Consider the following 72,089-nt stretch of genomic DNA (forward strand, 5'->3'; position numbering starts at 1 on the left):
ACACTTTCCAGAAGTTCCCTAACACATTCATTAATCCTACTCATAACATTCCCATTTGCAAACCCAAACTAGTCTCTAACTAGTTCTCTAACACTAACATGTGCACTAACATTCCCTAACAAGTTCCCTAATCGTTTCTGTAATCATGACCTTAACATATTCCCAAACCCTAACTAATTCCAAAACCCTAACTACTTCTCTAATGATAACTAGTTCTCTAACACTAACATGTTTCCTAACACATTCCAGAAGTTCCCTAACACATTCGTTAATCCTACTCCTAAGATTCCCATTCACACACCCTAACTAGTTCTCCAAATGGTTCTCTCACTAAATAGTTCTCTAACACTAACATTCACTAACAAGTTCTCTAATCCTTTCTGTAACCCTGACCTTAACATATTCCAAAAGTCTAACTAGTTCCCTAACATATTCCAGAAGTTTCCTAACACATCCATTAACCCTAACCTTTATATATTCCCAGACGCTAAGTAGTTCCAAAACCCTAGTTTTGTATTGCTAACTACTTCTCTAACACTAACATTTTCCCTAACGTTTCAGAAGTTCCCTAACACACATTAACCCTAACCTTAACATATTCTCAAACTCTAACTAGTTCCTAAACCCTAACTAGTTCTCTAATGCTAACTAGTTCTCTAACCCTAACATGTTCCCTAATGTTCCAAAAGTTCCCTAACACATTCATTAACCCTACTAACATTCCCATTCCCAAACCCTAACTAGTTCTCTAACTAGTTTTATAACACTAAATAGTTCTCTATCACTAACATGTTCCCTTACATTGCCTACCAAGTTCCCTAATCCTTTGTGTAGCCCTGACCTTAACATATTCCCAAACCCTAGTTTACAAACCCGTAGTAGTTCTCTAAGCCTAACTAGTTCTGTAACCCTAACATGTTCCCAAAAATGCTCCAGAAATTCCCTAACACATTTAACCCTAACATATTCCCAAACTCTAGTGCCCAAAGCCTTACTAGTTCTCAAATGCTAACTAGTTCTCTAACACTAACATGTTCCCTAACACATTCCAGAAGTTCCCTAACACATTCGTTAACCCTAACATTCCCATTCCCAATCCCTAACTAGTTCTCTAGTTCTCTAGCACTAGTTCTCTAACACTAACATGTTCCGTAACAGTCCCTAACAAGTTCTCTAATCCTTTCTGTAACCCTGACCTTAACATATTCCCAAAGCCTAACCTATTCCCAAATCCTAACTAGTTCTCTAGTTCTCAAACACTGACGTTTCCTAACACATTCCAGAAATCCCTAACACATTCGTTAACTCTAGCCTTAAAATACTCTCAAACCCTAACTACTTCCCAAACTCTAGTTCTCTAGTGCTAATTCTCTAAAACTAACATGTTCCCTAACACAGAAGTTCTCTACACATTTGTTTACCCTAACCTTAACATATTCCCAAACCCTAACTAGTTCCTAAACCCTAACTAGTTCTCTTAACTTGTTCTCTAACACTTCCTAACTTCTCTAACCTTCCCCGAGGTTGTTTTTTTTTTTAATTGTGATTAAGTGATTACATAATTTCCGGAATTTCACAGTATTGTGGAATGATGCTCATTTAAAGTCACAAGTTCATTCTAACTTTCCTGGAGCAAATTGTCTATCAAAGTCTATAACATATAACATGTTCACGTTATACACCGTACATGTGATCAGCAGTGTGGGGATATTTAGTAGTGGTTCGACCAGATAACTGGGAGTTCTTTGTTTCTTAAGTCCTGTTAGTTTTGTCGTATCACCTAAGATTTTGGATTTAGCATCCACTTATCAGGGAGACCATGTACCATTTGTCTCTTTGCTCTTGGCTTACCTTGCTCAACATGATTCCTTCTAGCTCCATCCATTTCCCTGCAAATGCCATTATTTTGTCATTTCTAATGGCTGCATAATATTCTATTGTGTTTAGATACCACAATTTTTGGACCCATTCATCTGTGGTGGGGCATCTGGGTTGTTTCCATATCCTAGCTATTGTGAACAGTGCTGCAATAAACATGGAGGTGCACCTGTCCTTGTATATTGGTTCCTGTTGTTCAGGGTAGATGCCTAGAAGTGGTATGACTGGGTCGTAAGGGAGGTCAATCTTTAGCTTTCTAAGGACCTTCCAGACTGCTTTCCAAAGTGGCTGTATAAGTGTACATTCCCACCAGCAGTGGTTCCTCTTTCTCCACATCCCCTCCAGCATTTGTCGTTGGCTGATTTGTGGATGTGGGACATTCTGAATGGGGTAAGGTGGTATCTCAGGGTTGTCTTTATTTGCATTTCCTATAACACCAGGGATGATGAACATTTCCTCTTGTGTTTCTTTGCCATTTTTTTTCTTCATCTGAGAAGTCCCTCTTTAGTTCCCCCTGCCCATTTAGTAATTGGTTTGTTAGGTTTGGGAGGGATTCGTTTCTTGAGTTCCCTGTATATACTGAATGTTAACCCCTTGTCTGATATATTGCTGGTAAATATTTTTTCCCAATTAGTTGGTTGTCTTTCTCGCTTGGTTGCGATAGATTTAGCGGTGCAGAAGCTTTTTATTTTAACGTAGTCCCATTTGTCGAGTCTCTCTCCAATTTGTTGTGACCCTGGGACTCTGTTCAGGAAGTTCCTTCCTGTGTCTATTAGTTCAAGTGTCTCTCCTACTCTGTCCTGCGGTAGTTTCAGAGATTCAGGTTTAATGTTAAGGTCTTTAATCCATTTTGAGTTGATGTTGGTGCATGGTGATAGGCTGGGGTCCACTTTAATTTTCTGCATTTGGCCGCCCAGTTTTCCCAGCACCAGTGGTTGAAGAGGCTGTTTCTTCCATTGTATGTCTTTGGCTCCTTTGTCAAATATCAGCTGGCTGTAGGCCTGTGGATTTATTTCTGGATCTTCTATTCTATTCCATTGGTCTTCGGGTCTGTTTTTGTGCCAGTACCATGCTGTCTTTGTTATTATAGCTCTGTAGTAGAGTTTGAAGTTTGGCATGGATATCCCTCCCATGTTGTCTTTATTCCCTAGAATTGTTTTGGCTATTCTAGGTCTTTTGTTGTTCCATATGAATTTTTGGACTTTTATGTATTTCAGTGATGTACGTCATTGGGATTTTAATAGGAATTGCATTGAATTTGTATATTAATTTTGGCAGTATTACCATCTTCACTATATCAAGTTGGCCTATCCAAGAGCATGGGAGGTCTTTCCATTTCCTAGTGTTTTCTGCAATTTCCATCTTTAAATTTTTATAGTTTTCATTAAATAGTTCTTTTACATCTTTGGTTAGGTTAATCCCTAAATATTTTATTTGGGGGGAGGTTATTGTGAATGGGGTTTCTCCCTTTATTTCCCTCTCTTCTTGTACATTGTCAGTGTACAGGAAGGCAACTGATTTTTGTAGGTTTATTTTGTATCCTGCTACTTTGCCGAAGCGATTTATGATTTCTAAGAGTTTGGGGATGGAGTTTTTGGGATCGTGAAAGTATAGTATCATGTCATCTGCAAAAAGGGATAGTTTAACTTCATATTTCCCTATGCGTATCCCTTTAATGTCTTTTTCTTGCTTTATTGCCCTGGCTAAGGGTTCCAGGACTATACTGAAGAGGAGTGGAGACAGTGGGCATTCTTGCCTTGTTCCTGATTTTAGGAGAATTGGTTGTAGCTTTTCCCCATTAAGTATAATATTGGCTATTGGTTGTCATAAATGGCTTTTATTGTTTTAAGAAATGTTCCTTCGATTCCTATTTTCTCCAGAGCTTTTAGCATGAATGAGTGCTGAATTTATCAAAGGCCTTTTCTGCATCTGTGGCAATAATCATGTGATTCTTGACCTTGGCTCTATTGATGTGTTGGATTACATTTATTGACTTACATATGTTAAACCATCCCTGCATCTCTGGGATGAAGCCTACCTGGTCATAGTGTATGATTTTTTTTATGTGTTTCTGGATTCCGTTAGCTCTTGTTAAGGATCTCTGCATCTGTGTTCATCAAGGAAATTGGCCTGTAATTCTCCTTTTTGGTTGGGTCTTTGCCTGGTTTGGGGATGAGTGTGATGTTGGCTCCGTAGAATGAGTATGGGATAGCTCCCTCCTTCTCTGTTTCTCTGAAGAGCTTGAGGAGTATGGGTATTAGTTCTTCTTTAAAAGTCTTATAGAATTCTGCTGTGAATCCATCTGGTCCTGGGCTTTTTTTTTGTTGGAAGACTTTAGATAACTTCCTGTGTCTCGTTGTAGGATATTGGCTCATTATTTCTCTAAAAATGCATCCATTTCTGCCCGTTTTTCTTCCTTTTGAGAGTATAACTTTTGAAAGTAGTCCATTAGGATTGTTTGGATATCTTGGGTACGTGTTGTGATTTTTCCCGTGGCATCCCTAATCCTGTTAATGTGGGTTTCCTCTCTTCTTTTTTTAATTAATCTTGCCAATGGTCCATCAATTTTGTTTATTTTTTCAAAGAACCAGCTTTTTGTTTGGTTAATTTGGGCTATAATTTTCTGATTTTCTAATTGGTTAATCTCTACTCTTAATTTGGTTATCTGGCTCTGTCTAGTAACTTTAGGTTCCATTTTTTCTTGTTTTTCTAGCTGTTTTATACAACACAAATCTTAACCACTACCACATACTCTAAACCTCACATGTACCCTAATGAGTACATCGTATGTAACAAACAATACCATTACACGTAGCTTAACCCTAACCTGTGCCCTCACACAAGCCCTAACCCTAACAAATAACCTAACAAATAGCCTCACTATTAACACATATCCTAATACACACCCTAACATGTACAGCGACAAGTACCTAAACACACACTCTAAACCTTACAAGCACTCTAACATGTCCCTTAACATACTCCAATGCATATCCTAACACATGCCCTAACCTTAACTCAAATCCTAAACCTAACATATTCTGTACACATACTCTAACATGTACTCTAAATCCTAAGTTGTTAGGTAAAAAGTATGCTAACACATACTCCAAACCATATGGGTACCCTTACATGCATCTTAACCTAAATCCCAACCCCACCCATACCCTGATACTTACCAGACTTACCTGCATCCTTGGAGGTAGATGGCCTTCTTTCATCAAACCTGCTTAAGCTGGGTCCAATTTCCACAGAGATACATAGCACACAATACCCACCCATATCCTCACATATGCATGCATGGCAGGTGTGTAAACAGAGTGAAAGCAAAGCTGACTGCTCATTCCAGCCTCCAGTCTCCCCCAAGGGCCCACACCATCGAGCAGGATAGGGCAAGAACTCTGAGCAAACCAACCCCACAACTGCTGAGGCCATGGGAGTGGCATAACATACACTCTAAACCATACCGGTTTGGAATCCTGAACACTGACATGTGCCTCAAACATGCCTTAATTCTAACCCAAATCATAACCCTAAGAGATACCCTAACATGTGTGCTAACCCTTACACATACCTTATTCCTAACATGTACTAGAACCCTGAACACATACCTGAACATATACTGTAAACCACACAAGTATCCCTACGTATACCCTAACATGTACCCCAAATGCACTCTAACATGTGCCCTAACACATACTCTAACCCTAACTTGAACACTAATCTCTAACACATACAGGAACAATTACCCTAACTCTCAACCTTACAGCCACCCTTACATATACCCAAACATCTACTTCTTTTGTGTATTAACACATACCCTAACCTGTGCCCTTATTATATACCCTAACACATACCTTAACCCTAACACACCCTAAGACTAACACAAACCAGCAGTGTACCATAAACCTTATTCTTATCATAATATATACCATAATATATACTCTAAACACTAACATGTATTGTAAAGATTACTCTTACATGGACCCTGCCATGTACCACAAGCATACACTAATGTATGCCCCAACCATAACATAAACCTTAGCAGATACCCTAACATATACTCTAACCATAGCACACATTCTAATCACTATCACATACTCTAAATCTTACACCCATAACAAGTACCCTACACTTATACCAACACACATCCTAATATGTTGCCTAACCCAAACCATAAATGTAACCCTAACATGTACCTTAAATCTAACAGGTGCCCTCACCCTAATACATACTATTAACACTAACAAATTCCCTGTCGAGTACCCTAACTGTTACACATACCCTAACATATGCCCTAACACATGCCATCACCCAAACAAAACCTGTTTAAGGTGGACCAAAGTTTCCAGAGAAACACAGCATGCAATCCCCAACCATATCCTCACATGGAAGGTGCATCAACAGAGTGAAAGCACAGATGACCATTCATTCTAATCTCCTGTCTCACCCAAAGTTAGGCCTAGCAAGACCCACGTCTTCAAGCACAACAGGGCAAGGACTCTGAGTAAAACCCCACGACTGCTGAAGGCCATTGGACTGACTGGACACACACTGTAAATCTACAGGTCTGGAATCATGAACACCAACAAGTACTTCAAACATGCCCTAACTCTAACCCAAATCATAACCCTAAGAGATACCCTAACACGTGTGACAATCTAACACATACCTTAACAGTAACATATGCCCTAACATGTACTCAAACCCTAACAACTACCAGAACATGTACTGTAAACCACACAAGTATCCTTACATGCACACTAACATGTACCCCTAAATGTACTCCAACACTAAAAGACAGCTTAAACCTAAAACGTACCCTAATGTGTACTTTAACACAGAACCCTAACATCTATCCTAGCAAATACCCTAATCACTAAGACATACAGTAACAATTACCCGACCACATGTTCTAAACCATACAGGTACCCTTACATCCACCTTAATATGTACCACCGATGCACCTTAATACATACCCTAACACACACTCTCATCCAAAGCCTAACATACATACCCTACCACAAACCTTACCACATACTCTAACACGTAACCTAACAAGTACCATAACCCTAATACATACCCTAAATATGTATTCTAAACATTAACAATTATCCCAACTGGTACCCCAAGATGAACTGTAACTCTGCAAGGATCCTTACATGTTTCCTAACTTGTGCCCTAATAGAAGTCACTAACATGTACTCTTATCATACATATACCTTAACATACCCTAACAGGTGTGCTAACCTTAACCAAAACAATAACTCTAACCCATACCTTATCATGTGCCTTAACTCTACCATACAGTCTAACCTGAACCCAAACATATACTCAAAGTATTAACAGCCTAACAAGAACACTAACAGGTACTTTTAAACATACATGTACCCTAATATGAACCCTAGCATGTACTCTAACACTAATGCACCCTAGCAAGTACCCTAACAAGTACTCTAAACCATGCAGGTACTCTTACATGTACCCCAAATCATCATACCCTAATACATGCATACCCTAATACATATCCTAACATGTTCTAAACACTACAATATACCATAGCAAGTACCCTCATATATACTCTGAACAGGCACATTACCCTAACATATACCCTAAGCCAAAGCCTAACCATATACCCAAACCATAATGTGTGTCCTAAGATGTACCCTAACACTACCATGTGCTCCAAACTTTACATGCACCCTAACAAGTACCCAAACATATACATTAACATATACTCTAACCCTAAGGCAAACTCTAACAAATATCCTAAGACATATCCTAACCACAACACACATTTTGACCACTACCACGTACTGTACCTCACATGCACCCTAACAAGTACCTCATATTTAGAGAACCATACCAAACACACGGCTTAATCCTAAAGTGTACCCTCATACGTGCCCTAACCCCAACACATAACCCTAACACATAGCCTCACTCTTCACATATTGAACAAGTACTCTAAACCTAACATGCACTCTAACGTGTCCCCTAATGTACCCCCAATGCATATCCGAACACGTGCCTTAACCTTAACTCAAATCCTAACATATTCTCTAACACATACCCTAACCCTAACACGTATCCTAACACATATCCTGACATGTACTCTAAATTCTAACATATAAGGTAACAAGTATGCTAAAACATCCTCTAAACCGTACAGGTACTCTTACATGTACCCTAACACATACCATAACACATTCATGTCCTAACCCTAACATGTACTCTAACCACTAACATGTATGATAACAAGTACTCTTAACATAGTCAGTACCCTAACATGAACCCTAAATATACCCATAACATCAAAAATCCTACAATTGAAATCTAACCTCAATCGTACCAACCTTAAAAACAGTAGCCCTAACAACCCTAAACATTAACATCACCCCTGACCACTGACAATCCTATTCCTTTACCCTATTTCTCAACAACCCAAGTGCTTAACCCTATTCCTCCTCTAGCTCTGGGGGATGGGTGAAGGCTGCTGAATGTATTAGGTACACCATTATTGTATGCATTTGAGTTGGCAAATGGCTTCAGGTTAGGCCCAAGATTGGTGAGTGGCTTAGTGTGTATGTTAAGGGTACAGGTACCCTAAGCAAAACTTGAACATAAACAACCCTATACTTGAACCCAAACCCAAACAAGACCAATCCTAACAACAGTAGCTCTAGTAACACTAGCCCCTATTGTCACCACCCCAGACTCCTGGCAACCCAAGTTTCTTAACTCCCAACCCCACTCACACCTGATACTTAACAGACTTACCTGCATCCTTGGAGGTAGATGGCCTTCTTTCATCAAACCTGCTTTAGATGGGTCCAATTTTCACACAGAGATACATAGCACTCAATCTCCACCCATACCCTCACATGTGTATGCATGGCAGGTGTGTGAACACAGTGAAAGCACAGCTGACTCCTCATTCCAGTCTCTAGTCTCCCCCAAAGTTGGGCATAACAGGGCACACACCATTGAGCAGGGTAGGGCAAGGACTCTGAGCAAACCAACCCCACAACTGCTGAGGCCATGGGAGTGGCCTAACATACACTCTAAACCATACAGGTTTGGAATCCTGAACACTAACATGTGCCTCAAACATGCCCTAACTCTAACCCTAATCATAGCCCTAAGAGATACCCTAACATGTGTGCTGACCCGTACATGTACCTGAACCCTAACATGTACCCAAATCCTAACATGTACCTGAACATGTGCGGTAAACCACACAAGTATCCTTACATATACCTTAAGATGTACCCCCCCCAATATACTCTAACATGTTCCCTAACACATAACTTAACCCTAACATGTACCCTAACACATACTCTAACCCTAACATGTACCCTAATTACTAACTTGTACAGTAACAATTACCATAACGCAGTCTAAACCGTACACGCACCCTTATATACACCCGAACAACGTGTTTAACACATACCCTAACATGAGCTCTTAATATATACCATAACCCTACCTAACATACCTAAAACCTAAACCATGACATACCTAAACCCTAACACATACCCGATCTCTAACAAAACCCTGCCACATACTAAAATTTTACTCTTACCCTAACACGTATTATAACATATACTCAAGATACTAACATGTATGGTAACAATTATTCTTACGTGAACTTTGAACCAAACAGGTACTCTTACATATACCCTAGCATGTACCCTAAACACTCTAATGTATACCCTGAGGTAGAAATTAGAAGATATTGACATGTAACTAAATAAAACATGTACCCTACCCACTGTCACATACTGTAAACCTTACATATACCCTAAGAAGTACCCTAAACTTATGCCAACACACATACTAACATGTTGCCTAACCCAAACCTAACTGTAACCCTAACATATACTCAAACATGTACTCGAACACACACTCTAAACATGTACACACATCCTACAACGTAATCTCATGGGTACTTCAAGTCATATGTGTACCCTAAAATGTGCACAACACATACCGTTTCCTAACATATACTCCAAATGATAACTCATATCCTAACAAGCACCCTAACATTTATTCAAAACCATGCAAGTACCCTTAAACTCACTCAAACATGTACCCCAAAGTAACCTAATATACACCCTAATATGTGCACTAACTTTAGCAACTATTTTAACCCTAACAGATTTCCCAATAGTACTCTAACACATTAAACATGCTCTAGACACTAACAAATGGTAACAAGTACCCTAACATGTACTCTATAAAGCATACAGGTAACCTTACATGTACCCTGAAATCACCTAATATACTCTAATCCTGACCCTAACATGTATTCTATCAAGTACCTTGACATGTACTGTAAAATATACAAGTATCCATACATGTACCCTGACATGACTCAAACATAAGCTAGCATGTACCCTAACATGTGCCCTAACATACCCTAATAAGTACTGTAAACCACACAAGTATGTTTTTATGCACCCTAACATGTATCCCCAATGTTCCATAACACAGCCTAACATGTGCCCTAACCCTAAAAGATCCCCTAATACATACCATAGTATCTGCCCTAAGACACGCTCTAACAAGTGCCCTAACATGTACCGTAACCCTAACAAATCCCCTATCAAGTACCCTAATTCTAAAACATACCCTAACATGGACCCAAACACATAGCCTAATGTGTGCCATTACTTTACCATGTATATTAAACCTAACAGATTTCCCAATAGCACTGTAATGCACTAAACATGCTCTGGACCCTAACCCATATGGTAACAAGTACTGAAACATGTACTCTATAAACCGCAAGTGTACCCTGAATGTACCCTAACAAAATATAATCCATACTCTACTAATAAATATGGTAACAAGGACCCTAACATGTACTCTAACCCATAGTTACCCTTACATATACCCTAACTCACACCTTCACACAAAAACTAACCCAAACCTTAATATCCTTACACATACTCTAATCCTAACATGTATATTAACATGTGCCCCAACCACTAACACACACAGTAACAAGTACTCTGACACATACAGGTACTCTTAAAGCACCTTAACATGTACACCAAATGTACCCTAACACTAACCCTAAGCAATACCCTAACACACGTTGTAAACCTAACACAATATTGACTTGTGCCCTGAAACATCATAGCCTGCATAGTTCCCTAACATGTGCTCTTAAGCCTAGGTACCCTTACGAGCACCCTAACATGTACTCGAAATGTAACCCAACACATACCCTAACACGTGCCCGAAAAATAACCAAAACCATCACCTTAACCAATATCCTAACATATGTCCTAACCCATGTCCTAACCCAAACACATACTCTAACACATATTCTAATAAATACCCTAACCACTAATACATGGTCTAAACCATACAGGTAACCTTCATGTACCACAAATGTATAACCTGACACACAACCTAGTGCTGGCTCTAGTCCTAACATGTACCTTAACCCTAACATGTACCCCAAAATGTTCCCTAACATATACTCCATCATACACCCTAACTCTGGCTCATACTCATACCCTAACATATACCCTAACCTGAATTCACACACAAACATGTACCCTAACACCTTATGTACCTTAAAGTGTGCCTCAACCCTAAAATGTATGGTAAACATGAACATGTATCCTAACAAGTACCCTAACACATACTCCAAGTGATCCTTACATCACTCTAACATGTACCCAACATGCATCCTAACATGTACCCTTACACATACCTAACACGTACCTAACAAGTACCCTAACACATACTCCAAGTGATCCTTACATGCACCCTAACATGTATCCTTACATGCACCCTAACATGTACCCTTACACATACCTAACCCTAACACATAGCTTAACCCTAACAATCCCAAACACTTACCATAACTGTATCATGTACCCTAATGTATACCCTAACCACTAATATGTACAGAAGCAAGCACCCTAACATGTACCCCAAAACTACCATAAATGCATGCCCTAACATGTACCCTAATGTACCTTACACCCAAACACTATTTTAACATGTTCCCTAACATGTACCCCACCATACACCCTAACTCTGAACCCATACTCACATCTTAACATGTGCCTTAGCCCACACTCATACTCATACCCTAAGACATACCCTAAGCCACTCAGCAATCTTATGCCTCACCCTAAACCAGCTGCTAATCCAAATCCATAACTGTATGACTAACACTTTCTACAACTCCCCAAACCTACATTAACCCTTTACTAATTACCTAATCCACAATTGTTCCATACCACTCTGAAGACCACTCCATAACATATCCATCATCCTAACCCATCCCACAAAGTTCTTCCTTGCCCGTTCCCAAACTAACTCTGAACCTAACTTTAACATGTATTTTAACCCTAACAGATTTCACTATAGCACTCTAATATATTACACATACTCTGGACACATACTCTAAAAAACTGTAACCCTAAAACATATCCAAATATATACTCTAATACAAGCTCTAAACACTTACATGTATCCTACAAGTACTCTAAAATTTACTTCAAGTATTACAAGTACCCTAAAGTGTGCACAACACAGGTAACCTTACATCTGCCCCAAATGTATAAGTACCCAAACATGTTCTCTATAAACCTAACCTTAGCCTGACCCATTCCATAATCCAAATGCTAATCCCATCCATAACTCCTAACTTCACCAGATCCCTAACCCATTCTCTAACCAATCCATTATCATACGGTAACATTGACCCTAACACTAACTTAACTCTTCATACAAACCTGTTCTCTTTGGCTAATCAAAAACCCAACACCTGATCTAACCTATTTCTGATCCATAACAAAAAATTTAATTCTAACTTCCACCCTAAGTAGCCCTAAAACACCCAAACTTAACCCTACCCTTAGCATCAACAACCCCACACCTATAGCCAATTCCTCAACAATTCTTCCATAACCTTATGCCTCTCATAGCTTTGGGAAGTTGGTCAAAGCTCCTGAATGTGTTAGGTACACACTAGTGAATGGATTTGAGTTAGCTCACAGCTCAGGATAGAGGGCAGGGTTGGGGCCTAGAATCATCAAAGTTGTTCTGACTAGTAACAACTTACCAAGCAGGAAGGAGTAGGCCTCCCTTCCTCACAAATGCCTTCATCGCTTCTCCAGGAACCATAAGCAGAAATGAAAGCATGGTAGAGATGAGGATGGAAGCCTAAGTTGGGACTCAGTCTGCCAAAGCATACACTGAGTTGTAGAGCAAGATTCTACATGCATAATTCAAAGTGTGGGAACTCTCCCCAGCTTCTCCTGACACTCAGTATATTTTCTCCTCAAAGTGCCTACAGGCAGAGGCAGGCAACCGGCAACAAAGGCTAGGCATCCAGGAGCCCTGTTACAGACAAGGGGGACCTGGTATGTCTGACAGGGAAAAGAAAAAGGCTAGGTTACGCCTTCTGCTTCCCTCAAAAAATCCTTATCATAATGTTGACATGACTCCAGTCTACAGGAACTGATTGGCTTCTAAGGCATAAAATGGAGAGCTTAGTGTTGAGGTGTTGCCCCAGCCTGTGAAGAGCCCTGAACCTATGTTCAACAAAGCAAATTGAAATACCTTGGAATGCCTGACAAAATATCTGTAAGGTGTATGTAATGAAAACATAAACATGTATCACACATCCTCTCACCCCCTAACCACCATACCTTATGCAGGACATAGCTGAAAGCTCAGTAAAGACTTGGTGCCATGGATACACGCCTGGGATGAGCCTAATGTGGTCAAATTTGTTCTGACAGGTATCAACTTACCAAGCAGGAAGGGAGAGGCTTCACCTCCTTCTCCAGGCCCGAGTGTAGACATGAAAATATAGATGAAAACTTGATGCAGACTTGAAGAAAAGCCAGTGGCAAGAGCAAGTTCTGATGGGATCCAATCCGTCCAGACCATCCCACATTGGTCTATACACCATGAACCTATATTCGTGATTCCAAGCTTCCAGGCTCTCCCCATTTTATCCTGACACTCTGCATGTTTTCTTCTTAAAATGCCTATAGTCAGAGAAAGACAACATGCATCAAAGGCTGGAAATCAAGGAAAACAAAGGCTGGAGAGACAGAACCAGGGCCAAGAGCTGAGGCACTTGCCTACCTTGTGGGAGGCCCTGGAATACAATACCACTGGAATTCACCGACAGGAAATTGAAACACCTTTGTGTACCTAGTAACGTGTAAAAGAGGGCTAGGAACATGGCTTAGTGGCAGAGTGCTTGCCTAGCATGCATGAAGCCCTGGGTTCAAATCCTGAATACCACATACACAGAAAAATCTGGAAGTAGTGCTGTGGCTCAAGTAATAGAGTGCTAGCCCTGAGTGAAAGAGCTCAGGGACATTGCCCAGGCCATAAGTTCAAGCCCCAGGACAGGCCAAAAAAATGTATTAAATACCTATATTATGAAAACAAAAATGTCTCTGTGCTGGTCCTGGGGCTTGAACTAGGGGCCTGGGTGCTTTCCCTGAGTTGTTTTTGTTCAGTGCCAGTGCTGTACCAGTTGAGCCACAGCTCCACTTCTAGATGAGCCAGAATAGGAATTGGACATCCTTTAGAGCAGGCCTAGTCAGAGCTGGCCGAAACTGGAGCCGTTGCCAACAAGGGAAAGGCCCGGACATAGAGAAAGCCCAAACCAGGAGCTCAGGGAAAACCCAGACCCAGGGAAGGATGAGACCTGGGGAAGGCCGAGACCCAAGGAAGGCCTGGGGAAAGAACAGGACTCTGGGAAGGGATGGACGCAGGCAAGGCCCAGATTCAAGAAAAAATGGGACTCAGGGAGGCCTGGACCCAGGGAAGCCCTGGACTCGGATATGTGTACTTGCTGCAGCCCAGACCCTGAGCTGTCAGCACAGATGTGCAGCCAGCTACAGAGGCCTGGTGTGGGACCTGCCTGGTGTGGGGGCTGGTATAGGGCCTGGCGTGAGGCCCGGTATGGGACCTGGTGTGGGGCCTGCATGCTGTGGGGCCTGCCTGGTGTGGGGCCTGGTGTGGGACCTGCCTGGTATGGGGCCTGCCTGGTGTGGGGCATGCTGTAAGGGCTGCCTGGTGTGGAGCCTGGTATGGGGCCAGGTGTGGGACCTGCCTAGTGTGGGGCCTGGTGTGGGGCCTGCCTAGTGTGGGGCCTGTTGTGGTACCTGATGTAGGGCTTGGTGTGGAGCCTGGTGTGGGACCTGCCTGGTGTGGGGCCTGGTGTGGGACCTGCCTGATGTGGGCCCTGGCGTGGGGCCTGGTATGGGACCTGGTGTGGGACCTGCCTGGTGTGGGGCATGCCTGGTGTGGAGCCTGGCGTGGGGGCTGCCTGGTGTGGGGCGTGATGTGGGACCTGCCTGGTATGAGGCCTGGTGTGCGGCCTGCCTGGAGTGGGGCCTGGTGTGGGGCCTGGCATGGGGTCTGGCATGGGGCCTGGTGTGGGGCCGGCCTAGCATGGGACCTGCCTGGTGTGGGACCTGCCTGGTGTGGAGCCTGGCATGGGACCTGCCTGGTGTGGGGCCTGGTATGGGACCTGGCATGAGGCCTGGTGTGAGGCCTGCCTGGTGTGGGGCCTGCCTGGTGTGGGGCCTGCTTGGTGTGGGGTCTGGTGTGGTGCCTGCCTGGTGTGGGGCCTGCTTAATGTGGGTCCTGCTTGGTGTGGGGCCTGGTGTGGGGCCTGCCTGGTGTGAGGCCCAGTATGGGGCCTGCTTGGTGTGGGGTCTGCCTGGTGTGGGGCCTGCTTGGTGTGGGGCCTGGTGTGGGGTCTGCCTGGTGTGGGGCCTGCCTGAAGTGGGGCCTGGTGTGGGGCTTGGCGTAGGGCTTAGTATGTGACCTGGTGTGGGGCATGGTGTGGGGCTTGCCTGGTGTGGGGCCTGGCTTGGGGCCTGATGTGGGACCTGCCTGGTGTGGGGCCTGCCCGGTGTGGAGCCCAGCATGGGGCCTGGTGTGGGGCCTGCCTGGTGTGGGACCTGGTATGGGGCCTGCTTGGTGTGGGGCCTGGTGTGAGGCCTGCCTGGTATGGGGCCTGGCATGGTCCCTGACATGGGGCCTAGTGTGTGACCTGGAGTGGGGCATGGTATGGGGCCTGCCTGGTATAGGTCCTGGTATGGGGCCTGGAGTGGGACCTGCCTGGTGTGGGGCCTGGTGTGGAGCCTGATGTGGAGCCTGGTGTGGGGCCTGCCTGGTGTGCGGCCTGCCTGGTGTGGGACCTACCTGGTGTTAAGCCTGCCCGATGTGGGCCCTGGTGTGGGGCGTGGTGTGGGGCTTGCCCAGTGTGGGGTATGGTATAGGATCTGCCTGGTGTGAGACCTGCCTGGTGTGGGTCCTGATGTGGGGCCTGCCTGGTGCAGGGCCTGGTGTGGGGCCTGGCGTGGGGCCTGGTGTGGGGCCTGGCGTGGGGCCTGCCGGGTGTAGGGCCTGGTGTGGGGCTTGCCTGGTATGGGTCCTGCCTGGTGTGGGGCCTGGTGTGGAGCCTGCCTGCTGTGGGGCCTGCTTGGTGTGGGCCCTGGTGTGGGGCCTGCCTGTTGTGGGGCCTGATGTGGGACCTAACTGGTGTGAGGCCTGCCTAGTGTAGGGCATGGTGTGGGGCTTGCCCGGTGTGGGGCAGGGTGTGGGGTCTGACTGGTGTGAGTCCTGTCTGGTGTAGGGCCTGATGTGGGGCCTGGTGCGGGGCCTGCTTGGTGTGGGGCCTGCCTGGTGTGGGGCCTGCTTGGTGCGGGGCCTGCCTGGTGTGAAGCCTGGCGTGGGGCCCGGTGTGGGGCCTGCCTGGTGTGGGGCCTGCATGGCGTGGGGCGTGGTGTGGGGCCTGGCGTGGGGCTTGCCTGATGTAGGGCCTGCTTGGTGTGGGGCCTGCCTGGTGTTGGGACTGGCGTGGGGTGGGGCCTACCTGGTGTGGGGCCTGCCTGGCGTGGGGCCCACCTGGTGTGGGGCCCGCCTGGTGTGGGGCCTACCTGGTGTGGGGCCTGCCTGGTGTGGGACCTGCCTGTTGTGGGGCCTGGTACGGGGCCTGGTGTGGGCCCTGGCATGAGGCCTAGTGTGTGACCTGGCGTGGGGCATACTATGGGGCCTGGTGTGGGGCCTGCCTGGTGTGGGGCCTGGCGTGGGGCATGGTGTGGGACCTGCCTGGTACGAGGCCTGGTGTAGGGCCTGCCTAGTATGAGGCCTGCCTGGTGTGGGGCATGGTGTGGGGCCTGGTGTGGGGCCTGACTGCTGTGGGGCCTGGTGTGGGACCTGGTGTAGAACCTGTTTGGTCTGGGACATGGTGTGGAACCTGCTTGGTCTGGGGTGTGCCTGGAGTGGGGCCTGGTGTGGGGCCTCCCTGGCGTGGGGCCTGCCTGCCGTGGGGCCTGGCTTCATTGAATTCACCTCAGAATGTGCTCAAATGACACATGGGGAGAGACAGGCCACACTGCTCACACACTTCCACAGACACCGCACCCAGGCCTGGGCCTAGACAGCTCGGGACGCCTGGCTCAGGGACTGGCAGTACCGCAGTCACCTCAGGAAGGACACAAATGACACACCGGGAGAGGCAGGGCCCACTGCTCCACACACTTCCACAGACACCTACACCCAGGCTCTGGGCCTAGACAGCTCCGGACGCCTGGCTCAGGGACTGGCCGCACCGAAATCACCTCAGGAAGGACACAAATGACATACCGGGAGAGGCAGGCCGCACTGCTCCACCCTGTCCTCCACCAGCACCACCCCAGGCCCCATCCGCACCTGGCCGGAGGCTGCTCATCCTCCGCAGTCGCCTCATGGTCCGCTCAGGGCCCACGTCCGGCCTTCTCCACAGACAAGCTGACCGCGCAGAGCCCGCGTCCTCCAGGCGCTTCCTCCAGAGAAAAGCCGCCAGCACCTGACAGTGCGCCCGCCCAGCTCTGCAGGAAGGCCACCGCGCGCTCAGAGGAAGGAGCTGCCGGAGTCTGCTGCCTCAGATAGAACCGACCAAAACCAGTCCAGCCCTACGGCCCGCCCCCGCCCCGCTCACTTCCTCTCTCCTGCCCCGCCCCTCACGCGCTCTGCCCCACAAGCCCCGCCCATACCTGCTCACTCCAAATCTAGTTACACCCTTCCCAGGCTCTGTCCCCGAAGCCCCGCCCCTGGGCCACTCACTTCCTCTCTCTAGCCCCGCCCCTCCCCCCTCTCCCGCACAAGCCCCACCCAGGGCTGGGCTCACCTCGGGTGGCTCCCTTCCAGGCTGGGCTGGCTGTGGGCACTGGCCACAAAGCTCAGTGGCAGCATCGGGGCGTGCGGCACGGCCCTATGGGCCTGGAAGCAGGGAATCGCCCGCAGGAACCAGCCTCTGTGCCAGCACAGCCTGGGGCTCTGGGGGAGGGTAGGGGGTCACCAGCATGGAGTCGGGCCCTGTCTGCATGTCGGGAACCCTGCAGTAGCCCTGTAGTAGCTCCCTGGGCCCGCCCTGTCCTGCAAAGCGCCGCTGGCTCCGCCCCACTCCCCACAGGCCCCTCCCTAGACCGGCAGGGCCCCACAGGCCCCACGCTGCTCTTGCAAAGTGCCACTGGCTCCGCCCTGCTCCCCACAGGCCCCACCCTGGTCAGGCAGAGCCCCGCAGGCCCCGCCCTGCTCCTGCACAGCCAGAAGACCCCGCCTCACTCCACAGGCCATGCCCTGGTCCTGCACAGCAGGAAGAGCGGCCCCACTCCACAGGCCCCGCCCTGGTTCCCGCAGAGGCCCCGCCCACCCTGCACCTAGAGGCGACCCAGCAGCAGGCAGCTGACCAATGGTGGTGGACCAGCGCTGCAGGATGTGCTGGTGATAGTCATGGGAGACCGCAGCCGCAGGGCCCAGGGCCAATCTCTGGGGGAGGAGTAGCAGAGGGGGAGGAGGAGGTTAGGCAAGCACCTGTGGGCGGGGCCAGCAGGATGGGCTGTGGGGCGGGGCCGGGATTTCCCGCCAAGGCCCTCTCGGTGTCGGCAGTGCTTATGAGGCATGGAGGTGTGAGGCCTAGTGTGTGACCTGGCGTGGGGCATGCTGTGGGGCCTGGTGTGGGGCCTTGGTGTGGGACCTGCCTGCTATGAGGCCTAGTGTGGGGATTGCCTAGTATGAAGCCTGCCTGGTGTGGGGCCTGGTGTGGGTCCAGCCTGGTGTGGGGCATGGTGTGGAGCCTGCTTGGTCTGGGGTGTGCCTGGAGTGGGGCCTGGTGTGGGTCCTCCCTGGCGTGGGGCCTGCCTGGTGTAGGGCCTGCTGCCGTGGGGCCTGGTTTCATCGAAGTCACCTCAGAATGTGCTCAAATGACACACCGGGAGAGGCAGGCTGCACTTCACACACTTCCACAGATACCTGCACCCAGGCCCTGGGCCTAGACAGCTCCAGACGCCTGGCTCAGGGCCTAGCCGCACCAAAGTCACCTCAGGAAGGGCACAAATGACACACCGGGAGAGGCAGGCCGCACTGCTCCATCCAGTCCCCCACCAGCACCACCCCAGGCCCATCCGCACCTGGCCGGAGGCCGCTCGCCCTCCGCTCAGCTGCGCTCATCCTCCGCAGTCGCCTCAGGGCCCGCTCAGCTCCACTCGTCCTCCGCAGTCGCCTCAGGGTCCGCTCAGCTCTGCTCGACCTCCGCAGTCGCCTCACAGTCTGCTCAGTTCTGCTCGTCCTCCGCAGGCGCCTCACGATCGCTCAGCTGCGCTCGTCCTCCGCAGTCGCCTCTGTGTCAGCACAGCCTGGGGCTCCAGGGGAGGGTCAGGATCACCAGCATGGAGTCAGGCCCGTGTCTGCAAGTTGGGAACCCCGCTGTAGCCCTGCGGTAGTTCCCCGGGCCTGCCCTGTCCTGCAAAGCCCCACAGGCTCCTCCCTGCTCCTGCAAAGCTCCGCTGGTTCCGCCCCACTCCCCACAGGCCCCTCCCTGGTCCGGCAGAGCTCTGCAGGCCCCACCCTGCTCCTGCAAAGCACAGCTGGCTCAGTCCTGCTCCCCATAGGTCCCGCCCTGCTCCTGCACAGCCAGAAGACCCCGCCCCACCCCACAGGCCACGCCCTGGTTCCCACAGAGGCCCCGCCCTCCCTGCACCTAGAGCCGACCCAGCAGCAGGCAGCCGACCAATGGTGGCGGGCCAGCGCTGCAGGATGCACTGGTGATGGTCATGGGAATCCGCAGCCGCGGGGCCCAGGGCCAATCTCGGGGGAGGAGTGGCAGAGGGGGAGGAGGAAGTTAGGTGAGCGCCCATGGGCAGGGCCAAAGGGGTGGGCTGTGGGGCGGGGCCGGGATTTCCAGCCAAGGCCCTCTCGGTGGCAGCAGTGCTTATGAGGCATGGAGGCCTGAGGCCTAGTGTGTGACCTGGCGTGGGGCCTGCCTGCTATGAGGCCTGCCTGTTGTGGGGCCTGTCTGGTGTGGGACCTGCCTGCTATGAGGCCTGCCTGTTGTGTGGCCTGTCTGGTGTGAGGCCTGTCTGGTGTGGGGCCTGCTTGGTCTGGGATGTGCCTGGAGTGGGGCCTGCCTGCCGTGGGGCCTGGCTTCATCGAAGTCTCCTCAGAATGTGCTCAAATGACACACCAGGAGAGGCAGGCCCCACTTCACACACTTCCACAGACAACCGCACCCAGGCCTGGGCCTAGACAGCTCCGGACGCCTGGCTCAGGGCCCAGCCGCACCAAAGTCACCTCAGGAAGGGCACAAATGACACACAGGGAGAGAAGGGCCGCACTGCTCACACACTTCCACAGACACCCGCACCCAGGTCCTGTCTGCACCTGGCTGAAGGCCGCTCGTCCTCCGCTCAGCTCTGCTCGGCTTCATAATCGCCTCAGGGTCCGCTCAGGGCGCTGCATTGGGCCTCCTCCACAAACAAGCTGAATGTGCAGAACCTGGCGTTCCTCCAGGCGCTTCCAGGGAGAAAAGCCGCAGGCGCCTGACAGGACCGGGGTCTGGAAGCAACACCCGCCACAGGTGCACAGCCCACCCGCCCAACTCTGTAGCCCGGAAGCCACCCCACGCTCTGAGAGGAAGGAGCTGCGGGCCCGCCCCTTCACTGCTCACTTCCTCTCCTGCCCCTCCCGCGCTCTACCCCACAAGCCCCGCCCATACAGTACTCACTTCCTCTCTCCTGCCCCGCCCCTCCCTGCTCTGCCCCACAAGCCCCGCCCCTGGGCCACTCACTTCCTCGGTGGGCCTGGAAGCAGGGAATCGCCCGCAGGCTTCAGCACAGAGGCCTGGGCCCCTGTCCCTTCGGCGGCTGGCATGGACCAGCCTCGGTGTCCTCACAGCCTGGGGCTCCGGAGGAGGGGCGGGGTCACCGGCATGGGGCCCGGGCCTGTGTCTGCTTGTCGGGAACCCCGCAGTAGCCCCGAAGTAGCTCCCCGCCCCGCCTGCTCCTGTACAGCTGGTAGACCCCGCCCAGTCCACGGGCCACACCTGGTCCCCCGCAGAGGCCTGTCCGCCCTGCCCCGAGAGGTGACCCAGCCGCAGGGTGATGGGCACGGGAGTCGGCAGCCGCGGGGCCCACGGCCAATCTCGGGAAAGGAATGGCAGAGGGGGGGTTAGGCCAGCGGGGGCGGGCTGCGGGACGGGGCCGGCATTTCCCGCCAAGCCCTCTCTGGGTGGTGGTGCTCGGTGAGGCTTGGAGATGCAGGGTGCAGCTCGGGGGGCGATGTCTGGGTTTCCTGTGGGGCGGGGCCTGGGGAGGGGAGGGGCCTTGAGAAGGGCGGGGCTGCGGGAGGGGAGGGGCTTGCGGGGAGGGGCGGGGCTAGGATGTCCCGCGGGGCGCAGTCGCGGGAAGGCAGAGGCGCCATGGTCTACAGGCAGAGTGAGCGCCAGATGGGGGAAAAACAGAAAAGAAAAGGACAAAAAAGTCCCGAACCTGTGTGATCCGACCCTGTACTGGAGCTTAGCACACCTGTGCGGTGGGAGGAGTCCGGGTCTGTGCAGGGGTGAGGGGAGGGGTACTGGGGTCAGGAGGAGGGGCCAGGTGGAGGAGGGCTCAGGTGGAGAGGGTCAGGTGGAGGGCTCAGGTGGAGAGGGTCAGGTGGAGAGGGTCAGGTGGAGAGGGTCAGGAGGAGGGGTCAAGTGGAGGGCTCAGGTGGAGGAGGTCAGGAGGAGGGCTCAGGTGGAGGGCTCAGGAGGAGGGCTCAGGTGGAGGGCTCAGGTGGAGGAGGTCAGGAGGAGGGCTCAGGTGGAGGGCTCAGATGGAGGAGGTCAGGAGGAGGGCTCAGGAGATGGGGGTCAGGTGGACAGGGGACGGTAGAAGGGGGCAGGGTCCCCTCCTCTGAGCCCAGGGACGTTTGGGGACAGGGACGAGTGGCCGTGGCGTAGTCAGACCTTGAGGACAAGAGTCCAGGCATGGGCTGAGATCAAAGGCAGCAGCAAAGATGCCTCCTAGACCTAGGGGACAGAGTGTCCTGGGGGTCATGGTCTCCTGGGGGACCGTCTCCTAGACCTGGGGTCAGGGTCTCCTGGAGGTCAGGGTCTTTCTGGGGTTTCATTAATGCTCCTAGGTCTTCTTCAGTGTCCTGAGGTCTAGAGTCAGTGTCGGCACAAAGGGCAGCAGAGGCTGAGGGTGGGTACGGCAGGAGGCTGGCATGCGGCATGTGCTGGGGACCCAACCCTGTGCCTCAGGCTGCCCAGGATTCCTCCCAGGTGACAAGAGTGGAAACAGCTGCTGGTCATGTGGAGGGGTAGTGAGTGTCCCCACGGAGGGCCTGAGTGCTGAATGTCCCCACAGTGGGCCAGAGTGCTGTCCCCGTGGTGGCTGAGTGTCCCCACAGTGGGCCTGAGTGCTGAGGCCCCCTTACATACGCTCGAACACCAACGTCTTTCATAATGTATACCCTAATATGTACCCTTAATACATACCATAACACATACCTAAACCCTAACACATACCCTAACTGTAACACAAACCCTACCACGTACTATAAATTTCAGCTTTTATCATAGCAGTTACTCTTATGTGAACTTTGAACCATAGTTACTCCTACATATACCCTAGCATGTACCCCAAATACTCTAATGTATACCCTAACCAAAGATAACAAAAGATATTCTAACATGTACCCTAGACATTAAACGTACCCTAACACACCCAGCCCATGCTACATTATGCCGAACACACAGACGGCATTCACCATTCCAAGCTTCTGAACTCGTCCCGTTCTCTCACTGCGGCACCTGAGGTCAAGGGCAGTCTCGGAAGAACAAAGAATCAGCGTCCTGCAGGCCCTCCGCTGCTGAGCGGGATCTGGAGTATGGTGAGAAGAAAAACAAAAAGCCATCTCAACCACACTGTCTGCTCCCACCTTCTGCTACCCGACTCAGCTCCTAACTAGACAGATCTCAGGCCAGGCCTGATGGTTTACTCGTGATAACCCTGCCAGTGAGAGCTTCCTCCAGGCACAGAGAAAGATAACAAATGAGTTTTACTAATGGTCCTACAACTGCTGCGTCCTGAGCTCTGTCAGAACTAGGAGCAGCTGCAACCTACAAGGGAAGGGCTTTTGTTTTCTCCTTCCCACAGGTGTCAGCTCTCTGCAGGCCCCTCGGCTCCCCAGGCTCTCTGCCTCTCCGCCGGCCCCTCAGCGGAGCCCCGCCGGCCTCAGGAGAACCCTCGCCGGCCTGAGGAGACCCTGCGCCGGCCCCTCCGCCCCGCCGGCCTGAGGAGACCCTCCGCCCATTCCCTCCGCCCAGCCCCGCCGGCCTGAGGAGACCCTGCGTCGGTCCCTCCGCCTGTCCCCTCCGCCCGTCCCCTCCGCCCAGCCCCGCTGGCCTGAGGAGACCCTCCACCAGCCCCTCCGCTGGTCCCTCAGCTCAGCCTCTCCAGCCTCAGGAACCCCTCCGCCAGGCCCCTCTGCATAGCCGGATCCCATACCATACCACACTTCTCTCCTGCTCGTCTCCACAAACCCCGCCCTAACCCCGCCCCTCTCCTGCTTGGCCCCACAAGCCCCGCCCTGAGCTGCTCACTTCCTCTCCCTAACCCCGCCCCTCTCCTGCTCTGCTCCACAAACCCCGCCCTGTGCTGCTCACTTCCTCGCCCTAACCCCACCCCTCTCCTGCTCTGCTCTTCCCACAAACCAAGAGGGTGCAGTGACCACTCATTCCCACCAGATGGTGCTCTAGGTGTGCGCACCATGCTCCTCAGGACTAGAGGGTGCAGTGACCCCAGATTCCCACCAGATGACACTCTAGGTGGGTGTACTGTCCTCCTCTCCTCAGGACCAGAGGGTGCAGTGACCCCTAATTCCCACCAGATGGCATGCTAGATGCGTGTACTGCCCTCTTCTCCTCAGGACCTGGGGTACAGTGACCACTGATTCCCATCAGATGGTTCCCTAGGTGTGTGCACCATGCTCCTCAGGACCAGAGAGTGAAGTGACCACTGATTCCCACCAGATGGTGCTGTATGTATGCACACCATCCTCTTCTGCTCAGGACCAGGGTTGCAGTGACCACTGTTTCCCACCAGATGGTGCTGTACATGTGCGCACCATGTTCCTCTTCTCAGGACCCGGGGTGCAGTGACTACTGATTCCCACCAGATGGTGCTGTACGTGTGCACACCATCCTCCTCTCTTCAGGACCCAGGGTGCAGTGACCACTGATTCCCACCAGATGGTGCTCTAGATATGTGCACCATGCTCCTCTTCTCAGGACCAGAGGGTGCAGTGACCACTGATTCCCACCAGATGGTGCTCTAGGTGTGTGCACCATGCTCCTCAGGACCAGAGTGCAGTGACCACTGATTCCCACCAGATGGTGCTCTACGTGTGCACACCATGTTCCTCTTCTCAGGACCCAGGGTGCAGTGACCCCTAATTCCCACCAGATGGCACTCTAGGTGTGTGTACTGTCCTCCTCTCCTCAGGACCTGGGGTGCACTGACCACTGAGTCCCATCAGATGGTGCTCTAGGTGTGTGTACCATGCTCTTTTCAGTACGATAGGCAGTGACCACTGATTCCCACCAGATGGTGCTGTACGTGTGCACACCACCCTCCTCTCCTCAGAACCCAGGGTGCAGTGACCACTGATTCCCAGCAGATGGTGCTCTAGGTGTCTGTATCATGCTCCTCAGGACCAGAGGGTGCAATGACTACTGATTCCCACTGGATAGTGCTCTAGGTGTGTGCACTATGCTCCTCAAGACCAGAGAATGCAGTTTCCACTGATTCTCACCAGATGGTGCTCTAGGCGTGTGTACCATCCTTCTGGGGACCAGAGAGTGCAGTGACCACGGATTCCCACCAGAAGGTGCTCTAGGTGTGCGCACCATGTTTCTCATCTCAGGACACAGGGTGCAGTGACCACTGATTTCCACCAGATGTCATTCTAGGTGTGTGTACAATGCTCCTCAGGACCCGCGGTGCAGTGACCCCTGATTCCCACCAGATGTCACTCCAGGTGTGTGTACTGTCTTCCTCTCCTCAGGACCTGAGGTGCAGTGACCACTGATGCCCATCAAATGGTGTTCTAGGTGTGTGTACCATGCTCCTCAGGGACAGAGGGTGCAGTGACCACTGATTCCCACCTGATGTTGCTCTAACCATGTATGTACCATGCTCCTCTTCTCAGGACCCGGAATGCAGTGACCACTGATCCCCATCAGAGGGTGCTCTAGGTGTGCCCACCATGCTCCTCAGGACCAGAGTGTGCAGTGACCAATGATTCCCACCAGCGGGTGCTCTAGGTGTGCATACTGTCCTCCTCTCCTCAGAACCCAGGATGTTGTGAGTATGGGTCAGAGTTAGGGTGTATGGTGGGGTACATGTTAGGGAACATGTTAAGATACTGTTTGGGTTTAAGGTTCATTAGAGTACATGTTAGGGCATGCATTTGGGGTAGGTTTGTTAGGGTGCACATAAACCTTTATGGTTTAGAGTACTCTTCAGGTACTTGATTCTGTACATATTAGTGGTTAGGGCATACATTAGGGGACATGGTATGGTTATGGTATGTGTTCAGGATTGTTAGGATTAAGGTACGTGTTAGGGTTAGGGCACATATTAAAGTATGTGTTAGGGTACATTTTGGGTACATGTTAGGGTACATGTAAGGATCACTTAGAGTACATGTTAGGATATACATTAATGTTTACTGTAGATTTTAGGGTTAAGGTACATTTTAAGGTACATAAGGTATTAGAGTTAGGGTACATGTTGGCGTATGGATTTCGGTCAGGGTACATGTTAGGGTGTGAGTATGGGCCAGAGTTGGGGTGTATAATGGGGTATATGTTAGGGTACATGTTAGGGTTAAGGTATGTGTTAGGACTAGAGCCAGCGCTAGGGCATGTGTCAGGTTATACATTTGGGGTACTTGTGAGGTCACTTGTATGGTTTAGAGAATGTATTAGTGGTTAGGGTATTAGGATATGTGTTAGAGTATGTGTTTGGGTTAGGAAATATGTTAGAGTATTGGTTAGGGTTATGGTTTTGGTTATTTTTAGGGTACCCTAGTATGTGTTTGGTTACGTTTGGAGTACATGTTAGGGTGCTTGTAAGGGTACCTAGGCTCAAAGTATATGCTAGGAAGCTATTCAGGCTATGGGTTATACTGTGTGGGAGGGACATACAAAGCAACAAAAAAAAAAAATCTTATAAATGTGTTAGAAACAATCGCATGAAAGAAAAAACATTTGAATACATATCTTAGGGTTCATTTCCCGACTCTTATGATGAGATGAATGAACATCATGAATTGGTTCCCCCTGAAGAAGCCTCAAGGCTCTGAGGTCTTAGGCCTGGAGAACATCTGGAAATAGTCCCTCAAAAACAGGGCAGAAGCCAGGCACCATGGTTCACACCTGCAATCCTAGCCACTTAAGAGGTTGAAACTGGAGAACTATAGTTTGAAGCCATCTTGGGCAGGAAAGTCTGAGACTCTTATCTTTAATTAACAACCAAAAATTCCAAATGTGGAACTATGGCTCAAGTACTAGAGCACTAGCCTTGAGTGAAAAAGCTCAGGGACAGCATCTAGGCAGTCCTGAGTTCATGTCCCTGGCCCAGTGTGAGCATGTGTGCGAGCACATATACACATGCACAGGTGCATGCACACACAAATAGAAAGCAGAGGACATAGGAACAGCAGCATCCACTCTTATTCCTCCATTTGTTCTCAGAAATGTCCCCACTGGCACCCCTCTAACCTTTTCCCTGTCACCCCAAGGGAACACTCTTCTGAACATCTTTCATCATATTCCCCAATTCCACATTAAGGCACCCTAGTTTGGCTTATCGATGGGAATACCTCAAGGCACCCCCTCCCCCAGGTGGGATGGGCCACTCTAGAAAGATCATGACACCACAGTCACTGACCCTTCCTGACGAGTAGAAGCCAGATCCTTACTTCCAGGAGCCACCTTCCAACAGACAGAATTAACAGTCTCGACAAGGGCACTGACTCTAACGGAGGGAAAAGTTATGCACACGTATTTGATTCAAAATATGCCTTTAACTGCACTCCAATGCCCAACTCTGGCGGGAGAGGGATTTCTCACTGCAACAAGCTCTTCCATCACAGGGGAACGATGTTTCTCCCTTCTTCCTTGAAGACATCTTTTTCTGCAGCATCTCCATAATGCCTTCCACGCCAACCTTTCCTGTCCTTTACACTTCCTAAAAACTGCATGGACAGCTGATTGCCCCTTCCAACAACACAAAACCCTGCCTAAGCTATCAGATCACAAAACCAGATAATAACACAGGCCTCCCTCCTTTCCTACTCCCAGGAGCTTACTGGCAAATACACTTCAACTGCAAGCCACCGTTGAATGCTATCTCCTGGTCTAAGTCAGGACTTCCTTAGGCTACTGCAATCTATCGGGGCTGCGAGAGAAAACCTCCATAACACTTTCTTAGCTGGAAGAGGCCAGAAAGAACCACATCTTCCTTTCTCTACAGTCTGGATGGACAGAATCAATGAGTCTAAAAAAGTAACGTCTCCAAAGAGAATGGCACTTGGCTATTGGTGCTTGGCTACACACCCTCCTTGCCTAACCCCTGCACCCTCCTGGTAAGGAAACTGAGTCATGAGGTTGTCAAGATAAAGAGAGGGCAGAAAGCAAACTGAATAGACCAACAGGCTTTCTTCAGGAGCGAAGCCTGGGAAGTCTCCTTCCCCATGGCTGAAGGGGAAATGGCGCACCCCCTTACAACGAGGGCTCTAAATATTAGGCTGAGTGAAGTTGGGTGGGGGGAGACAGATGGAAGCGGGGTGGGTGAGCGGTGTTATTGTGATTGAGGAGTCTCAAGGTTTCAGGAGTATCTGTGTTCACCGGGGGTGTCAGCATCAGATGTGGCCTCGTTCTCAGGCTCTCTTCCAAGACTACGGGTGCATTTGTTCAGGGAAGGGGAGGGGAGATGGATCAGGGGTCTGCAGCAAGACAGCTCTAAGTTGCAACTGCCTTGGAACCCACCATGTTCCAGGTACTGCATTTGCAGAGTCCATACGGTATTTGTCTTTCTGTGTCAGATCTCTCTTGCGTACCGTCATCTCCTCCAGGTTCAGCAGTGCTTCTGCAGATGACAAGATTTCATTCCATGTGTGGCAGAAATACTACTTGGTTGAATACATAGGCTATATTTCCTTTCTTTCTTTTATTTTTTTTTTGTTTTTGGGTCCGGTCGTGGGGCCTGAACTCTGGACCTGGGCACTGTCCCTCAGCTCTTCAGCTCAAAGCTAGCGCTCTACCTCTTGAATAGGCTATATTTTCTTATACTTTTGATGTTCTTCTATCAGACAGAAAAATAATTGATATCCTGGAATTGCAATTATTCATACTATTCATAAAAGTCAGCTTAATTTTTGATCTATGATTTTTGAGGCTTTGTTTTTCTCATGCTTTTGCATTGACTGGTCTCCAGTACAATGTCTAATTTCAAAACAAATTCACATCACATTTTTCTCACACCCTTACTTTGTAAACCTGCCTATGAAAAAATGCAGCTAACGCAGGTCACCATGCAGATCTCATCTCACTAGCTTTCTTTTTCAGGCATTGTTTTTGACGAAGGGTCTAGTTCTTGTGCCCAGGCCATTCTAGGGGGCAATGTTCCCCTTGAGTTTCCCCAGGTAGCTGAGTGTCAGATTCCAGAATCTGTGCCCAGACATTTTCCATGCATGTGAGTAGCCTAGCACTCACTGTGCACAGGTGTGTGGGATGGCAGGGTGTGTCACTGTGATCACACCACTCACTGTGCACAGGTGTGTGGGATGGCGCGGTGTGTCACTGTGGTCACACCACTCACTGTGCACCTGTGTGTGGGATGGCGGAGTGTGTCACTGTGGTCACACCACTCACTGTGCACAGGTGTGTGGGATGGCGCGGTGTGTCACTGTGGTCACACCACTCACTGTGCACCTGTGTGTGGGATGGTGGGGTGTGTCACACCACTCACTGTGCACCTGTGTGTGGGATGGCGCGGTGTGTCACTGTGGTCACACCACTCACTGTGCACCTGTGTGTGGGATGGTGGGGTGTGTCACTGTGGTCACACCACTCACTGTGCACAGGTGTGTGGGATGGGGGGGTGTGTCACTGTGGTCACACCACTCACTGTGCACAGGTGTGTGGGATGGGGGGGTGTGTCACTGTGGTCACACCACTCACTGTGCACAGGTGTGTGGGATGGGGGGGTGTGTCACTGTGGTCACACCACTCACTGTGCACAGGTGTGTGGGATGGTGGGGTGTGTCACTGTGGTCACACCACTCACTGTGCACAGGTGTGTGGGATGGGGGGGTGTGTCACTGTGATCACACCACTCACTGTGCACAGGTGTGTGGGATGCCAGGGGGGTGTCACTGTGATCACACCACTCACTGTGCACCTGTGTGTGGGATGGCAGGGTGTGTCACTGTGATCACACCACTCACTGTGCACAGGTGTGTGGGATGGCAGGGTGTGTCACTGTGGTCACAGTACTCACTGCACAGGTGTGTGGGATGGCGGGGTGTGTCACACCACTCACTGTGCACCTGTGTGTGGGATGGCGGGGTGTGTCACACCACTCACTGTGCACAGGTGTGTGGGATGGCGGGGTGTGATCACACCACTCACTGTGCACCTGTGTGTGGGATGGCGGGGTGTGTCACACCACTCACTGTGCACCTGTGTGTGGGATGGTGGGGTGTGTCACACCACTCACTGTGCACCTGTGTGTGGGATGGCGGGGTGTGTCACTGTGGTCACACCACTCACTGTGCACAGGTGTGTGGGATGCCAGGGTGTGTCACTGTGGTCACAGTACTCACTTTGCACAGGTGTGTGGGATGGCGGGGTGTGTCACACCACTCACTGTGCACCTGTGTGTGGGATGGCGGGGTGTGTCACACCACTCACTGTGCACAGGTGTGTGGGATGGCGGGGTGTGTCACACCACTCACTGTGCACCTGTGTGTGGGATGGCGGGGTGTGTCACACCACTCACTGTGCACAGGTGTGTGGGATGGGGGGGTGTGTCACTGTGATCACACCACTCACCGTGCACAGGTGTGTGGGATGCCAGGGTGTGTCACTGTGGTCACACCACTCACCGTGCACAGGTGTGTGGGATGCCAGGGTGTGTCACTGTGATCACACCACTCACTGTGCACTCTGTGTGTGGGATGGTGGGGTGTGATCACACCACTCACTGTGCACCTGTATGTGGGATGGCGGGGTGTGTCACTGTGGTCACACCACTCACTGTGCACAGGTGTGTGGGATGGGGGGGTGTGTCACTGTGATCACACCACTCACTGTGCACAGGTGTGTGGGATGCCAGGGGGGTGTCACTGTGATCACACCACTCACTGTGCACCTGTGTGTGGGATGGCAGGGTGTGTCACTGTGATCACACCACTCACTGTGCACAGGTGTGTGGGATGGCAGGGTGTGTCACTGTGGTCACAGTACTCACTGCACAGGTGTGTGGGATGGCGGGGTGTGTCACACCACTCACTGTGCACCTGTGTGTGGGATGGCGGGGTGTGTCACACCACTCACTGTGCACAGGTGTGTGGGATGGCGGGGTGTGATCACACCACTCACTGTGCACCTGTGTGTGGGATGGCGGGGTGTGTCACACCACTCACTGTGCACCTGTGTGTGGGATGGTGGGGTGTGTCACACCACTCACTGTGCACCTGTGTGTGGGATGGCGGGGTGTGTCACTGTGGTCACACCACTCACTGTGCACAGGTGTGTGGGATGCCAGGGTGTGTCACTGTGGTCACAGTACTCACTTTGCACAGGTGTGTGGGATGGCGGGGTGTGTCACACCACTCACTGTGCACCTGTGTGTGGGATGGCGGGGTGTGTCACACCACTCACTGTGCACAGGTGTGTGGGATGGCGGGGTGTGTCACACCACTCACTGTGCACCTGTGTGTGGGATGGCGGGGTGTGTCACACCACTCACTGTGCACAGGTGTGTGGGATGGGGGGGTGTGTCACTGTGATCACACCACTCACCGTGCACAGGTGTGTGGGATGCCAGGGTGTGTCACTGTGGTCACACCACTCACCGTGCACAGGTGTGTGGGATGCCAGGGTGTGTCACTGTGATCACACCACTCACTGTGCACTCTGTGTGTGGGATGGTGGGGTGTGATCACACCACTCACTGTGCACCTGTATGTGGGATGGCGGGGTGTGTCACTGTGGTCACACCACTCACTGTGCACAGGTGTGTGGGATGGCAGGGTGTGTCACTGTGGTCACAGCACTCACTTTGCACAGGTGTGTGGGATGGCAGGGTGTGTCACTGTGGTCACAGCACTCACTTTGCACCCTGTGTGTGGGATGGCGGGGTGTGTCACACCACTCTCTGTTCAACCCTGTGTGTGGAATGGCCGGGTGTGTCACACCACTCACTGTGCACCTGTATGTGGGATGGCGGGGTGTGTCACTGTGGTCACAGCACTCACTGTGCACAGGTGTGTGGGATGGCAGGGTGTGTCACTGTAGTCACACCACTCACTTTGCACCCTGTGTGTGGGATGGCGGGGTGTGTCACACCACTCTCTGTTCAACCCTGTGTGTGGGATGGCGGGGTGTGTCACACCACTCTCTGTTCAACCCTGTGTGTGGGATGGTGGGGTGTGTCACACCACTCATTCTGGCCACCTGTGTGTGGGATGGTGGGATGTGTCACTGTGGCCCAGCACTCATTGTGGCCATCTGTGTGGGGGATGGCAGAGTGCGTCACACCACTCACTGTGTGTGGGATAGCAGAGGCAGGACACTGTGGTGCACCATTCATTGATTTGGAGTCCCATGAACCTCTTGAGCAGTCTGGCTCTAAACTCTGTTCTCCTGATATCTGCCTCCTAAGTCGCTAGACTAGTCTTGAGTCACCCTTCCTGGCTTGTCTACACATATTTTTAATGTAAATAAAAGTCTGCTTGCATTTTGCTTGCCAATTAAACAAGAATGTGTGCATACAGGAACTTGAACTTCATGCCTGGGTGCTTTCCCTTATCTTCTTTTGCTCAAGGCTGGTACTCTATCACTTGATCCACAGTTTCACCTCTGGCTTTTTGCTGATTCATTGGAGATAAGATTCTTATAGACTTTCTTGTCTGAGCTGGCTTGGAAATGTGATCCTCAGATCTCTGTGTCCTGAGTATGTAAGGTTATAGATGTAAGGCATTGGCACCCAGCTGCCAACTCTTTTTTTTGTTTTGTTTTGTTTTTTTGTTTTTTTTTTTGGGTCCGGTTGTGGGGCCTGAACTCTGGGCCTGGGCGCTGTCCCTCAGCTCTTCAGCTCAAGGCTAGCACTCTACCACTTGAGCCACAGCGCCACTTTCCGGCTTTTTTCTTTTTTGCTTATATGGTGCTGAGGAATCGAACCCAGGGCCTCAGGCTTGCAAGGCAAGCGCTCTACCACTGAGCCACCTTCCCAGCCCCCCAGCTGCCAACTCTTTTAGGATATGTTTCTCTTCTTGATTTTTTCCTGTAAGCTATCTAATGGTACCAAGACACATGCATCTTAATACTTGGCTTAGAAATATCAGCTAAATAATTTCATCTCCTGAAAGTTCTGCTATTTACAAAACACTAGAACACAAACATCATTTGGTTATTTAGTTATTTAGCTGATATTTTATACAAAGAATCAAGTTTTCTCCATCACCCAATGGCAAATTCCTTATTTCTGTCTGAACCCTTGACAGAATATCCTTTACCTTCCATATTTCTGTCCACATACTGTATTCATGATTACTTATGTATTCTACTAACAGACAGAATTTATTATACTGTCTTCTAAGCCCTCACCAGAATCAACTTTAAAATTATGTTCATAGCAGCTCATGCTTTTTGTCACACATACTTCATAACCACCCTCAACCTATTTGCCAATTTCAGATATTCCCACAGTTTTACATATCTATTTCAATAGCATCCATTCTTGGCACCAACTTCTGTCTTAGCTTGTTCTAGAGGCATGGTGACTACTTTTATATGTCAAATTTACATGGCTAGAAAATTCTACATGGATAGGTATATTTGTTGGGTGTGTCTGGAGGTGTCTGTGGAGGTGTTCCCAGGAAAGAATAACATTTAAATTGGTAAGCTAAACACAGAAGGTCTACCTTACCAATGTGTGCTGGCATTATCCAATTTACTGAGCTCTGAAGGTCACAGGGTGGGTGTTCTCTCTTCTTTACCCTGTCACAGCCATGGTGGCCCTTCACTCCCAGGCTTCAGGCTTTCCGTCAGTCACCTGGTAGAATCACTTCCAGTTCTCAGGCCTCTGGTGCATGCCTTTTGACAGAATTGGAGTAATAGTTTCCCTGTTTTTCTAGCTTGACAATGGCAGATATTGAGCTATGCTATCTCAAATCATGATAGCTATATTCATGTGATATCTATAATCATGTGAGAGAATTCCCATAATAAATCTATTTTCTATATATTTTGCTATCTGGTTTTCTTCCTCATATTGATGGTTTTCTTGAGAACCACAATAAATTTGGGATCTTGAACACTAAACATTTACTGACATAATTCTAGAAGCTGGAGAGTCCGAGACCAAGGTAGCAGCAGACTCGGTGTGTAGTGATGGCTCACCTCCTGGCTTACCCTCACTCTGGCCTCACATGGAAGAATTGAACTACAATATTCCTTTTCATATGGGTTTCACCCTCATGAACTGATTCCATCCAAAACACCCTTCCTGTGGTGCCATTATGGTAAGATTTGGGTCTTAACAAATAAGTACAAGAAGGTCATAACATGCTGCACACGTGAACATAACCAGATCTGGGTTTCCAGCTTCACATTGATTGTCAGAATGTTTAGAAGAATTCCTGTGAGACAGAGGATCCATGCTAAAATGTTAGCTTTGAAAACATGTAATGACATGACCCTGAGAAAAAATAAACCTATCTCTGATAATATTAGTTCTTCTATTTTCAGTTGATGTGAGGATTCGGATGACCTGCTATATTTGTTAAGATAATTAAAACAGTAATTATTTACTTACTTATTTATTTCTACTGTGATGGTGATTACAGAGGGTTACAGGTACATGAGGTGATGAGCATGTGTCCTTTTGAACAGTGTCTCTCCCCCATTTTCTCCCAGTTTTTCCCCTGCCTCTCTCTCCTCCCAAATTGTATGCTTCATTTTCAACATAAATGACAGTAGTTTAAATGGTACATAAAATATGGTTGCTCCTAAAAAATGGAGTTTAATCAACTGAGTCCTTTAGGCACTTATCAGTACATACAACTTACATTTTATGATCCTATCACACAAATGTTCATTTCCTGATGCTGTGAAACCTCACAAGTACTAGCAGTGTCACTGAGAATTTTGTATCAGCTATCTCTTTGCTAGCCTTAGTCTCATATATTGCATAATCATAAGAGATTTAAAAATTAAAGAGGATTTCATAGGCTGTTATGACTACTATAGCAAAGTACTTTAGACTGGGCAAGTTTTATGCAATCAGTTCTAAAGACTGTGAAGTTCAAAAAGATCCCTTGTCTGCTGGCTGGTGAGAACTTACTCTGTTCACTGATGGGACATTCTCGCTTCATTCTCTAGTGTTCTAAAGGCAAAAGGGAGACAAAAAGAACCCATGTTAAGACCACACTAAGTCAAAGCCCTTCCTGACATTATCTGACCACTTCCCATACACACTATCATCTACGTATCTATGTATGTATGTATGTATCTATCTATCTATCTATCATCTGTTTTTTGGTGTTACTAGGGATTGAACCTAGGGCCTCTCAAGTACCAGACAAACTCTTTGTCACTTATTCTATACTTTAAGTCTTCTTGTTTATATTTTGCTTTTGGCATAAGATTTTGCTAATATTTCTGGTGCTGACCTTGAACTCAAGATCACCTATTCTTCACCTCCCAAGCAGCTGGGATTCAGGCATGCATTACCATGGCCACTGAGACCAACCTCTCAACAGCACCTCAAAGTCAGGGTCCTACACTCGGAACTGGAGTGGAGATAGTAAAAGAAGCACGTGGAAATCCAGTCGTACAAATTCCCCTAGCATTGCTACTTCTTTGTTGATTGGTTGGCATCTGAATTTGAATTCAGGGACTCAAGTTTACTTTGCACAGAGCCTGCTTTACCTCTATCAGTAAAAACATGGAGGGCGCCAGGAATAGGCGTAGGAGAAAATAGAGATGGCATTTTGAGGGGAAGTCACCATAACATGACAGTCCATTTGGATGGCCCATAATGGCAGTCAATTTGACCTAGAAACTCCTCCAAGGAGAGAGCAAGACGAGCATTGGCTCGAGTGAGCCACTCAACGTCTGCCATCCGAAAAAGAAAAACAATGGAGTGAGGGTCAAGGCCATAATGCCTTTGGGATTGTGTCCTTCCCTTGACAATAGCATCTGCAAGTTGGTCTGCTTGAGAGTACACCCGAGGTGTGCCCCCAGGGGAGTGTGAACCCAGGACCCTGGGATTAAGAGTCTCATGCTCTACTGACTGAGCTAGCCGGGCTATTGGCCATTCCCTGTGGCAGCACCATCCATTCAAACCTCCGATCAGGCTGGGAAAAATTAAGGGAAGGTATAGAGAAAGCAAACTTCTCGCAGTCATCTGGATGCAGGGGGATAGAAAAATTAATATCAATCACAACCAAGGTATATTCTGAAGGTATAGCAGGAGTCCAGGGCATGCCTCTTAGGGGCGTTCCTACTAGCGCCATCCTTTCATTTACCTTACCTAGGTCTTGAAGCATACTCCAAGCCCCAGAGGCTTTTTGAATGACAAATACAGGTGTGTTCAAAGGACTTATAGAAGGGCAAATATGCCCGAGGTAATCTCTTCCATGACCCACTCGTGATTCAGCAGTGTGTTATTCAGCCCCTATGTGTTACAGGATTTTCTTTGGTGGCTTTTGGTGTTGAGTTCTAATTTTATTCCCTTGTGGTCTGAGAGAATGCAAGGTATAACTTCAATGTTTCTGAATTTGGACGTTTGCTTTGTGGCCTAAAATGTGGTCTATTTTGGGAAATGTTCCATGTGCTGCTGAGAAAAACGTGTATTCTGATGCTTCTGGGTGAAATATTCGGTAGATGTCTGTTAAATCTAGTTGATCTATGCAGTTGTTTAGATCTGTGCTTTCTCTGTTGAGTTTTTGCAGAGTTGATCTATCTAGTGGGAAAAGTGGTGTGTTAAAGTCCCCAACAATTAATGTCTTTGGATCTATGTGAGATTTGAGGAAAAGTAGTGTTTCTTGGATAAATTTGGGTGCTCCATTGTTTGGCGAATAGATATTTAGAATTATAATATCCTCCTGAAGGAGAAATCCCTTAATTAGTATGTAGCAACCTTTTTTATCTCTTCTCATTAATTTAATTTGAAGTCTATTTTATGTGATATTAGGATTGCAACTCCCGCTTGTTTATGGGGGCCGTTTGTTTGGTAGATTTTGTTCCAGCCTTTCACATTGAAAATGTGTTTGTTTTCATGGGCAAGATGTAACTCCTGAAGGCAGCAGATAGAAGGATCTTGCTGTTTAATCCAACTAGACAGTCTATGTTGCTTAATTGGAGAGTTAAGTCTGTTAATGTTGATAGATAGGGCTGAGAGGTATTTGGGAGTTCCTGCCATGTTATCCACCTTCTTGGGGGCTGCGGCAACTGGATTCTTCCCATGGTTCTTGGATTCTCAGTTTGGGTGCAGTTTCTTGGCCTTATTGTGGTCTTGTTGGTTTTCTATGTGTAGGACATCTTTAAGAATCTTTTGTAGGGCTGGTTTGGTGGAGATATATTGTTTCTATTTTTCTTTGCTATGGAAGGTTTTTATTTGACCTTCAGTTATGAAGGAGAGTTTAGCTGGGTACAGTATTCTTGGTTGATAGTTGTTTTTCCTTAGGGCATGGCATACATCATTCCAGGCTCTTCTTGCTTTGATTGCTGAGAAATCTGAGGTGATTCTAATTGATTTCCCTTTATAGGTGATTGATCTTTTCTCTTTGACAGCTTTAAGGATCTTTTCCTTGGTCTGAATTGATCCTGTACGGATGATAATGTGACAGTGGGATGTCCTGTTCTGGTCTGGTCTATTTGGAGTTTTAAAAGCTTCTTGTATCTGAATAGGCCTATCTTTTTGCATGTTTGGGAAGTTCTCTGCTAGGATCCTGTTAAACAAATTTCCTAGACCATTAACTTCTGTCTCTAGGTGCTCCTCCACACCCATTATCCTCAGATTAGGCCTTCTGATGGTGTCTTCCAAGTGTTGAATAGATCTATCATATTTCTTGGATTTGTCTTGGATGGTTGTATGTTCTTTCTCTATAATATCTAGGTTGTCTTTAATCCCCGAGATTTGATCTTCTGCATGGTCTAACCTGCTATCAAGACTTTCTACTTTGTTTTTTATTTCTTTTCCTGCTAGTTGGTCAGCTTTGATGGCTTCAAATTCTTTGTTGGAGCTTGTTTTAGATCTTGTATGAACTTCTTTACTTCCTTAAATTTGGTGTTCAGTGTTTATTCTCAAATCACTTAGTTGATTCGTTATGGTTTCCTTGGACTCCTATTCTTTCTGTTGGGTTCCATTCAGCATTCCCTTTGTGGACTCCTTGAGTTCTTTCAGCTCTCTGTTTATGGATTCCATGAATGCCTTTAGTGATCTTTGTCTATTCTCATCCTGCTCTCTCAATTCCTGATTACTCTTTTATTAGCTTTCTCACGTTCACGCGATTCCTGTAGCTCTCTTTGAGTGTTTGCAGCCTGCTCAAGCCATTCCTGACTTTGTCTGTTCTCGGCCAGCTCCCACAATTCCTGTGTATCTCTTTGATTGATCTCAGCCTGCTCACGCCATTCCTGACTTTCTCTTTGAGTGTTCTCAAGCTGCTCAAGCAATTCCTGTATCAATCTTTGAGTAGCTTCCTCACGCTCATGATATTCCTGTATTGACCTTTGGTTTGCTTCCTCTCTCTCCCTATCACGCTCATACAGAGTCCTTTGCAGGTTTTCAATCTTTTCATTTACCATGTTTACCAGTAGTGTTTGTAGAGCTTTTGGGGAATTCTCCTCTGGATTATTCATTATCTGTTCTGTGCCCTGATTATCATGAGTGGGAGTTGAGATACCCAGACTTGCCATTTTTATTGTGTTTTTCCAGTTTGCTCTGCCCATTTGGGATGAAAGTAACACCAGTTTTGTGCTAGAACACTATCTGAAGGTAAGCATCAACCAAAGTCTGTAGTTGCACAGTCAAAAGTCTGCAGATACACTCTAGTTCAACAGATATATCTATTCAACATCAAACAACTATGTATTAATGTGCTACAAACTGCAAAGAAGAATTTGGCAAACTAGAAATTATTAGGTTTAGGGAGAGATGTGGGTAAAAATAGGAATAGAGGGATGTGGAAAGGCAGAGGTTGAGTTAACTTAGCTAAGTCCTAGTCTCAAAGGGGGAAATAGGTTGGAGAGAATGATAGTAGAGAGAGAGAAAAAAAAGAAGAGAAAGAGAAAAAAGAGACCAGAAAAAAATAGAAAAACAAATATTAAAAATTTAAAAATGAAACACTTAAAAACTTAAATTATGCAAATTTAAAAATGTAATATTCAGAGAAGAATGCAGATAGGATAAGATATGGGTAGGGATAGAAAGGAGACGTGAAAAACTTAAAAATAAAAATGCTTAAAATATTATATGGGTATAAAGAAGTATTACTGCTATTAAGGAATTTAAGTCTAAAAGGTTTTGAATTGAGTAATAAATTTCTGGATTAAGTGTGTACACAATGGGGGATAAGGTCTAATAATCGACTACAGGTATAGCTGAGGATGAGCAGAACAGCAGTTAAGTCATCCAAAGAAGAACAAAAGAGAAGAAAAGGTGAAAAGAATGAGAAGGAAAGAAAAAAAGAGGATCAAAAGATCAGTAGAGCTAAACAAAAAAGAATTTAAAAAAGAAAAGAAAGAAAGAGAAAAAAAAGCACACACACTTATACCCTTAAAATAAAAATTATAAGAGGAAGAAAACAAAAAACGTTAATAGAAAACAAAATTTTTTTTAAAGTTAAAAATTAAAAAAAAAGTTTTAGAAAAAAATTTTTTTACAAAAGGTACAAAAAGATTTTTTTGGGGGGAGGGGATGGGAAGATCTCCCTTGTGTCTGTAACCAGTCTCTTGGTGGAGTCTCTGGTCTGCTTGTGGTGTTTGATTTTCCTGTGGCTTGGGTGGTTTCTTAAGTCAGTTTGTTTGAGCAGGCAGAAAAATGCTCTGCTTTACCCAGGATTTTGTGATCCTCCTCTCAGGTTAGTTCAATGGGAGGGAGATCTGCTTTGAGTATCAAAAAAGAGGAAGATGGCTGTTTCCTCTAGTTTGGAGATGCTGTGATGAGGCTAGGTTCTGGGTAGAGTTGAAGCCTTTCAGCAAACAGTAGCTTTTCCCCGAGGGGCTAGCTTGTGAGACACTCACAGAGCCCCACCTGGATCCATTCTCAGGGTTTATGTTTACTGAGTTTCAATTGATTGTCTAGGCTTAGGGAGGGGCAGCCTCTGGCTCTGTTTACCCAGTGAAGAAAGCCACTCCTGAGGCTGGCTGCCCAGGCTGGGTGACTTTTCCCTGGGGGGAGCTGAGCCTGGCATGTCAGGTTAGGTTCCTGTGACCTGCTAAATGGTTCTTGTTTCCTTCCAAGGCCTGAGTTGGAGCTAGATGCTCAGCCAGGCCTTTGTCAGTATCAAAGATGGAGATCTCCAGTGGTGATGGGGGAGGTGTGGCCTTCCCTCCTCTGCTCCCTGAGAAGGAGTGAGGATGTCAGGGTTCTACTCATGCCAAAGTCTTTGTTCCTGGGTTGTCTCTGGTGTGCGAACTGCAGGATGAAGATGTCTGCTCCTTGTCAGTTCTTGCTGGTGTTGAGTAGAATCCGCTCACCCACCTCGTCTGGCGCCTTTGTCCCGGACTCTCTGTGTTGCAAGTATGGCGGCTATGGCCACCACTGCTGCCGGAGCCACAGCTGCTGGCAAGTGCTCAGATCTGTTTCCTTGCCTGGATTTTCCCTCTCTGGCCTAACTCTCTGTCCTGTGATGGCACACTTGGTGTGATTCTCTGGCTTAGGACTGTTCACTAGAACACTAAAACTGCTTTCTATGTGAGAGCTTGTTTAGCCTCCAGCTTCTCCTCCCTAACTTTTCTCTTGTTTAATGCCAGTAGTGGGGCTAGAACTCTGGGCCTTGTGTTCTTGCCTACAACTGGTGCTCTGCTACCTGAAACACAGTTCCATTTTCATCTTATTGAAAATACTGTGTAGTCCTCTCCAATTCTAAACTTTATTCGATGTACATACTTGGCTTCCTGTGTTTTCCAATGGCTACATAGATAATTCTGATTTAGTAACTATGAAACAGAAGTTTCTTAACAAACACTGTAGTTTCTATCAATGCTGTGAGCTATTAGATTTAATAGGATTTGCAGAAGATAAACACCATTGCTTCATAAAGTGAGTGTAATTATTTCTGGGCTGCCCATGTGATGACAAATTGCACAATGCCATTTGTTCTGAGTGGGTTGAGTAACACTTTAACATGAGGCCTCTTGGGCAGGCAATCTATGAAACACAAATGGAGCGGTGGACTTTGTGTTCAGAAACTCAGGGTGAGGTTCACTTTAAGGACTGAGGTTAAAATTTAGCAAGTGGATGACTGAAAACAATTGTATGTATTACAGTACCAAGTACAAGGAGCAGGGGGGAAGCATGAAGAAAAAGGCAACTTTTCTGCTCATTGCTGGGGTCCTTGGGGCCTGGTTCATCTATATACCACTGCCAGCTAATTTTGAGGAGTCCTGGAAACTAACATGGATTATGGCACCAATTAGAGCAACGACAGGCCTGGTAAGTCCAAAAGTTTGTCTTCTTTGTGAATATTAGGTAGCTTAAGTAGAAGAGAGGGGCTACCCAGTTTGCTCAAGTTCTGAGCTGGACTCCCAGTGAGAGGAGAGATGGATGGAGGGGGGAGGCAAGAAAGGAGGAAGGCAGTTTTCAATGTAATATTCTTTCTGGTTGATGAATAGAATTCTATTGTGTATATAGACCACATTTTCTTGATCCATTCATCCATTGGGAGGCATGTGGATGTTCCCATACTACAGCTAAACAACACTGAGATTTTTTTTTCTGTCAGACGTGGGTCTTGAACTCTGGGTCTGGGCACTGTCCCTCAGCTCTTCAGCTCCAGGCAAGTGCTCTATCACTTGAGCCACAGTGCCACTTCCAGTTTTCTGGTGGTTTATTGGAGATAAGAGTCTCATGGAATTTCTTGCCTGGGCTGGCTTTGAACTGCGATCCTCAGATCTCAGCCTCCTGAGTAGCTGGGAAGACAGGTGTGAGCCACCGGTGCCTAGCAACACTAAGATTTGATGTTTGAAATCCAGTCGTTTTCCCCCTTCTCTCCCATTAGGCCCTGTTTGCTGACTATCTAGGAATCATCCATTTTGTGAACAGTCTGATGTTTTTCATCGGCTTTCTAGAAGTCCCACCCACATCTGATGAAAATGTCATTGTGACGGAGACCTTTTTCAACAGTGTTCCTGTCCGTGTCTATGTACCAAAACGGAAATCAGAGATACTGAAAAAAGGCTTACTTTATGTTCACGGAGGTGGTTGGTGTTTACTGGGAGCTGGTATGTGCCCTTGTTGAAAGTTCATCTTATCTATGTATTTATCTTAGCAATACTGAGCGTGGTACTTGGGACCTTGTTCTTGCTGAGCAGGTGCTTTGCCACCTGAGACACTCATCTAGCTTTCTGTGCTTGAGGCCACTTTTCAGATAGGTTGGGCTGCATCCTGACCCCTCCTCTTTATGCCTCCTGCAAGCTAGGGTTTCAGGCAGGAGCTTTCTATTTGATCATTAAGAAAAATTAAAGGCTGACCCATTCTAACAACGAGATGCACAAGACACTATGTTGAAAACGAACTTTACAACTTTGGGTGGGGGGAGTAGTTGGGGAGGTGGGGAAGGGAGGGATGGTAGGGGAAAAACAAAGGAGGAGGCATCAATGCTCAATAGGAAATGTACTCATTACCTTACTCATGTAACTGTACAGTATTTTACAATAAAAATGTATATTAAAAAAGAAAAATCATAAAATGTGTAGCAAAATGAAGATATACACATCATCTTATATGAGGCTTAAATAAAAGTTTCAGACCTGGTATGTATTTTATACTTTAAGAATACCCACCATGTGACAGTGAAGATGTCACAATACCTTCCTCTTTGTATGGCCACCAAGAAGTCACCTCTGGACAGCCCTCAGCGCGCCAGGGTCTCTCTGACCGCTTGAGGCTGATCAGGCTCATCTTCTCTCCAGGAATCTTACCTGTAGAGCCAGCACTGGCCAAGCTCAGGTGCATGTGTCCCATCCATTCCGACCGGTACATGCCAGGAGAGCAACTTGAAAACAAATAATAGCCCAATTTCTTCTTCTCTGCGTGTCAGCATTAATCAATTCAAGATGGGTCTTAGACCTACTTATTTTCTCTTCTGCAGTTTCTGTGACATCCAATACTGTTTTCAATTGCTACTTTCTGCGCTGCTTTCATTCAAGCAATTGTAATTTTTACAAGTTTTGTTTTGCAGTATATGCCTGCCCCATCTCAATTGTCTCTCAATTGAATTTGATTTTAGGGAGTTATGTATTTGTGCTTCCAAAACATAACATTTGCTAAGTTCAAAAAGCAGATTGATCTTGGGAAAAATGAAACTGGTCTAAATTTTGCAGTGTGGAAATGTAGGGGAAAATAAAGAAAATGGATATATAATTGGTCCCTGAGCAGAATTCAAGTTCCCCAGTAATGCTAAAATACTGCAGAAATTTAACGAATTTTTTCAGAATATCTTACTAAGGAACAACATGTACTTTCTGCAGGGGAAATCATGTATAGATTCATGTGCACGTCTCTCATCTGGTTTTCTTTCAGCATTTTATAATTATGACTATCTATCAAGAAGTACTGCTCATAGTCTGGATGCTGTTGTCGTGTCTGTCAAGTAAGACCACTCCTGGCCTGTCTGCCTCACAGACTAATGTGCCTGTTTCTGTCATTTCAGGTGTTATATTAGTGTGCTTTAAATGAATTCAGGGCAGTCAATATAGAGAATGTGAACTTGAGCTTGACCAGAATACTCAGCCACAGAGAAAATAATTGCTCAGCTCAAGGAAAAATTAAAACCACAAGCTTAGAAATTGTATGACTTAAACTAAAAGATTGTATCATACAAATGAAACATCTCTGTTTCCCAGCCTAGTTTCATTGAGCAAACTTCAGAGTTAGAGAATTACATGCAAACTTGGCTTGAAAATTAAACATGTTGGTCTTGTGTACACTGCAAACAATCTCCTTTGCTAAGTTTCATCATCTGTAAACTGGGAATAATATATTTTTCTGCAGAATTTCAAATAAAAAAGAACATTTAAAACAATTAGTATACATTGTATCAGCATAGTCTTTGAGCAAATGCAATTAGTCATCAAATTAAAATGGAAACAGGTAAAGCTTTACTCAAAAGTATTCTAGATAGGTAATTAATAAGATTAAAACAATCAAATGGTAATGGATTTAAAAAAGAAAGGATCCTAAATAAAGCAAAGTAGTGGCCTCACAGGCACTTTGTGATTGGGTTAAATTCAGAAAGAACAATTGGTAACATTTATGCCTTTTATTGCTTACCAATTAGGTACAATTATTACAAGTATAATTATGGGAGACGTTTAGTTAGGGGAGATATTATCAGTTGTTTTCTTTTTAATCATAAGGCTAAATCAATAAAACCAGTGAAAATTTTCAGAAGCATTATCATGAGCATGGAGCCTATCTTAGAGTTCATAATTAGACAAAGCACTAAGTTTATGAAAGATAAGTTGTATTCTCAGTTTTATAGTTAGAGCACGTACACACATATTTCATTGATACAATCAGCTGATAATTGTTATTCTGCACACAGCTACAGACTAGTACCAAAATACCACTTTCCAAGTCAGTTTGAAGATGTGTATAATGCATTAAAGTGGTTTGTACGCCAAGACGTTCTTGAAGAATATGGCATAGACTCTGAAAGAATCGGTATTGCTGGAGATAGTGCCGGAGGAAACTTAGCTGCAGCGGTGACCCAACAGGTATGAAGCCCAGATTTGCTTTCTTTTTAAACTATCTTACATGTGAATATATTTATTTGATATTCTAAAAGTGAATTCAAACATGTGACCTTATTGGTCTATTAGATATTCATAGAGATTAACATTGAAGAATATTTATTTACCTAGTGTTCGTATTCTTGTCTCATGATAGTTTTACCCTTTTTTGACTATATGACAAGTAATCTTCTCTAGACTGTTGGTCAGCTAAGTACCTTATACCTTGTTATATTAGAGGTATATTTGTGAAATTTAAGTGATGTCAGTCACCATAACAAAAGGACTAGATGATTACAGTATTGATCAGTAACATATGCCAAGACTTGCACAATCTTTTGCTGTCAGAATAATACAGCATATTAGCATAAAAACCTGAAACTTACTAACAGCATGGGTGCCAATCATACTAAAAGAAACTAAGACATTAGCAATATGAATACTAAGCAAAACTATGTACCATGACTAAGTTTGTAATAGTGAAAGGAAACTGCAGTTCATAAAAGGCAGTTGATTTTTACTACATTAAGAAAGGAAAGAAACACAACTATATACCATCTCACTAAATGTTTCCTAGAAATATTGAAGAAATTTTGGTGGGGGGGGAGGAGAATTGGGTGGGGGAGTAGGGAGAGGTTGGGAAGGGATGGGAAGGGGAAACAAAGGAGGAGGCTACAATGCTTGATAAGAAATGTACTCATTATCTTGCCCATGTAATTGTATCCCCTCTGTACAGTATTTTCACAATTAAAAAAAAGAAATACTGAAGAAAATTCACAGAATATTCTAGAAGTGGTAGCTTCTAGGAGGGAGAAAAGCTGCACAGCTAAATCAAGGCCCATGGGGAATACCTAGAACTTCAAATAGTATTATGCTATTTTGCATGAAGTCATACATTTATTGTAAATTTAATTTGTGATTAATTTAATAATCATTAACTTATATGATAAACTTAGTTACTATGATTAAATTTAATTTGTATAATGAATTTAATGAATTTTAACTACTTGTAAAGTTGAATTTCTTGATCAACTTTAAAGAGTTTTGTATTTCCTCTTAACACAATATAAAATTAACCTACTACTAGTTCCATATTTAAGTATTATTACACTTCAACCAATGCAAACAACATTCTTCACAGCTGATATTGAGTTAAATGGAATGTACCACTCTTACCTGAGATACAACACTGAGCTAATTAAATTCAGATATAATTTTTGTGTCTGTGTGCCAGTCCTGAGGCCTAACCTCAGGGCCCAGGCACTGTCCTTGAGCTTTTTTGCTCAAGGATAGTGCTCTCCCATTTGAGCCACAACTCCACTTACAGTTTTTTGGAAGTTAATTGGAGATAAGAGTCTCAGGACTTTCCCACCTGGGATGATTCTCAGATCTCGGCCTCCTGAGTATCTTGGATTACAGGCATGAGCTGTCACACCAAGCTCAGATATTACTTTTTTATAAAACGATCCACTAACAAAGTTACGTTGTATTTTATTGCCGAGATCTAATTATTAGCTGTGTTTAAAATGCAAAAATATGAACATTTTTTCAGGGTGCTTTGACTCTGAGGTCTTTGATCAATTTGGAGTTGCTTCTGGTGCAGGGTGATATATAAGGATCTAGACTTAGTTTTCTTTCTTTTGGGGGGTGGGGGAGGGGTCTGGTCGTGGGCCTGAACTCTGGGCCTGGGTGCTGTCCCTCAGCTCTTCAGCTCAAGGCAAGCACTCTACCACTTGAGCCACAGCACCACTTCTGGCTTTTTTTCTGCTTATGTGGTGCTGAGAAATCGAACCCAGGGCATGCAAGGCAAGCACTCTACCACTGAACCCCATTCCCAGTTTTCTATAGGTGATTAACCAAATTTGCCAGCACCGTTTAATGAAGAGGCTGTCTTTCTTCCATTCTATTTCTTTAGCTCCCTTATCAGAGATTAGATGGCTATAGGTCTGTGGATTCATTTCTGGGTCTTCAGTTCTATTCCACTGGTCTTCAGGTCTGTTCTTGTGCCGGTACCAAGCTGTTTTGATTACTATGGCTTTGTAGTAGAGTTTGAAGTTTGGTATTGATACTCCTCCAGCACTATTCTTCCTGCTAAGGATTGTTTTTGCTATTCAGGGCCTTTTATTGTTACATATGAATTTTTGGGTTATTTCTTCTATTTCCTTGAAGAATGAGGTTGGATGTTGATAAGTATTGCACTGAATTTGTAGATAGCCTTTGGCAGTATTGCCATTTTCATGATGTTAATCCTCCGAATCTAGAGACCTGTGAGGTTTTTCCACTTCTTTAGCCCTTCTTTAATTTCCTTTTTCAGGTTTTTAAAGTTTTCATCATAGAGGTCCTAAGCTATGTACATATGACCACATAAGCCGATGCTCAGTGAAATGAACCCCAAGATAGGGACAAAAGAGATTTTATCTTTCTTGCTGTTGCTTTTAATGTACTTATAATGTACTACATGATTTTTTTGTTTCTTATGTATGTTCTTCCCCCATGGTATAACCCCTGTTGTCACTGTAGTTGATTCTAGTATCCTGCATCTTGTATATACATTTTTCTAATTTGGGGAGGAGACGGGAATAACAAAATGCTAATAAGAATACAGGATGACCTATTGTAACAATGAAATGTACAAGACCCTGTGTTGAAAATGAACTTTACAACTTGGGGGGGGGAGGGAGGAGTTGAGGAGATGGGGAAGAAAGGGATGGTAGGGGAAAACAAAGGAGGAGGTAACAATGCTCAATAGGAAATGGACTCATTACTTCGCTCATGTAACTGTAACCCCTCTGTACAGTATCTTTACAATAAAATATGTATTTATTTATTTATTTTTATTTATTTATTTATTTTAAAAAAGCCGGGCCCTGGTGGCTCATGTCTATAATCCTACCTACTCAGGAGGCTGAGATCTGATGATCACAGTTCAAAGCCAGATCAGGCAGGAAAAGTCTGTGAGACTCTTATCTCCAATAAACCACCAGAAAACTGGAAGTGGTGCTGTCGCGCAAGTGGTAGAGCACTCATCTTAAGCTGAAGAGCTGAGGGACAGTGCCCAGGCACAGAGTTCAAGCCCCATGACCAATAACAACAAAAAATATAAATATTGCTGCCACTTGCTTTGGTGATATGTGAGTACTTCCTTTCAGTTTTTGGTAAATGTCATATATATGCCAAGAGAAATAATGTGAGAGGGCTGTGCCTTCTTCAGTACTATACAAGGTTAGCACAAGTTTTCATTGACTTGGAATTTGCCCATTACAGTTCTCTAGGAAGCACCAGGATCCTGGGGCTTGTGTTCTGTGCCACTGTATCTCAAGCTTCCCTGGGCATGAGGTCACTGGAAACACTTCTGGGAATCTGATGCCTGGTTCCTAGAACTGGAGACCACATACCTGTTCAGTGTCAGAACACAATTATGACCCCTATTTATGTGATTCTTCCCTTAATGTGAACACCTGCTGGTGTACAATCCATGTACACATATCTGTTGCTTGTAAAAGGCAAGCATACGCAAATAAAACAGGTTCTTCTGTGGCCATTTTTTTTTGAGACAGAGCCATGCAGCCAGCATGATCTTGCCACAGATCTCTGAGTACTAACATTACTGCATGCACCAGTATGCCAAACCTCTGGTGGCCATTTCGGATTTGAAGGGTGCTTTTTCCCCTCTTGGCACTACTGGGATTCGATCTTAGGATTTTGCAATTGGTAGGCAAGAGTTCTACCACTTAAGCCCTGCATCTAGCCCTTTTTGCTTTCATCTGTTTTTCAGTCTTAGTTTTGCCTAAGCTAGTCTCAGACTATGGTCTTCCTGCCAATGCTTCTCAAATATGTGGATTTGCCAGATATTTGAGAATGCCTCTTGCTGACATTTTCCCAGCCTGACCTAAAACTCTTGTCATCATAATCACCACCTCCAAAGTAGCTGAGTAACAGGTGTGACCCACAGTGCCAGGCCAGCAGTGTTCACTTCAATCAGGTAGTTGATGCTGTTTTTTTAAAATATATATGTTTTTACTGTAAAAATACTGTACAGAGGGGTTATAGTTACATGAGCAAGGCAATGAGTACATTTCCTATTGAACACTGTTGCCCCCTCCTTTGTTTTTCCCCAGCCATCCTTTTCCTCCCCACTTTCCCAATTCCTTTCCCCTCCCAAAGTTTTAAAGTTCATTTTCAACACAGGGTCTTGTACATCTCATTGTTACAATGGGTCATCCTGTATCCTTATTAGCATTTTTTATTGCCTTCCCCTCCCCAAATTATCAAAATGTATATACTAGATTCAGGACACCAGAATCAAGTACAGTGACAACAGGGGTTACACCATGGGGAAAGAACATACAAAGAAACAAAAAAATCACATAGTATATTATAAGTACATTACAAGCAACAGCAAGAAAGATAAAATGTCTTGTGTCCCTATCTTGGGGTTCATTTCACTTAGCATCAGCTTATATGGTCATATGTATATAGCTTTTGACCTTTTCTGCTTGTCCTAGACATGTACTAGTCATTGCAAACAATGGAAACCATGGGACCTATGTTTCTTTGGGCCTGGCTTACTTCACTTAGTATAATTTTTCCAAGTCTTTCCATTTCTTAACAAATGAGGGTGGTATCATTCTTTCTGATGGAGACATAGAATTCAATTGTATATATATATATATACCACAATGTCTTGATCCATATTCATCTATTCATGGGCATCTGGGTTGATTCCATATCTTAGCTATGGTAAATAATGCTGTGATAAGCATAGTTGTGCTGGTAGCTTTAGTATGATCTTGTTTGTGATCATTTGGGTAAATGCCCAAAATGCTGGGTCATAGGGGAGCTCTATGTGGAATCTTTTGAGAACCTCCATACTGCTTTCCAGAGTGGTTGAACAAGTTTACACTCCCACCAACAGTGCAGTAGTGTTCCCTTCTGGTCACATACCCTCCAGCATCTAATTGGTGTCGTCTTTCCCACCTACCAAGAAAGTAACACAGGTTATTATACTAACACTGAAAATATCTAACAGTAGCCACCTGCTATGTGGGAAAGTTGAGAGAGCCCTACGAGATATGCTTGTGCTGTCTATTGTCTTCTTTGGATTCTGAGTATATCTAAAACCAGTATATCATTTTTAGATAAAATACATGTTTTAGGTTAAAATATTAATTCAATAAATTTATTTTAAATTGATTTCCAGTTCATAGATGACCCAGATGTCAAGATCAAACTCAAGATCCAGGCCTTAATTTACCCAGTCCTTCAGACTCTGGACATGAATTTACCATCATACCAGGACAATGCTGACCTTCCCTTCCTGACCAGATCACTAATGATCAGATTCTGGAGCGATTACTTTACCACAGATAGGTCACTTGAAAAGGCCATGCTCTTCAACCAACACATACCCATGGAATTAAGCCATCTTTTCCAATTTGTGAATTGGAGTTCTTTGCTCCCTGAGAGGTTTGTGAAAGGCCACATTTATCGCCATCCTATCCCTGGCAGTTCAGAGCTGGTTAAGAAATACCCAGGGCTCCTGGATGTGAGAGCAGCCCCACTGCTGGCCGATGAGAGCAAGTTGCATGGTCTGCCTTTGACCTACATCATCACTTGTCAGCATGACATCTTAAGAGACGATGGACTCCTATATGTCGCCCGTCTTCAGAATGCTGGAGTGAACGTGACCCATGACCACATAGAGGATGGATTCCATGGACTCTTAGCCTATATGTGGCTTGAAATTAAAGACAGGACAGAAAATCAGTACCTGAGTTGGCTAAGACAAAACCTATAGTAAAAACATAAGCAATTATATATTGAAGATATGTAAAACCCAGAACCAGGACAAGCTAGTAAAAATCAAGAGCTAACAGTTCCTGTGATGTTTATCATCTGTCATGTCCCTAAGGCATTGGTGGCCTTATTTTTGTTGTAATTATTGTTTGTTGTTAGCAGATTCTCCTGTTTTAGTCCTTACTCTTTTATTCACTTCTGTAAAAATTTCTGACTTACTTTTTTTTTATCACAATTACTCACTTCTATCTCTAATTTGCAGCTTTTGTTTATGATTGCCAAATAGTTGATCATTGTCAAACATATCTGATTGGTAAAATGCCAGAATTTTAATGTGCCTGAGTTTAGAGCCTTTGAACACTGCCCTGTACGTACTGAATTGTATTATGAGCCAAATTTCCTGTTTGTTTTGGATTTTGTACATTGTACACTTAATGTGTTCTCCTGGGATATTTCCACACATGTCTATAACATGCTTTGATATCAATCTTTCCTCATGACTGCTTCTTGTCCTTTTCCTAACACCCTTCTACACAATGTCCTCCAATAATGTTCATGAATTTCTGTTACTTTGACTCATGTATCTATATTCCATTTATGACATAATTTATGTAGTATTTGTTTGAGTATGGCTTATTTCACTATGATGATTTGTATTTCCAACAATTTTCCTGAAAAATCAAGTTTTCATTCTGCTTTATAACTGAATAATACTCCTCTGTGTGTGTGTGTGCGCGCACACACACACACACACATGCGTAAAGCATTTTCTTTATGGGAACCAAGGATGATTCCATAATTTGGCTATTGAGAAATGTACAACACTGAACATATATTTGTTTGCAATTTTATTGAATGCTGTCTAAACATTCCTTTGGGTATATACCCAACAATGTTCCTCTTTTTGAGGAACATTCATACTGATTTCTGTCAGTTGTACTAACTAACATTCTCACCAAAAGTGCATAAGAAATTTCTGCTTTATTGAATTGGAAGTGAAAGATTCTTTCATAATTTGTCTCTATTCATCTATTTCTCTTATTAAATTTATTCTTTCCTCACCTCTCATGTTTGTAGTCACTATTTCTCTGTATGGACGATTTCTTCAAATATCTTCTGCAATGCTGACTTAGTGTTCACAACTTGCTTTATCTTGTGTTATTCTTTGGAGATATTTATTTTTCATTCAATTTTAAAGGATAACAAGAAATATAGTATCCTGGTTTGCATTTTTTTTTGGGGGGGGGGTCCGGTCGTAGGGCCTGAACTCTGGGCCTGGGCGCTGTCCCTCAGCTCTTCAGGTCAAGGCTAGCGCTCTACCACTTGAGCCACAGTGCCACTTCTGGCTTTTTTCTTTTTGCTTATGTGGTGCTGAGAAATCAAACCCAGGGCCTCATGCATGCAAAGCAAGTGCTCTACCACTAAGCCACCTTCCCAGCCCCTGGTTTGCAATTGTTAAGTCTGAACTTTTGAAACTCGGTATCTCATGGTTTTCTGGAGTTTATAGGATCTCTCTGATGTAATTCTGATGGCATTGCCTTTGTAAGTGAACTGACATTTTTCTCTTGCAGTTTTCAATATACTTCATTGGGTCTCTGGACTTGACATTTTAAGAGACGGGTATTTTTATTTTATTTTATTTTTTTATCAGTCATGGGGCCTGAACTCTGGGCCTGGGCGCTGTCCCTCAGCTCTTCAGCTCAAGGCTAGCAATTTACCACTTCAGCCACAGCACCACTTTAGGCTTTTTCTGCTTATGTGGTGCTGAGGAATCGAACCCAGGGCCTCATGCATACAAGGCAAGCACTCTACCACTGAGCCACCTTCCCAGCTCGTGATGGGTAAATTTTAAGTGATCTGGTATTCTAGAGCCTCCTTGCAGAGTGCTTCCTCGAGAAATTACTCACATGCCTGTGTTCTGTGCTCTGAATAGGAAGAAGGTTGCACAAAACTCTATAATACACAGCTGCATAGTCCCATGATCTCATTATTCCTTCCATTTAAATATCGACCACCATCTACCAGAAGAACTTTAAACCCGGCGACTCCAGTGCCCCTTAACATCTTTTCAGCACAGCCTACTCAGTGGGGTCCTCATTTGTTGATCTTCACACTTCTAAGCTTGATTCCAATATTCAATGTAATAAGAAAGAAAACAAGCCAGGCAACTACTAACAGTCAGGAGATATATCCTTTAAAAAGATAACTAAATTATTCAGTCTGAAAAACAGAATCCTATAAAATTACCTTCTTCAAATCAAAGGTTTTAGATACACATTTAAATTTATGTATGCATTTTCAGACCTACCAAATGTGTCAAAGACTTGTTACTTGTGTAAATCCACATCATCTCCATGTCTCCTCAAAGTAATCAGTGGTAGGTGTATAAACATCATGTGCTACAAGGGTTCCGGAGGTCAGAGGGCACAGCATCTTCCTTCCCATGCTCTAGTTTCTAGCTGCTTTATTTTCAAGCAGAGTAAACCCAGGTATGCCTGAACAGTGGACATAACAAACAGTGCTTATCTGAAGCTTTTCTCAAACTTTGTGTACATCCTTGCTCAGTTAAAGATTAGCCTAATAAAGGCTTATTTCCATTGGCTACACAACACGATCATATTGAGAGTTAGCTGAAGGTTCAATGAGTTGTAAGGAACTGGGGCTACTTCTGATAGTGATTATCCTCTCCTATGTGCTGCAATTGATACATAAACTCATTTTCCCAATGAAGACTTCATTACTCGGACAAATAAGTTCATATGGTTTGAAAGAAAACTGCTATCCTGGGATGAAAGGAGACTGCCACTAAGCTTGGTTATCTGTAGCACCAAACCACTACTTTTGAGATATTTCTCTTGGAGCCAATGTGGAGTTTGATTTTACTTTGTCATCCAGCCTGGAAATCTTTGCCTTTTTATTGGAGAAACTGGTTTGCTACTATTCAATATAGTTGCTGATGTTATTGTAATTAAATATGTCATTTTGATGTTCTTTCCTATATAACATCATTTCTCTCTATTTCTCTTACCTTTGACTTGAGGACTAGTTTAGTCCTTTATGATTTTTAACTGCATTTTTTCTTAGTGATATCTATATGAATTATATTATTCAACTTCATCACAACCTACTTCTGGCTAACACTGATTAAAACAGATTAAAATGTGGCAAGTTACCAGAAGTTAACCCCACTTTCTATATTTTACATATTCTATATTTTATATCTGTATATGTAATGAACACAAAAGTTGAGAGAAAAAGCAAACACATGGATTATATATGGTAACATCAGACATAAAAAATGTAACAATAAACTTACAGATAAAAGAGAACCTCTGCATGGAGTACCTTATGTTTATGAATATAGTCTGCAATTCTAATGCTGCTCATTCCTTCCACTGGGTTTGAGTTGCCATCTTCTGCTGTTACTGTCCATCCTGAAGGACTTCACTGCTCTGTGAAGGACAATCTGCAGACAACAGAATCCCTCATTTTCATTTAATAGTGATTTTTTCTTCATTTTTGGGATAGTTTTAACTTAAATCCAGAAATGCCTGAGTGACAGCAAATTTCCCCCTCTCTCAGAACTTCATCTATAGCATTTCATCATCCTCTGGCCTTTATTAGTTCTTTTGAGAAGTGGGCATTGTCTTTGCAAATAAATTTTGAGTGACTCTCAGATGTAAATAGATGTTTGATTTCCTTATTTTTGAAGGACAGCAATACGATATAAATGGTGGCAATTCTTTTAAGTATTTTTCATCACTCAGTCCTCAAAATATCCTGGCCTACTCCGCTCCCAAATTATTCAAGCTGATTCAAAACTTTGGCAAAGTAGCAGGGTATAAAATTAACTCTCAAAAATCAATGTCTTGGGCTGGGAAGGTGGCTCAGTGGTAGAGCGCTTGCCTTGCATGCTTGAGGCCCTGGGTTCAATTCCTCAGCACCACATAAGCAGAAAAAAGCCAGAAGTGGCTCTGTGGCTCAAGTGGTAGAGCGCTAGCCTTGAGCTGAAGAGCTGAGGGACAGAACCCAGGCCCAGAGTTCAGGCCCCACGACCGGACCCCCCCCCCCCAAAAAAGGCTTTTCTGTATGCCAACAATGAGAAAAGTGTGGCTGAAATTAGGAAAGCAATTCCATTCATAATAGCCCCACAAAAGATAAAATACCTAGGAATTAACTTAACCAAAGAAGTGAAGGACCTCTATGATGAGAAATTTAAAAACCTGAAAAAGGAAATCAAATCAGAACTTAGAAAGTGGAAAACCCTCCCCTGCTCCTGGATTGGAAGAATCAACATCGTGAAAATGGCAATACTTCCCAAGGCTATCTACAAATTCAATGCAATACCCATCAAAATTCCAACCTCATTCTTCAAGGAAATAGAAGAGGCAATCCAAAAATTCATATGGAACAATAAAAGACCCCGAATAGCAAAAACGCCCCTCAGTGGAAGGAACACTGCTGGAGGAATATCAATACCAAATTTCAAACTCTACTACAAAGCCATAGTAATCAAAACAGCTTGGTACCGGCACAAGAACAGACCTCAGGACCAATGGCATAGAATTGAAAACCTAGAAATGAACCTACAGACCTATAGCCATCTAATCTTCGATAAGGGAGCTAAAGAAATAGAATGGAAGAAAGACAGCCTCTTCAATAAATGGTGCTGGCAAAATTGGTTCACTACTTGTAGAAAACTAAAGCTAGATCCTTATATATCACCCTGCACCAGAATCAACTCTAAATGGATCAAAGACCTCGGAGTCAAAGCAGACACTCTGAAAACATTACAGGATGGAATAGGAGAAACCCTAGGTCTCCTTGGCACAGGCCCAAATTTTCTTAATAGAGACCCAGAAGCACAACAAATCAAAGAAAGGTTGGACAAAAGGGATTGCATGAAATTGCAGAGCTTCTGCATGGCAAAGGACATAGCTAGCAGATCAATAGAAAACCCACGGATTGGGAGAAGATCTTCACTAGCCATACAACAGACAAGGGTCTCATATCTAAAATATATTTGGAACTCAAAAAATTAAATCCCCCAACAACAAATCTTCAAAGAAAAAAAACCTGCCCAATAAATAAGTGGACTAAAGACTTACAGAGAAACTTCTCTGAAGAGGAAAGAAGGATGGCCAATAGACACATGAAGAAATGCTCAACCTCTCTAGCCATAAAAGAAATGCAAATCAAAACAACATTGAGATACCATCTCACCCCAGTTAGAATGGCTATAATCAAGAACTCTAATAACAACAGATGCTGGAGGGGATGTGAACAGAAGGGAACCTTACTGCATGGTTGGTGGGAGTATAAACTTGTTCAACCACTTTGGAAAGCAGTATGGAGGTTCTTCAAAAGTCTCCACATAAAGCTCCCCTATGACCTATCAATCCCACTTTTGGGCATTTACCCAAATGTTTACAAACAAGACCATACTAAAGCTACCAGCACAGCTATGTCTATTGCAGCATAGCTAAGATATGGAACCAACCCAGATGCCCCTCAGTAGATGAATGGATCAAGAAAATGTGGTATATATACACAATGGAATTCTATGCCTCCATCAAAAAGAATGACATTGCCCCATCCCTTAGGAAATGGAAAGACTTGGAAAAATTATATTAAGTGGAGTAAGCCAGGCCCAAAGAAACTTAGGTCTCATGGTTTCCCTTATTTTCAATAACTAGTATATGTCTGAGTCAAGCAGAAAAGGTCAGATAAGTTGATGTTAGGTGAAATGAACCCTAAGATAAGTATTCAAATGTTTTTTCTTTCATGCAATTGTTTATAACACATAAGATTATTGCTTTGTTGCTTTGTATGTCCCTCCCCCACGGTATAACCCCTGCTTTCACTGTATTTGATGTTGGTATAATTTGTGGAGGGGAAGGGAAAAAAGCAAATTGTTTAAATAGGGATACAGGTGGACCCATTGCAACAATGAGATGTACAAATTGTTATGTCGAAAACAAACTTTACAACGTTGGCAGGGGTGGGCTGTGGAGGGGCAGGGGAAAGGGGGCATATGGGAAGGGATGGGAAGGGGAAACAAAGGAGGAGGCAACAATGCTTGATAAGAAATGTACTCATCATCTTGCCCATGTAATTGTAACCCCTCTGTATGGTATTTTCACAATTAAAAAAATAAAATTTCCTGGCTTAGAAAATATTAGGATGGGGGCTGGGAAGATGGCTCAGTGGTAGAGCGCTTGCCTTGCATGCCTGAGGCCCTGGGTTCGATTCCTCAGCACCACATAAGCAAAAAAGAAAAAAGCCGGAAGTGGCGGTGTGGCTCAAGTGGTAGAGTGCTAGCCTTGAGCTGAAGAGCTGAGGGACAGTGCCCAGGCCCTGAGTTCAGGCCCCATGACGGGACCCCCCCCCAAAAAAGAAAATATTAGGATGATTCCTGTATATAAAGAACTAAGTGAAAAAAAATTTAACTCTTACAAAGTCCACTAATCCAATACATAAGATTGAATCCTAAACTTTTCTTTCTATAATGCTTAATATTATTTACTCTGTTAGTAAGAGAGGCCAGAAATTTGATGGTTAGTGTGCAGGAAAAGGGGCTTTCTCCCCTGTGTTCAGTCCCTCGATCATACACCATGGCTGGCGACATACTGGCTGATGACTGGTCTTCCACAAGGATGGGCAGGATTTTATGAGAACAAAGCAGATTACCATCATTCCATTTTCCTAGCCTTTTCCAAAAGTTTCTCTTTAACAGGATAACAACCCTCACCCTGGCCACCAGTGGGGAGCAAGTCAAGGCCATTCAATTACTGCATGGAACTTGAGCCTTTGCTTACACCGACCTGCCTTGCTCAGTGTAGACCCGGCCCTGAAGTCCCCAGCCCCAGGGAGGCCTCAGCGCCCCTGTGTCAGCAGGAAGTAGCCAGAAAGACCATGACAGCCCTCAGCTTTTTAAATTCCTTCAGGGTTTCCAGTGATGGGAATCTGTTGCTCCCAGGCTCACCAAACACCCTCCCCCAGGGCCCTTCCTGACCCTCAGGCAAACCTCACCTCTGACCTTGTCTGAAAGTGCAGGACCCTTCCTGCGACAGAGGATTCTCCCACCATAGAACCCCAAACAGGACACTTTGCACCACAAATCCCACATAAAACAGGGCAGAGGAGCTCCCAAGAAGGTCTCACCCTGAATGTATAAAAACCCTTAAGCCCTGAGTCCGTGCTCGGACTCTGCCTGCTGCACCATGGAGAGCTTCTGCAGCATGCTCTGGCCTTCTGAGGACTTTGCCTTCTTTCTCTCATTTCATCTACTTGATCTTCCCCTAACAAGGATTGTTTACAAAAATGAGTAAATAAGTTTAGGGTTAAAAATAAATGTAACGGCCAGGTGCTGGTGGCTCACACCTGAAATCTGAGCCCTACCAACCAGGGTAGCAAAGTTGGTGAGTCAATGACACTGGGCAGAGGTCCTGGTCCAGGAGGAGGTCACTGTCACTGGGCAGAGGTCCTGGTCCAGGAGGAGGTCAGTGTCACTGGGCAGAGGTCCTGTTCCTGGAGGAGGTCACTGTCACTGGGCAGAGGTCCTGGTCCAGGAGGAGGTCAGTGTCACTGGACAGAGGTCCTGGTCCAGGAGGAGGTCACTGTCACTGGGCAGAGGTCCTGGTCCGGGAGGAGGTCAGTGTCTCTGGGCAGAGGTCCTGTTCCTGGAGGAGGTCAGTGTCTCTGGGCAGAGGTCCTGTTCCAGGAGGAGGTCAGTGTCTCTGGGCAGAGGTCCTGGTCCAGGAGGAGGTCAGTGTCTCTGGGCAGAGGTCCTGGTCCAGGAGGAGGTCAGTGTCACTGGGCAGAGGTCCTGTTCCAGGAGGAGGTCAGTATCACTGGGCAGAGGTCCTGGTCCAGGAGGAGGTCAGTGTCTCTGGGCAGAGGTCCTGGTCCAGGAGGAGGTCAGTGTCACTGGGCAGAGGTCCTGGTCCAGGAGGAGGTCACTGTCACTGGGCAGAGGTCCTGTTCCAGGAGGAGGTCACTGTCACTGGGCAGAGGTCCTGTTCCAGGAGGAGGTCAGTATCACTGGGCAGAGGTCCTGGTCCAGGAAGAGGTCAGTGTCACTGGGCAGAGGTCCTGTTCCTGGAGGAGGTCACTGTCACTGGGCAGAGGTCCTGGTCCAGGAGGAGGTCAGTGTCTCTGGGCAGAGGTCCTGGTCCAGAAGGAGATCTCTGTCTCAGGGGCAAAGTCCCCTTCCAAATTCCTAGGGAGAATGTTGGGTGGCCTCCCACCCCTCCCCAGGCCCAGAGTGCTCTCCAAGAGGGTTTGCCTTGCTGAATAGCTGCCCACCACTGGCACTCGGCTTTACTCTCCTAGCTAGGTAAGTTACAGGTATTTTATTATTTTACTGTGCTGTTTTTAATTATCTTAGTTATTCACTTCTCTTGGCCTTAAGTGTTATGCAAAAGGGCTTCTGTTCAGTGTGTCAGTGTGTGAATTCACACACCTCTGATGTTGCCACTTCTTTAGCACTCTCCCAGATCTTATTGGAGAACTATCTGTGGGCCCACCCTAGGGTGGAATGAAACCTGTCTTTATGACCCTGCCTTCCATACGTGTTGGTCATCTGCTAGCTGAAAAGCTTAAGCTTATTGAATTTCTCATGTCTCATGGTTAACTGCTACCTATCATAGTGATAAAATATTCAAATATTTTTAATGTGTGTTTATAAAAATCTGCTTTCATTGAACAGAAATATTTTAAATGAAAAATAAATACCTCTAAACCATCTCCAAATAAACTAAAAATAGCTCATTCTTAAACTTTTAAAGCATGAGATTACAATATGAATTAGAAATGTTTTGGAATGTCAAGCTTTCTTTCTTCTCTCTTTTCCTTTCTTTCTCTTTTTGGTCCAGGCAGGTCCTGGGGCTTGGGCTCAGAGCCTGGGTGCTGTCCCTGAGCCCAAGGCTACAAGGCTACAAGGCTAGCCCTCTATGCCCTGTCTGGCCTTCTATATAGTTAATGGAGATAAGAGTCCATTAGATGTTCTTGCCCAGGATGGCTTCCAACAGTAATCCTTGGGTCTCAGCCTCCCGACTAGCTAGGATTGCAGGTGTGAGACAGGTGTGTGTGACACAGGGGTGTGTGTGACAGGGGTGTGTGCGACAGGGGTGTGTGTGTGACAGGATGTGTGTGTGACAGGGGTGTGTGACACAGGGGTGTGTGTGACACAGGGGTGTGTGTGACAGGGGTGTGTGTGACAGGGGTGTGTGTGACACAGGGGTGTGTGTGACAGGGGTGTGTGTGACAGGGGTGTGTGTGACAGGGGTGTGTGTGTGACAGGATGTGTGTGTGACAGGGGTGTGTGTGACACAGGGGTGTGTGACAGAGGAGTGTGTGTGACACAGGTGTGTGTGTGACAGGGGTGTGTGTGACAGGGGTGTGTGTGACACAGGGGTGTGTGTGACACAGGGGTGTGTGTGACAGGGGTGTGTGACTCAGGGTGTGTGTGACACAGGGGTGTGTGTGACACAGGTGTGTGTGTGACAGGGGTGTGTGTGACAGGGGTGTGTGTGACAGGGGTGTGTGACACAGGGGTGTGTGTGACACAGGGGTGTGTGTGACAGGGGTGTGTGTGACAGGGGTGTGTGTGACAGGGGTGTGTGTGACACAGGGGTGTGTGTGACAGGGGTGTGTGTGACAGGGGTGTGTGTGACAGGGGTGTGTGTGTGACAGGATGTGTGTGTGACAGGGGTGTGTGTGACACAGGGGTGTGTGACAGAGGAGTGTGTGTGACACAGGTGTGTGTGTGACCGGGGTGTGTGTGACACAGGGGTGTGTGTGACACAGGGGTGTGTGACAGGGGTGTGTGTGACACAGGGGTGTGTGTGACACAGGGGTGTGTGTGACACAGGGGTGTGTGTGACAGGGGTGTGTGTGACACAGGGGTGTGTGTGACACAGGGGTGTGTGTGACACAGGGGTGTGTGTGACAGGGGTGTGTGTGACACAGGGGTGTGTGTGACACAGGGGTGTGTGACACAGGGGTGTGTGTGACAGGGGTGTGTGACAGAGGTGTGTGTGACACAGGGGTGTGTGTGACAGGGGTGTGTGACAGGGGTGTGTGACAGGGGTGTGTGTGACACAGAGGTGTGTGTGACAGGGGTGTGTGACAGGGGTGTGTGTGACACAGGGGTGTGTGTGACACAGGGGTGTGTGTGACAGGGGTGTGTGACAGGGGTGTGTGACACAGGGGTGTGTGTGACACAGGGGTGTGTGTGACAGGGGTGTGTGTGACACAGGGGTGTGTGTGACACAGGGGTGTGTGTGACAGGGGTGTGTGACAGGGGTGTGTGACAGGGGTGTGTGTGACACAGAGGTGTGTGTGACAGGGGTGTGTGACAGGGGTGTGTGTGACACAGGGGTGTGTGTGACACAGGGGTGTGTGTGACAGGGGTGTGTGTGACACAGGGGTGTGTGTGACACAGGGGTGTGTGACACAGGGGTGTGTGTGACAGGGGTGTGACAGGGGTGTGTGTGACACAGGGGTGTGTGTGACAGGGGTGTGTGACAGGGGTGTGTGTGACACAGGGGTGTGTGTGACAGGGGTGTGTGTGACATAGTGGTGTGTGTGACAGGGGTGTGTGACAGGGGTGTGTGACAGGGGTGTGTGTGACAGGGGTGTGTGTGACACAGGGGTGTGTGTGACAGGGGTGTGTGTGACAGGGGTGTGTGTGACACAGGGGTGTGTGTGACACAGGGGTGTGTGTGAAAGGGGTGTGTGACTCAGGGTGTGTGTGACACAGGGGTGTGTGACACAGGGATGTGTGTGACAGGGGTGTGTGTGACACAGGGGTGTGTGACAGAGGAGTGTGTGACACAGGTGTGTGTGTGACACAGGGGTGTGTGTGACAGGGGTGTGTGACTCAGGGTGTGTGTGACACAGGGGTGTGTGACACAGGGATGTGTGTGACACAGGGGTGTGTGTGACAGGGGTGTGTGTGACACAGGGGTGTGTGTGACACAGGGGGGTGTGTGACAGGGGTGTGTGACAGGGGTGTGTGACAGGGGTGTGTGTGACACAGGGGTGTGTGTGACACAGGGGTGTGTGTGACAGGGGTGTGTGACAGGGGTGTGTGTGACAGGGGTGTGTGTGACACAGGGGTGTGTGTGACAGGGGTGTGTGACAGGGGTGTGTGACAGGGGTGTGTGACAGGGGTGTGTGTGACACAGGGGTGTGTGTGACAGGGGTGTGTGACAGGGGTGTGTGACACAGGGGTGTGTGTGACACAGGGGTGTGTGTGACACAGGGGTGTGTGTGACAGGGGTGTGTGTGACACAGGGGTGTGTGTGACACAGGGGTGTGTGTGACACAGGGGTGTGTGTGACAGGGGTGTGTGTGACAGGGGTGTGTGACAGGTGTGACACAGGGGTGTGTGTGACAGGGGTGTGTGACAGGGGTGTGTGTGACACAGGGGTGGTTACAGGGGTGTGTGTGACACAGGTGTGTGTGACACAGGGGTGTGTGTGACAGGGGTGTTTGTGTGACAGGATGTGTGTGTGACAGGGGTGTGTGACACAGGGGTGTGTGTGACACAGGGGTGTGTGTGACAGGGGGGTGTGTGACAGGGGTGTGTGTGACACAGGGGTATGTGTGACTGGGGTGTGTGAAAGGGGTGTGTGTGACACAGGTGTGTGTGTGACACAGGGGTGTGTGACAGGGGTGTGTGTGACACAGGGGTGTGTGTGACAGGGGTGTGTGTGACACAGGGGTGTGTGTGACTGGGGTGTGTGACAGGGGTGTGTGTGACAGGGGTGTGTGTGACACAGGGGTGTGTGTGACTGGGGTGTGTGACGGGTGTGTGACAGGGGTGTGTGTGACACAGGGGTGTGTGTGACAGGGTGTGTGACAGGGGTGTGTGTGACAGGGGTGTGTGTGACAGGGGTGTGTGTGACAGGGGTGTGTGTGACACAGGGGTGTGTGTGACACAGGGGTGTGTGAGACAGGGGTGTGTGTGACACAGGGGTGTGTGTGACAGGGGTGTGTGTGACAGGGGTGTGTGTGACAGGGGTGTGTGTGACTGGGGTGTGTGACAGGGGTGTGTGACAGGGGTGTGTGTGACAGGGGTGTGTGTGACCGGGGTGTGTGTGACAGGGGTGTGTGTGACAGGGGTGTGTGTGACAGGGGTGTGTGTGACACAGGGGTGTGTGTGACAGGGGTGTGTGTGACAGGGGTGTGTGTGTGACAGGATGTGTGTGTGACAGGGGTGTGTGTGACACAGGGGTGTGTGACAGAGGAGTGTGTGTGACACAGGTGTGTGTGTGACAGGGGTGTGTGTGACAGGGGTGTGTGTGACACAGGGGTGTGTGTGACACAGGGGTGTGTGTGACAGGGGTGTGTGACTCAGGGTGTGTGTGACACAGGGGTGTGTGACACAGGGGTGTGTGTGACAGGGATGTGTGACAGGGGTGTGTGTGACACAGGGGTGTGTGTGACAGGGGTGTGTGACAGGGGTGTGTGACAGGGGTGTGTGTGACACAGAGGTGTGTGTGACAGGGGTGTGTGACAGGGGTGTGTGTGACACAGGGGTGTGTGTGACAGGGGTGTGTGTGACACAGGGGTGTGTGTGACAGGGGTGTGTGTGACAGGGGTGTGTGACAGGGGTGTGTGTGACACAGGGGTGTGTGTGACACAGGGGTGTGTGTGACACAGGGGTGTGTGTGACAGGGGTGTGTGTGACACAGGGGTGTGTGTGACACAGGGGTGTGTGTGACAGGGGTGTGTGTGACAGGGGTGTGTGACAGGGGTGTGTGTGACACAGGGGTGTGTGTGACAGGGGTGTGTGACAGGGGTGTGTGTGACACAGGGGTGTGTGTGACAGGGGTGTGTGTGACACAGGGGTGTGTGTGACACAGGGGTGTGTGTGACAGGGGTGTGTGTGACAGGGGTGTGTGACAGGGGTGTGTGTGACACAGGGGTGTGTGTGACAGGGGTGTGTGACAGGGGTGTGTGTGACACAGGGGTGTGTGTGACAGGGGTGTGTGTGACAGGGGTGTGTGTGACAGGGGTGTGTGTGACAGGGGTGTGTGTGACACAGGGGTGTGTGTGACAGGGGTGTGTGTGACAGGGGTGTGTGTGACAGGGGTGTGTGTGTGACAGGATGTGTGTGTGACAGGGGTGTGTGTGACACAGGGGTGTGTGACAGAGGAGTGTGTGTGACACAGGTGTGTGTGTGACCGGGGTGTGTGTGACAGGGGTGTGTGTGACAGGGGTGTGTGTGACACAGGGGAGTGTGTGACACAGAGGTGTGTGTGACACAGGGGTGTGTGTGACAGGGGTGTGTGTGACAGGGGTGTGTGTGACACAGGGGTGTGTGTGACAGGGGTGTGTGTGACAGGGGTGTGTGTGTGACAGGATGTGTGTGTGACAGGGGTGTGTGACACAGGGGTGTGTGACAGAGGAGTGTGTGTGCTGCCTCAGATAGAACCGACCAAAACCAGTCCAGCCCTACGGCCCGCCCCCGCCCCGCTCACTTCCTCTCTCCTGCCCCGCCCCTCACGCGCTCTGCCCCACAAGCCCCGCCCATACCTGCTCACTCCAAATCTAGTTACACCCTTCCCAGGCTCTGTCCCCGAAGCCCCGCCCCTGGGCCACTCACTTCCTCTCTCTAGCCCCGCCCCTCCCCCCTCTCCCGCACAAGCCCCACCCAGGGCTGGGCTCACCTCGGGTGGCTCCCTTCCAGGCTGGGCTGGCTGTGGGCACTGGCCACAAAGCTCAGTGGCAGCATCGGGGCGTGCGGCACGGCCCTATGGGCCTGGAAGCAGGGAATCGCCCGCAGGAACCAGCCTCTGTGCCAGCACAGCCTGGGGCTCTGGGGGAGGGTAGGGGGTCACCAGCATGGAGTCGGGCCCTGTCTGCATGTCGGGAACCCTGCAGTAGCCCTGTAGTAGCTCCCTGGGCCCGCCCTGTCCTGCAAAGCGCCGCTGGCTCCGCCCCACTCCCCACAGGCCCCTCCCTAGACCGGCAGGGCCCCACAGGCCCCACGCTGCTCTTGCAAAGTGCCACTGGCTCCGCCCTGCTCCCCACAGGCCCCACCCTGGTCAGGCAGAGCCCCGCAGGCCCCGCCCTGCTCCTGCACAGCCAGAAGACCCCGCCTCACTCCACAGGCCATGCCCTGGTCCTGCACAGCAGGAAGAGCGGCCCCACTCCACAGGCCCCGCCCTGGTTCCCGCAGAGGCCCCGCCCACCCTGCACCTAGAGGCGACCCAGCAGCAGGCAGCTGACCAATGGTGGTGGACCAGCGCTGCAGGATGTGCTGGTGATAGTCATGGGAGACCGCAGCCGCAGGGCCCAGGGCCAATCTCTGGGGGAGGAGTAGCAGAGGGGGAGGAGGAGGTTAGGCAAGCACCTGTGGGCGGGGCCAGCAGGATGGGCTGTGGGGCGGGGCCGGGATTTCCCGCCAAGGCCCTCTCGGTGTCGGCAGTGCTTATGAGGCATGGAGGTGTGAGGCCTAGTGTGTGACCTGGCGTGGGGCATGCTGTGGGGCCTGGTGTGGGGCCTTGGTGTGGGACCTGCCTGCTATGAGGCCTAGTGTGGGGATTGCCTAGTATGAAGCCTGCCTGGTGTGGGGCCTGGTGTGGGTCCAGCCTGGTGTGGGGCATGGTGTGGAGCCTGCTTGGTCTGGGGTGTGCCTGGAGTGGGGCCTGGTGTGGGTCCTCCCTGGCGTGGGGCCTGCCTGGTGTAGGGCCTGCTGCCGTGGGGCCTGGTTTCATCGAAGTCACCTCAGAATGTGCTCAAATGACACACCGGGAGAGGCAGGCTGCACTTCACACACTTCCACAGATACCTGCACCCAGGCCCTGGGCCTAGACAGCTCCAGACGCCTGGCTCAGGGCCTAGCCGCACCAAAGTCACCTCAGGAAGGGCACAAATGACACACCGGGAGAGGCAGGCCGCACTGCTCCATCCAGTCCCCCACCAGCACCACCCCAGGCCCATCCGCACCTGGCCGGAGGCCGCTCGCCCTCCGCTCAGCTGCGCTCATCCTCCGCAGTCGCCTCAGGGCCCGCTCAGCTCCACTCGTCCTCCGCAGTCGCCTCAGGGTCCGCTCAGCTCTGCTCGACCTCCGCAGTCGCCTCACAGTCTGCTCAGTTCTGCTCGTCCTCCGCAGGCGCCTCACGATCGCTCAGCTGCGCTCGTCCTCCGCAGTCGCCTCTGTGTCAGCACAGCCTGGGGCTCCAGGGGAGGGTCAGGATCACCAGCATGGAGTCAGGCCCGTGTCTGCAAGTTGGGAACCCCGCTGTAGCCCTGCGGTAGTTCCCCGGGCCTGCCCTGTCCTGCAAAGCCCCACAGGCTCCTCCCTGCTCCTGCAAAGCTCCGCTGGTTCCGCCCCACTCCCCACAGGCCCCTCCCTGGTCCGGCAGAGCTCTGCAGGCCCCACCCTGCTCCTGCAAAGCACAGCTGGCTCAGTCCTGCTCCCCATAGGTCCCGCCCTGCTCCTGCACAGCCAGAAGACCCCGCCCCACCCCACAGGCCACGCCCTGGTTCCCACAGAGGCCCCGCCCTCCCTGCACCTAGAGCCGACCCAGCAGCAGGCAGCCGACCAATGGTGGCGGGCCAGCGCTGCAGGATGCACTGGTGATGGTCATGGGAATCCGCAGCCGCGGGGCCCAGGGCCAATCTCGGGGGAGGAGTGGCAGAGGGGGAGGAGGAAGTTAGGTGAGCGCCCATGGGCAGGGCCAAAGGGGTGGGCTGTGGGGCGGGGCCGGGATTTCCAGCCAAGGCCCTCTCGGTGGCAGCAGTGCTTATGAGGCATGGAGGCCTGAGGCCTAGTGTGTGACCTGGCGTGGGGCCTGCCTGCTATGAGGCCTGCCTGTTGTGGGGCCTGTCTGGTGTGGGACCTGCCTGCTATGAGGCCTGCCTGTTGTGTGGCCTGTCTGGTGTGAGGCCTGTCTGGTGTGGGGCCTGCTTGGTCTGGGATGTGCCTGGAGTGGGGCCTGCCTGCCGTGGGGCCTGGCTTCATCGAAGTCTCCTCAGAATGTGCTCAAATGACACACCAGGAGAGGCAGGCCCCACTTCACACACTTCCACAGACAACCGCACCCAGGCCTGGGCCTAGACAGCTCCGGACGCCTGGCTCAGGGCCCAGCCGCACCAAAGTCACCTCAGGAAGGGCACAAATGACACACAGGGAGAGAAGGGCCGCACTGCTCACACACTTCCACAGACACCCGCACCCAGGTCCTGTCTGCACCTGGCTGAAGGCCGCTCGTCCTCCGCTCAGCTCTGCTCGGCTTCATAATCGCCTCAGGGTCCGCTCAGGGCGCTGCATTGGGCCTCCTCCACAAACAAGCTGAATGTGCAGAACCTGGCGTTCCTCCAGGCGCTTCCAGGGAGAAAAGCCGCAGGCGCCTGACAGGACCGGGGTCTGGAAGCAACACCCGCCACAGGTGCACAGCCCACCCGCCCAACTCTGTAGCCCGGAAGCCACCCCACGCTCTGAGAGGAAGGAGCTGCGGGCCCGCCCCTTCACTGCTCACTTCCTCTCCTGCCCCTCCCGCGCTCTACCCCACAAGCCCCGCCCATACAGTACTCACTTCCTCTCTCCTGCCCCGCCCCTCCCTGCTCTGCCCCACAAGCCCCGCCCCTGGGCCACTCACTTCCTCGGTGGGCCTGGAAGCAGGGAATCGCCCGCAGGCTTCAGCACAGAGGCCTGGGCCCCTGTCCCTTCGGCGGCTGGCATGGACCAGCCTCGGTGTCCTCACAGCCTGGGGCTCCGGAGGAGGGGCGGGGTCACCGGCATGGGGCCCGGGCCTGTGTCTGCTTGTCGGGAACCCCGCAGTAGCCCCGAAGTAGCTCCCCGCCCCGCCTGCTCCTGTACAGCTGGTAGACCCCGCCCAGTCCACGGGCCACACCTGGTCCCCCGCAGAGGCCTGTCCGCCCTGCCCCGAGAGGTGACCCAGCCGCAGGGTGATGGGCACGGGAGTCGGCAGCCGCGGGGCCCACGGCCAATCTCGGGAAAGGAATGGCAGAGGGGGGGTTAGGCCAGCGGGGGCGGGCTGCGGGACGGGGCCGGCATTTCCCGCCAAGCCCTCTCTGGGTGGTGGTGCTCGGTGAGGCTTGGAGATGCAGGGTGCAGCTCGGGGGGCGATGTCTGGGTTTCCTGTGGGGCGGGGCCTGGGGAGGGGAGGGGCCTTGAGAAGGGCGGGGCTGCGGGAGGGGAGGGGCTTGCGGGGAGGGGCGGGGCTAGGATGTCCCGCGGGGCGCAGTCGCGGGAAGGCAGAGGCGCCATGGTCTACAGGCAGAGTGAGCGCCAGATGGGGGAAAAACAGAAAAGAAAAGGACAAAAAAGTCCCGAACCTGTGTGATCCGACCCTGTACTGGAGCTTAGCACACCTGTGCGGTGGGAGGAGTCCGGGTCTGTGCAGGGGTGAGGGGAGGGGTACTGGGGTCAGGAGGAGGGGCCAGGTGGAGGAGGGCTCAGGTGGAGAGGGTCAGGTGGAGGGCTCAGGTGGAGAGGGTCAGGTGGAGAGGGTCAGGTGGAGAGGGTCAGGAGGAGGGGTCAAGTGGAGGGCTCAGGTGGAGGAGGTCAGGAGGAGGGCTCAGGTGGAGGGCTCAGGAGGAGGGCTCAGGTGGAGGGCTCAGGTGGAGGAGGTCAGGAGGAGGGCTCAGGTGGAGGGCTCAGATGGAGGAGGTCAGGAGGAGGGCTCAGGAGATGGGGGTCAGGTGGACAGGGGACGGTAGAAGGGGGCAGGGTCCCCTCCTCTGAGCCCAGGGACGTTTGGGGACAGGGACGAGTGGCCGTGGCGTAGTCAGACCTTGAGGACAAGAGTCCAGGCATGGGCTGAGATCAAAGGCAGCAGCAAAGATGCCTCCTAGACCTAGGGGACAGAGTGTCCTGGGGGTCATGGTCTCCTGGGGGACCGTCTCCTAGACCTGGGGTCAGGGTCTCCTGGAGGTCAGGGTCTTTCTGGGGTTTCATTAATGCTCCTAGGTCTTCTTCAGTGTCCTGAGGTCTAGAGTCAGTGTCGGCACAAAGGGCAGCAGAGGCTGAGGGTGGGTACGGCAGGAGGCTGGCATGCGGCATGTGCTGGGGACCCAACCCTGTGCCTCAGGCTGCCCAGGATTCCTCCCAGGTGACAAGAGTGGAAACAGCTGCTGGTCATGTGGAGGGGTAGTGAGTGTCCCCACGGAGGGCCTGAGTGCTGAATGTCCCCACAGTGGGCCAGAGTGCTGTCCCCGTGGTGGCTGAGTGTCCCCACAGTGGGCCTGAGTGCTGAGGCCCCCTTACATACGCTCGAACACCAACGTCTTTCATAATGTATACCCTAATATGTACCCTTAATACATACCATAACACATACCTAAACCCTAACACATACCCTAACTGTAACACAAACCCTACCACGTACTATAAATTTCAGCTTTTATCATAGCAGTTACTCTTATGTGAACTTTGAACCATAGTTACTCCTACATATACCCTAGCATGTACCCCAAATACTCTAATGTATACCCTAACCAAAGATAACAAAAGATATTCTAACATGTACCCTAGACATTAAACGTACCCTAACACACCCAGCCCATGCTACATTATGCCGAACACACAGACGGCATTCACCATTCCAAGCTTCTGAACTCGTCCCGTTCTCTCACTGCGGCACCTGAGGTCAAGGGCAGTCTCGGAAGAACAAAGAATCAGCGTCCTGCAGGCCCTCCGCTGCTGAGCGGGATCTGGAGTATGGTGAGAAGAAAAACAAAAAGCCATCTCAACCACACTGTCTGCTCCCACCTTCTGCTACCCGACTCAGCTCCTAACTAGACAGATCTCAGGCCAGGCCTGATGGTTTACTCGTGATAACCCTGCCAGTGAGAGCTTCCTCCAGGCACAGAGAAAGATAACAAATGAGTTTTACTAATGGTCCTACAACTGCTGCGTCCTGAGCTCTGTCAGAACTAGGAGCAGCTGCAACCTACAAGGGAAGGGCTTTTGTTTTCTCCTTCCCACAGGTGTCAGCTCTCTGCAGGCCCCTCGGCTCCCCAGGCTCTCTGCCTCTCCGCCGGCCCCTCAGCGGAGCCCCGCCGGCCTCAGGAGAACCCTCGCCGGCCTGAGGAGACCCTGCGCCGGCCCCTCCGCCCCGCCGGCCTGAGGAGACCCTCCGCCCATTCCCTCCGCCCAGCCCCGCCGGCCTGAGGAGACCCTGCGTCGGTCCCTCCGCCTGTCCCCTCCGCCCGTCCCCTCCGCCCAGCCCCGCTGGCCTGAGGAGACCCTCCACCAGCCCCTCCGCTGGTCCCTCAGCTCAGCCTCTCCAGCCTCAGGAACCCCTCCGCCAGGCCCCTCTGCATAGCCGGATCCCATACCATACCACACTTCTCTCCTGCTCGTCTCCACAAACCCCGCCCTAACCCCGCCCCTCTCCTGCTTGGCCCCACAAGCCCCGCCCTGAGCTGCTCACTTCCTCTCCCTAACCCCGCCCCTCTCCTGCTCTGCTCCACAAACCCCGCCCTGTGCTGCTCACTTCCTCGCCCTAACCCCACCCCTCTCCTGCTCTGCTCTTCCCACAAACCAAGAGGGTGCAGTGACCACTCATTCCCACCAGATGGTGCTCTAGGTGTGCGCACCATGCTCCTCAGGACTAGAGGGTGCAGTGACCCCAGATTCCCACCAGATGACACTCTAGGTGGGTGTACTGTCCTCCTCTCCTCAGGACCAGAGGGTGCAGTGACCCCTAATTCCCACCAGATGGCATGCTAGATGCGTGTACTGCCCTCTTCTCCTCAGGACCTGGGGTACAGTGACCACTGATTCCCATCAGATGGTTCCCTAGGTGTGTGCACCATGCTCCTCAGGACCAGAGAGTGAAGTGACCACTGATTCCCACCAGATGGTGCTGTATGTATGCACACCATCCTCTTCTGCTCAGGACCAGGGTTGCAGTGACCACTGTTTCCCACCAGATGGTGCTGTACATGTGCGCACCATGTTCCTCTTCTCAGGACCCGGGGTGCAGTGACTACTGATTCCCACCAGATGGTGCTGTACGTGTGCACACCATCCTCCTCTCTTCAGGACCCAGGGTGCAGTGACCACTGATTCCCACCAGATGGTGCTCTAGATATGTGCACCATGCTCCTCTTCTCAGGACCAGAGGGTGCAGTGACCACTGATTCCCACCAGATGGTGCTCTAGGTGTGTGCACCATGCTCCTCAGGACCAGAGTGCAGTGACCACTGATTCCCACCAGATGGTGCTCTACGTGTGCACACCATGTTCCTCTTCTCAGGACCCAGGGTGCAGTGACCCCTAATTCCCACCAGATGGCACTCTAGGTGTGTGTACTGTCCTCCTCTCCTCAGGACCTGGGGTGCACTGACCACTGAGTCCCATCAGATGGTGCTCTAGGTGTGTGTACCATGCTCTTTTCAGTACGATAGGCAGTGACCACTGATTCCCACCAGATGGTGCTGTACGTGTGCACACCACCCTCCTCTCCTCAGAACCCAGGGTGCAGTGACCACTGATTCCCAGCAGATGGTGCTCTAGGTGTCTGTATCATGCTCCTCAGGACCAGAGGGTGCAATGACTACTGATTCCCACTGGATAGTGCTCTAGGTGTGTGCACTATGCTCCTCAAGACCAGAGAATGCAGTTTCCACTGATTCTCACCAGATGGTGCTCTAGGCGTGTGTACCATCCTTCTGGGGACCAGAGAGTGCAGTGACCACGGATTCCCACCAGAAGGTGCTCTAGGTGTGCGCACCATGTTTCTCATCTCAGGACACAGGGTGCAGTGACCACTGATTTCCACCAGATGTCATTCTAGGTGTGTGTACAATGCTCCTCAGGACCCGCGGTGCAGTGACCCCTGATTCCCACCAGATGTCACTCCAGGTGTGTGTACTGTCTTCCTCTCCTCAGGACCTGAGGTGCAGTGACCACTGATGCCCATCAAATGGTGTTCTAGGTGTGTGTACCATGCTCCTCAGGGACAGAGGGTGCAGTGACCACTGATTCCCACCTGATGTTGCTCTAACCATGTATGTACCATGCTCCTCTTCTCAGGACCCGGAATGCAGTGACCACTGATCCCCATCAGAGGGTGCTCTAGGTGTGCCCACCATGCTCCTCAGGACCAGAGTGTGCAGTGACCAATGATTCCCACCAGCGGGTGCTCTAGGTGTGCATACTGTCCTCCTCTCCTCAGAACCCAGGATGTTGTGAGTATGGGTCAGAGTTAGGGTGTATGGTGGGGTACATGTTAGGGAACATGTTAAGATACTGTTTGGGTTTAAGGTTCATTAGAGTACATGTTAGGGCATGCATTTGGGGTAGGTTTGTTAGGGTGCACATAAACCTTTATGGTTTAGAGTACTCTTCAGGTACTTGATTCTGTACATATTAGTGGTTAGGGCATACATTAGGGGACATGGTATGGTTATGGTATGTGTTCAGGATTGTTAGGATTAAGGTACGTGTTAGGGTTAGGGCACATATTAAAGTATGTGTTAGGGTACATTTTGGGTACATGTTAGGGTACATGTAAGGATCACTTAGAGTACATGTTAGGATATACATTAATGTTTACTGTAGATTTTAGGGTTAAGGTACATTTTAAGGTACATAAGGTATTAGAGTTAGGGTACATGTTGGCGTATGGATTTCGGTCAGGGTACATGTTAGGGTGTGAGTATGGGCCAGAGTTGGGGTGTATAATGGGGTATATGTTAGGGTACATGTTAGGGTTAAGGTATGTGTTAGGACTAGAGCCAGCGCTAGGGCATGTGTCAGGTTATACATTTGGGGTACTTGTGAGGTCACTTGTATGGTTTAGAGAATGTATTAGTGGTTAGGGTATTAGGATATGTGTTAGAGTATGTGTTTGGGTTA

General features: G+C 48.5%; 1 protein-coding gene across 1 annotated transcript; it reads left to right on the forward strand.

Annotated features, from left to right (window-relative positions):
- The first annotated feature begins 40,983 nt into the window (after nucleotides 1–40,983).
- Nucleotides 40,984–51,453, forward strand: LOC122126416 (arylacetamide deacetylase-like). The gene is made up of 5 exons (XM_042701020.1): nucleotides 40,984–41,144; nucleotides 41,710–41,932; nucleotides 43,233–43,302; nucleotides 44,257–44,428; nucleotides 49,644–51,453. Exons 1-5 carry the CDS (start codon nucleotides 41,007–41,009, stop codon nucleotides 50,238–50,240), a joined length of 1,200 nt encoding a protein of 399 aa, XP_042556954.1. The 5' UTR covers nucleotides 40,984–41,006; the 3' UTR covers nucleotides 50,241–51,453.
- Nucleotides 51,454–72,089: the final 20,636 nt, after the last annotated feature.

The sequence above is a fragment of the Dipodomys spectabilis genome, unplaced genomic scaffold (assembly GCF_019054845.1).
Source record: "Dipodomys spectabilis isolate Male_0828 unplaced genomic scaffold, ASM1905484v1 ptg000277l, whole genome shotgun sequence".
Taxonomy (NCBI): Eukaryota; Metazoa; Chordata; class Mammalia; order Rodentia; family Heteromyidae; genus Dipodomys; species Dipodomys spectabilis.

Excerpts from the sequence above, each read along its gene's own strand:
- LOC122126416 (XM_042701020.1), top strand. The coding sequence starts at position 41,007 with ATGAAGAAAAAGGCAACTTTTCTGCTCATTGCTGGGGTCCTTGGGGCC. Across the intron at positions 41,145-41,709 it reads TTAGAGCAACGACAGGCCTG|GCCCTGTTTGCTGACTATCT; the intron begins GTAAGTCCAAAA and ends CTCTCCCATTAG. Across the intron at positions 41,933-43,232 it reads TTGGTGTTTACTGGGAGCTG|CATTTTATAATTATGACTAT; the intron begins GTATGTGCCCTT and ends GTTTTCTTTCAG.